Below are 60,948 nucleotides of genomic sequence, written 5' to 3' on the forward strand. Positions count from 1 at the left end.
GTAAATTGTATCATTTCACTTCACATTAACAGCTATACTCTACTTTTTGTTGTCTAATTAAATCCCAATAAAAAAATATTCTTGAGATTTGAGGTTGTAAAATAAAAAATGAGAATGTCATTCAACCCTGTACTTCAACAACTAAATATGATCTAATTTATTTACCACTCCAACTTAGCACCATATTGTCAAACACAATAAAATTTTTAAAAAAGAATCTTCTGTATATTTGACATTTAGCTCTCTATTTTTTCATTAGTAAATAAATAAAAAATTTTGTTCAAGGTTTCATGGTCATATTTTTAAACTGTAACTGCAATCAAGGCTCTTTCTCTCTTTTTCTTGTTGACATTGATCTGACTTCTGAGGAGTATCGCCACGCCTGACAGACGTGATTCTGTTTTTTTTCCGTTTTTTTTATTTATTTTTTTTTATTTTTGCTGCTTCTCAGCAGCGGCTTCGAGCCTGACTGAAACTAAAAACACGTTCAGCTCTCAACAGAACACTGCTGCCTCCTTGAACAGATAAGCCTAGCTGATTAGGAGTTCTTGTTTTTGTAGCGTTTTGTTGTGTAAACGCCGTATCAGATGATCTGAGGCAAAAAAATAGCAGCACCCCTGCAGGTTCAGTAACATTAGAAAATATTGTGCAACAAATTACCTTCTAAATAGACATTAAATCAAAAGACTAAACCTTATCGTGTTAGAGGTCATGCTGACTTTACGTAACGAATTAAATGTGCTGCTATTTAAGCCTTCTCAAACAACTTGTATAATGTAACTCTAACATTGTTTTCACCATTAATCTGCAGTCTCCTTTTTCTCTGGGGTGTAAATGTGGCATTAGCCACTCTTCAAAACAGATAGAAGAAAATAAATGCTTGTCTAAAATGACTCAAATGTACAGTCAGAGCAAAAATGTACAGTGCACAGCAAAAATTAAAAGTTTAAAATACATGAAACTGGAAGATTGGAGGAGGACCCAAGTCTATTTTTCCATTAGATATGGTGAGCTAGATGTAAAGGAGGTAAGAAAAAAATCTCCAAAGCTTACTGTTAAAGCACTGCAGCAAAAATGATGTTGTGAACATGAAAAAAATCTTGAATTTATTTGACGGCTTTTTAAACAGCACCAGTGGTGCTAATAAATGTGAAAGGCTTCGTGTGCGTCTAAAATACAGCTACTGCATCAACAGGATGTGAGATGCATCCTGCTAGGCCATAACGTCACAAAAAGCTTACAAAGAAAGCCAGTGTGCATGTTGTTTCAGTGCAAGTTTATTAATAGGAATATTTACAGATATATAAAGGAAAACATTTTGTGGACCAAAGTTGCAGATTTCTTTTTCTGTATATTAGAGTTGATGAATGCCAGTGGTGTTGTTCTTTTCACACATTAGTTTTACACACAAACATTATTTCTCATTAGTGTTTGTGGGGAGTTCATTAGTGCCGAGGTCTCAGTGTGCGCTCAAGGTTACCCCACAGAAAAAGAAACCGAAGACAGTCTGACTCACAGAGGTACTTATGGATGAGTGGTGCTTTAGAAGAATATGAAAAGTCTCCACTTTTTTCTTTTTGTTTACGAGCATTTTTAAAGGACCATGTTGTTTGTCTCCTGAGAATTTCTGAGCAGAATTCCAAGTGAAATTTCATAAAAAAAATAAAAATAATAATAATAATAACTTATCCTCACACTGCATTTTATATCCCTATTGTCCTGAGTAAACTATAAAGTCAGCTTGCTTTAAGCATGTCAAAATAATTCTAATAAAAAAAAAGATTGAGTCACAGGTTAAAGTTTTGTAACTGAACACCAATAATTGATCCTAAAGCAGCAATTTTAAGCCCCACTCTCACTGACCTCAGTGAGGCCTGTGTAAGTGCAGATGTGCAGCAGTACAAACATCCATGTGCATCACTTCACGAGCTCATGCAGGGGAACAATCATTCTGCGCTGCAGCTGCCGGCCAGCACGTTGCGGTCGTGAACCTTCCAGCTTCAATAACCACAATGCAGCATCTTTACATGCACACGCCTCAGACAATGACTTTCCTTTGCTCAAAATATACAGGAAACAATTTGTTCTCTTTGGTTAGGAGCAGACCTAGATCCTGTGTTTGGAGGCCAAGAAATGCATGTAGAAAAAAATCTGAAACCGCAAAACATCTTTTCTGCCTTTAAAAGAAATGAATCAAGTGATATCTAAAAACAACAGTTACAGTGCCTGGCAAAAGGAATTATACCCTTTATAGACATTTTTCATCTTTTTGTCACATTAAAACCAAATGATTCTATTTGCTTTTTTGTGATAAACCAACAAAAATTTGTGCATAACTATGAAGTAGAAGGGCAGATGGTTTTCAAAAAAAAGTGCAGTGTGCATTTAAATTCAGCGTCCCACAGTGAGATGCTTCCACAGGATTAGGATAGTTTGTTCCAGGTGATGTTAGCACAGTAAAGTTCAAAGTTTAGTTTTGGTGGCATTTAAAGGCAACTGGTTTTCACTCAATTTTATCTAGGGCTGTCAGTGTAAAATGGGATGGCAGAGTTAGAATCATATAAAAACCAAAAGAAATACAGAAATGCTAACATGACAAGATGTGAAAAAACCCCATAAAGGACATGAAAGCTTCTGCAAGGCACTGTACATCCTGTAGCTTAACCTTAATCTAACATCAGTTAATTAATTAGTTTTTTTGTTGTTGTTTAAATCATAAACTTTTTTTCTAAAGTATTTGAAACTTTCAAGAACACATTTTCACCTTCTGGCTGTGATAAAAATGCACTACAAGACATATCACTACATAGTGAGTAATAGTGGAAGATTGTAGGGATTTTACTCGCATATAATTCATGTTTACTCTTGTGGATTTATACATAGATATATAGATTTACATACACTCCAATTTGAAGTTGTGGAATAATAAAGTACACGTTGCATCAGTCTTAAAACACTTGCAAAATAACTGTACAAAATTCTAAATATTTTCACACATAGTAATAGAAGAACATACTGCACATACAGCTGAGATTACGTGAGCTATGGGGACCCCTTTGAATTCAGGGTCAAATATAGCCTCAAGCTTATGGGGAGGCTTTGAAGGACAATTCTGTTTTAATACAGTTTGATCAATTTACATAGCTAACGCAAAAAACCCCAAAACAAAACAAAAACAATGGTACAAAAAGCAGAAGAACCGTAATGAGGTGACAGTGATGGTTATGGCTGATGTAAAAGTAACCGAATTGGGTGAAATTTTTTTTTAGACTTCTTCGAACTTCACTTGTTTCTTGTGAAATTCAGAATAGTGTTCAGGGTTTCCCCCAGGAAGCTGGTTGGCGGCGGTGGTGAACACTGCTTTCCTCACCACCCACGTCCCCCCAAAAAAGAAAAGAAGGAAAGAGAGGCTGTTATTTGTAGATTTCTCTGTTCCGCCTCTGAACGCTTGAACTTTGAGGAGATGAAAACGATGCAAAGGATTCTTACGTGTATGAGAATGTTTTATCAGCCAGCCTAAGCTAATTAAACAATTAGCTGTTGCTCGACAATCTTATGTTTATAATGTAGGAATAGAAACTCCCAAGTGTTTGTTTTACACAGGATATGGAAGGCTGACGTTGTTTAATGTAATTTCTGTAAAAAGGGGGTTTCACATAACAAAGAGCTGTGATTTCAAAAATTTGGCATTGGTTTTGAATATAATACTGAAAGTCTGTACTTTACACAGATTTTTCATTGTGTAACTATCACTTCAAGAGGTCAGCTAAAATAACTAAACTTCAGTATTTTTATATCTCTGGGCATAGCTTTTTAGCTATTTGTACATTACTTTATATGAAAAACTATTAGAAATTTAGAAAATGTATTTACTTTTAATAATTAAGTTAATAATTCAGAATTAAAACTGGATTGTTCCTTAGTTATTGCTGCAAAAAGAAAATAAAGAGCAACACTGGTCTGCTTGTAAAGCGTAGCTTGTTAAAACTTTGCGTTTAGCCAGCTAAAATGCTGCTTAGTAATTATCTTGTAAAAATATTTTCAGTTTGGTGATTTAACATTAGTCTTTTTCAATAAGCTTGCTTCCTACCAGGTAGCTTTAATGTTATAGTTCTGTAGTTCCAGGTGATCTAGTTTTAATGATGCTTCATTAGCCTTTGAAATTGGACTTAGATAGTAAAAAAAAAAAAAAAATCACTAAAAGTTTGAAAATATATTCTTCTCCACTTACAGATGTGTATTAAAATATTGAAATCTTGGTTTTAGTTGTGGGAAGTCATTATCTCAAAATTTTTACAACAATTTTGGGATATTTCTCTTAAGCATTGAATGAACGCATTGTAATGTAGGAATAGCATTTTACAAGACATTAGTTAAAAAGCGAAAATGAAAAAGTAGTGCTAGCATGTTTTAGTACTTTTAACAACTTGGCTAGATCATTGGCCGTGTAAGTGCAGGTCATCTATGTTTTATGAAAAACTGGAAACAAGAAATAGGAATCTGAGGATGGGAATGTTCCATTTAACAGTGATCCAGTTTAAAGTCAAAAGAGCAGCAGGATATGCCAGCTGTAGTTGCTTTTACAATCAGATAACGGAGTATTTCTTGGTGTTGTTAACATTCAAAGAGTAAAGGAGAACGTTCACAAATACATGTAACAACACAATGAGTGCCGATGGTTTTAATGTGGAAAGCTGAGTAACATTTGGCCATCCCTGACATCAACTGAAGGTAATAATAGAAGTAATAAAGCAGAGTTGTCCTTTAATCTAATACGACTATCAAGGGATTTTTTATTTATTTTTCCAAACCTTATCAGTAAAGCCAGAAATCTATTCTGCAGCTTTCCTGAAAATATTTCAAATCATTTCTGCTGCTGGTTCTACTATCACTGCTCTGCATAACTCCAATCCACAACATTTTATCTCTTTAAAAAAAAAAAAAAAAAAAAAAAAAAAAAAACACGTTTAGCCAGTTAAAAGAAATGGGCTGCTGTGTGAGAACACCCCACGTTACAAAATGCTTGTGACTGAAAACCTCAGAGCAAGTGACATCAGTATATTGTTTCTTTTTCCTTCTTCGTTTTAAAAAGAGCAAGTACCACAAGTAGATCTTAAACTAAGTCACCTCAGTGATTAAAAATAAATAAATCCAGGTATCAAAAGAAGAGTATTGTCTTTGCTTAAACCCTGCAAAAATAACTTTGCTGCCAGGAGCCGTTTCATCTGTTCGGTTAAAGTATTTCAGGTAGAAATCTCATGCAGCTTGGTTTTTAGACTTTTTTTTTGTTAGGTGGTCTGGGCCACTTGACATCAAACTGTGATGAAGATTGGAACTTGAGGAAGACAGAGGAGATTCCCCATTGGACTATTTTGCCTTTGTACAGAAAAGTACCTCATGTGGTGGGAATTTGACCATTGTCTCCCATTTACATTTATAGTGGTGTGCAAACACAGGAGAGAAACTTGTCACCAATATATCACACATGTGGTGTATAAACATTTAAACATTGCAAAAATATATCTTCATGTACAGATTTTGCCTTGTAGATGTAGACAAAATAAAAAGTAAATTAGACACTCGGGAATCTACACATCAATCAGTCTCAACCGTCAAAGCACCTCCCTAATGCGGTTAGGGTGCCCTCTGCCCTCTGTGCAGAAGTTCACAAGGATGTAAGGTAGGTGTATAGGAAGTAATTGTCCAACACATCACACAGGTGATGTTTCAGGGCATGTAATCATTCTTAAAGAGGACGCTGCTGTTGCTATGAACATGCAACAACGATTAGGTAGGTGTTGGGTACCGCAAGATCCGAAAGTTCCCACTCTCCATCTTTCTTTGTTGCCATCTGCTCACAAGAAAAAGAACTATGCATTTAGCTATTTGTTGCTCCACGATCCAGTTCCAGATCAGCCCGTTTTTAAGCTCCTGACTGATTTGTGACTATACAGTCTACGCTTTAACGTTTGACGTGCATCAGAACCCTTAATATGCCAACCTTTGCGCCCCACATTTAAGTCTTGGTTGCTTATTTAACTCCTACACTGAGGATTTACTGACCCTCAATGTAAACTAACTTTTACATAAACTAGAGAAGCTAAAGTTGTTCCTGGATGGAATAACTTGCTGTTTCTCTGATACAGTCATCATTTCTCAAGCTAATTTCGATTACCATCCTGCAGAATTCAGTATTCTCTTTCTCCCAGGTTAAAGATAATAAGACTTCGCTAACATTGTGGCTGATCGATGTATATGGACACTGACAACAAATACATTTTCTAGGCTACGTTAACTTAAAGTGCTAGGATACTTTTTGAACAGGCCGCAAGCATAAAAGGAATATTCTGACTAAAACTTCACTGTCATTAAAACAAACAAAAAAAAAAAAAAAAAACAGAAGACATTTCCTCACAGCAGCCCTTCTCTGCAGGGCATCATCAAAACCGTTTTTGTGTAAAATAAACGCACTCAGATGGATTCAGGTTCATTTTCTCCAGCTTGTCCAGTCATTTGCTCGAAGGTAAATGTGAAATTGGAATGCTTTATTCTCCTGTAACTGCCTTGTTTTATTTTATTTTTTGAAAAAGTAACCTAGTAAAATCTCCCTACCCGTGTCACTTAGCAACAAACCTCTTTCACAATCAAAAAGCACATTCCTACACGTCTTTGTTTGCCCTTGGCTCCTGCTAAACAGGATAACTGCAAAATAATCTACATGGTATTCAGACTGATTACTCAAATCTCCCTGATTAAATACTGATAAAAACTGAGACTAACTTTAAGGCGTGCTGACCCCTTGAACCTGCCAGTGTGCCTCTCATGCATCAGGGTTGGCCTACTCGGCTAAATAAAGGCGTACTACACCGCAAAGTGGAAAAATAAAAAGGTATCTGAAACTTTATTCAAACTTCACAACCAAACTTAGAGCCAAACGATCAGATCCAGAGATTAAAGAGGCAGACCTGTCTGTAAAAAACTCTAATGATGGGCCCACAAATCCAAGACGGATCTGTGTTTCATAACTTCTCAAAAAATAAATAAATAAAATCCTTTCTGTTTTCTATCCCTACAGATTATGACACAAATCTAAGTGGTTCACCCCCTAAATGTGATGCCTACATGTGTCTCTATTTGGACAGCTCGGCTGCACTCTTACATCAACCTGTAAGAGGAAAGAGAGCAGATGTGTGGGTTGCTTGGCCCGTGGCGATCATATCTTGCTGTTCTCCAGGTGGGAGTCAATGTGCTTGATGAGAGCGTCGTCGGGATATCCGACGGGGAAAATCAGTTGGCAGAGAGGGCAGCTCCTCATGTCGTTCTCCTCACTCTCCATCCAGAGCTGCAGAGAAAAACAAACACATTCACACACAGGAAATCAGTCTTTCCTCAAACATCACATGTGAACTGCAGCTACATTACTCACATGGATAATTGAATCAGTGTTGAAAAAGCAAAATCCTCTACTTCATGTGGGGCTACATTGGGCTAAACCAGTGCTTCTCAATCCCAGTCCTCAGGCCCCCCTGCTCTGCATGTTTTAGATGTACCTCTACTCCAGAACAGCTGATTCAAATGACTGCATGACCATCAAGAGCTGCAGAAGCCTGTTGATCACCCAAATATTCAATCCAGGTGTGTGGCAGAAGGGAAACCCCTAAAACATGCAGGGGTTAAGTGAATTGAGAAACACTGTGCTAAACCATTCAGACTATTGCTAAATAGCACAAGTCTGGATGTAGTGAAAGTCTGTCTGCCTACAAGCTAAATATGAAGAGATAAAGGGTCAATTTAGATTTTTATGCAATAATCAAAAGCTATTCATCTTACATGCTTTTTGGAAAAAAAATAAAAAATTTACTGTCCCACTCAGAGCTGAAGATTTATGCATGGGATGTTATGAGTTTCTCATAATTTAATAAGTGTAGTGAAAAAAAACACAAAATAAACAGGTCTGACCTTTCACCCACAGGACTTTGTTTCACCAGTCACCTTTAACACACTTGTATTCTTGACAGAACTTTTCAATTAGTCATAACAATCCCTTTGCCCACACGGCATCCTCAGTGACTTTCAAGGTGTTAATAATTTCAAAGTGTTATGCTGAATGAAATGGCTGTCTGAATGGCTGCCAATATGTGTTAAAGTCCCATTACATTAATAATAAAATTCCCAATTTAAGGTATGAAACACTAAATCGTGATCCTTTATTGCATTCAGTTGCATGGGTTTGTGCTGAAAGCTTGAGTGTGAAAGAAGCTCCAAGCAGTTTCTTTTCAAAAATAGTCTTTGTGTCTTTTTCTGTCTAGTTTTTAGAAGGTGGTGGGCAAAAAAAAAAAAAATAAAATAAAAAATAGAATAAATTTCTCTCATTGGCTTCTGAAAGGTTGATCAGACCCTCATGTCAACTCCGTCACCAAAACCTTATGAAAGAGAAAATACTTTAAACAAAAGAAGCTATGTGATAGAAAATGTTAACTGATTTGATACATAAATACCACTAACCAGTCTATGCTGATTGCATTTACTTTTTATTTTTTAGAAACGAGTTTTTAGGCTCTTTCTTTAATTTTACAGCAAAACTTTGTACTTTTTGAGTTGCTTTAAAGTATCTGTTGTTGCTCTGGAGGAAACTAAATAGGTTGTTTTCTTGTTTTATATGATAATTGAGTCTTAACATCTTGACTCCATCTCTGTTCATCATGCACAGTCATGAGAGTTTTATCAAACTTCTCTTCTCTCAGACAAATAAGACGATTTCACAATGTGCTGGCTGAGTCTCCGAACGGAACTAGAAGGCATCAAGAAGATTGTGAAATATAGTGTGAAAACTATTTTTAATAGACAACTTCTTAGGGCTAGAAAGCTGCTTAGTATTTGATCAAGCAAGTTCAGAGTTTCTAAGATAAGCTGCAGACATGATGAAATACAACCCGGCCGTTTGAGAACCCGTCTCGATAAGTGCGACTCTGTACTTTCAGAATACCTGAAACATGCGGTTGCACGTTATTACAGTGGTACAGCTCGCTCCGCACTTTACAGCACGCGGTGAAAAATATTATAGGTGTATAATCTGTTACAGGAAAGTAAAGAATGCAATTCATTCTGTAATTTGAGCAAATGTATGTAATTGAGGGGGGAAAATTCACATTAACCAATAATTGGTTTGAACAAAATGTCTTCTACCATACTTGCAACTAGTCTGCAATACTAGTCTGCAAATTGTAAAATAAATAACTTTACACTTTGCAAAAATTATTTATTTAGGAACCCCAGATATTTTAAAGAAATGTTATGCATTTCAAAAATGTTCTCACAACTTTTGAAGTAGAAAATAAATAAAAAAACTCACAGCATCACAGATCCTCTACTGTACAGTTAGCATGAAATCATTTTCCACATATTCATTCATGCCAAGCCGCCTGGAGTGATTGCAGCAGAGCAAATCAATCCTTGTTTTGAGAACATTTAATGAACTCTACAGATTTCGCTTTGTAATGTAAGGACAGAAAATGCTTTTTCAGGCATTTCCTCCAGATACCAAGTTGACATGTAGATGGCATCCAGTGGTTGCTATGGAGACTTTGTGAGCTAAAGATGCCACCCTGTCATCCCCTCTCGAAAACGGCCGAATATTTTTTTCAAAGGGCCAAATAAGCAACTGCAGCTGTTTGTGCCCAAACCATGAGCTGAACACAATTTACAGTTGTATTTAATTATAAACTGTAAATAATATATATTTTTATATTTGTTTAGCATAAAAAAAACCCTGGAGGATTCAGGAAATAAAATATAACTTGTATGTAAATTTTGCCCTCAACAAGTTTTCTACTGCCATTATGGATGTAGCTAAATGGGAAGTTGGCATCACCGTGTGTTAATAAATTATTAGTGAGAATAAAGGGCTTCTGTCTGATAATTTCTTGCATTTTAATTGGTTGCAAGGGCAATATGAGAATTGTCCCTGCTTTATATATATATCTATATATATGTTTTTTACATAACCAAGATTTGAACCTCACAAAAAGTACTGGATATTTTGTGAAAAATGGAGAAAAAAAAACGGAAAATGTGGGCCAATATTGAGAAATACCACTACATTTATGTACTTTCTGTATATTGTCAATCCATAATATGTAGTCGGATCATTTAAATTTGAGATGAACTCCTATGAACAAGTCTGACTGAACAGATAAGTGTGAAGAAAGGCGAGTAATTAACTTCTTATTAACTCACGTTAATGGAAGGCCAAGACTGAGCATGCTCTGATGTGGTGTACCCCTGCTGGGGATGGCAGCTGAGGTTATTGGGCCTCTGAGGGATGGGAAAGGCTGTGCAGGATGACGGGCCCCTCATGACGCTGCCTGGTACACCAGGAGAGAGCACACCAAGAGTCCGTGGGGGGCTGATGGGATGGGGGCAGGTCCACTCCTCTTCATCCTCAGAGGACTGAGGCGGTTGGGGGGCAGGCTGGGAAGGAGGAGGGGGCTCAAAATGGAGGTGTGCCACCTCTGACAGGGGGAAAGGCATCTCTCTGGAGTGGCGCATGGAGCTCTCTGCCATACTGCTGTCTCCGCCTGCCGCAGCTTGAAGGGGCGACGGGGACCCGCGGTGCTGCAGTCCACTGTGAGGGGAGCCGACGTGTTGGGGCTGCTGCTTTGGGTAACCCTCAACGTAGGGCCGTGGCTTTGGCAGGGTGGAGACTGGGTCTAAGGAGAAGCGAGGCGGGCACTGGTAAGCTGAAGGGTCAGCTACCTCTGAGTAACTGCGGCGACCCTGGAAGCTGGCTCTCAGGTGCTGGGTGGGCGGTCGGTAGGAATAAGAGGCAGGTCCATCGCTGACGTCCAGAAGCGGGGAGCGGCGGTGCATGTCGGGGGACAGACGCTGCAGCACCGGAGAGCGCCGCTGCTGGATCGGGGAGTGATGTGGCGGGACTGGCGAATGCCGCTGAGAGATGGGAGAGTGGCGCTGGGAAACTGGAGAGTGACGCTGGTGGTGGATGGGAGAATGGAGCTGCACTGTGGGGAACAAAGGCAGAAAACCTCCAATTAGACGCCTCAAACAAAACAAACATCTTTGTGCTTCATGGTAAAGCGATGAAACAGTACGACTACTACACATGGAGGCCTGAGTTGAATCTATTGCCTCTGCTTTTGTTGAGAATCCCAAAAACATCAGAATCTGATTTCCCAAATTTCAATTTAGCAGACTGACCAAATCCAAGTAGAAGCACAATAAAAAGATCAAACATCATTTGATTAAGAGGAGATAAACTTTCTACACAGTCCTGTTAAAATGTCAGGTTTTCCCAAGATGTGAAACAATGAGACCATGATAATAATAGTTTTGTTGGAGAATTTTGTTGGAGAATATTTGCATACATTTTTTGAATTCAGTCTTCTTGGCCACACACTTGTCACCTGTTACAGTGAGTCTAATGAAACTGAAATAGAGTTAATATTCATAGTGAGATTTTCCTCTGTTTATTTTTACCCTTAACCTAAAGCCAGAGAACCTGTAAAGCAATAAAAGAGGGCTGTGGACAGGAGAGGTCCTCTCAACATAATGGATTAGAAACATTTGCACAGAAGAGTTTGACAAATTAAACCTCACACACATCTTCACTAGCACGTGAAGACGTGAGTTGATGACAGACTTCTACCGAAGAAGACTGGATACTGAAAGTCAGTCATGTGTTTCATTAACGTTGTAGTTTCAGGATGTACAGATATGTGCTAATTTGTTGTTACATGGTTCTATTTTTGTTCACTACTTTCAAATTTTGTTCTTATCCTGTTAAATTTTACAGAGTGCATGCAACAGTAAAAGTGAAAATAATAACAGATTTAGAATGATGTCATTCTTCAGACAATTAGAAGTAATTATATTCAACAGTCAGTCAGACACTGAGTCAAACAAAGTGCATATCAATGAGTTAGAATATTGATAATGTCTGAAAATACTTCGATAATGGAAACAGAATGAGACTGGCTTCCAGAAAGCTAAATTTAAGAAAATGTTGCACAAAACAAATAAAGTGAACTATCAGTGAAAAAGTTATTTCTGATTAAATTCTAAATTATCTGGGTTCAATTGAAAACAAATATGAGGAACAAATATGTTAAGGATATATTTTACACATATATAAAATATCTAATTTTAATTATGTAAAACATCAAAAACTTACCTGTACAGCAAACCAACTAATGTAAAAAGAAAAAAAAAATTAAACATCTGTTTTACAGTCAGTGTAGCAGACAAACTCCCATTTTCCCCTCATACATATACCGGCACTTTTCAATAATAAATCAGCACATTTTTTATATTTTCTTGTTTAAAAACTGTAATTTTTTTGCTGCTGTCTGTCATCTTGGTGGCATATGTTAACTTATTAAAATGCATTCTCCTTAGCAGAAATCATAACGGGCAGCTGCTACAAAGTAACAAAGTCAGATGTTGCAACAAGATATTGAGTTGATAGAAATGGTCTTCATGTTCCTCTATTGGTCCATAAAAAGATTTATCTGCACCAGTACAGTTGTAGTGTTTCCTGTAATTTACAAGATATGTTGATGAGTGAGTCAGCCCTGCAGTCACCACTTTAGCTACACTGGTTCAGGGTGCTAAAGAGGGGAGGGGCTGATTGTGCTTTTCAGAGTTTTCTCCGAATGAGGAGAGAAAGGGGGTAAATTCAGCACGTTCACTCGCTTTCGACATTCAAGAACTCTTCCATGGCTGCAGACAATTTCCCAAAACATGCTAACAAATCGCCAAGAATATCAGTTTCTTGTTCTAGATGGCGAAGACGTTCATATTAGCTGCACATTCCTTGTTTTTGTTGTTTATTTTCCTTAGCTGAAGTTCTCTCAGGTTCTGTTCTGTGAAGTTGGTTTGTGGTTGGACGCAAACTTGTGAGACAGCGCGTGTTTCTTTGTGCATGCAGAAAAAGGTGTTGCTACCGTTTAGCACTTCTTTACTTTTACTCCACAACGTGCATCTCGGATTTCCCATCGTTACTTTTAAAGTGAGAAAACAACACATACAAATCACAACCAGCACTGAGAAACAATGCAGATGTCAATTAATGAATCAAACTTCATTTGCGTTACATTTGCTTTTTGAGAGGCCTAAAAAATGATTAATATGTAAAGGATATTTAAGAATTAAGAATCTATCGTGCCCAGTGTCGCTTGAGTAGGTAGTAAGTACATTCAGCAAGTAGGCTGAATGTGTGACAATTTTCATTTAATAATAAAAAACGTCTAAAATACTAATTGTAAAGCTGTTGGTAGGGCAAAACACAAAAAGGCTAATTTGGGCATGAACAGTGAAGGCAAACCTGCATGGAAACAATAAGTAAAATAGGTAAACTATAGGATGAGTTGACTGAAAGAAACAAATGTGTATGTAGAGCAGATCGGATATAAAATATCTACACACCCCTGTTAAAATACCACGACAATATGATAAAAAAAAAAAAATAGTTTATGATAAATAATTTGTTACACATTTAACATAACCAATAATAAATTAGTTTTCAAATAAGTAAGTCAAAAAAAAATTAAATAACTCATCAAAGTGGGAGTGTGTCAGCATTAGCCAAATGTAGTTTTTATACCCACTATAGAGTGGGCCGAGCAATTACTTGGTCCTTCGATGAGTCAGTTCTGACAGAGATCATCACAGTTTCTATCTCTGATAGCTGGTGCTTTTTTTAAAAATTATAATTGAATTTTATTGGTAATTTTGAAACTAATAATTCTAAGAGATGAACTGATCACAGCTTTGTGTCTCTGTCTTGCAGACACCAATTTTGTCTTTATTACTTACAAAAACACGAAGATATAAGAACAAAATTCCAAGTATTTTTGTCACGTCTCCTTGCTGTCAGCAGTTGTTAATAATTTAGATAAATTACATCAGACTGTGTCTCATAGCAGTCACTGTAAAACATAATTATATCATTTCTTAGACACACAGAGAGAAACATTTACAGATCAAGAATGTTCCATGAAAAACAGGTGGAAACCTCAACTAAATAAAACATGGAAACATTTTCTGTTCATCATTACTTTTATCTGCTGAAACTATTGCTCTCTTTCGCCTACAGTTCACTCACAAAGGACAGTTTCCTTTTTGGTTTCCTTTTACCTTTAATGCTGAAAATAAAAAATTTTCAGTCTCCTTCTCTCAGTAACAACTCTCCCACCAAAGATTGTTGTTGCGGCAAGGAATGTAGGTGTGGTAGATTCACTCAGGACATCTTTTCAATTCACAATTTACTTTTTTTATTTTTTAATTAAATAGAAGGTGTTGTCTTACACTAATTTGCCCACTTTAAAAATCTTTGAAACTAAATACACAAGTACACACTTGTTGTTCTTATATCTGCTTTATCAGTGCCTGGTTTTGACCCACAGGTGGGTCAAATAGGCAAGAGTGAGGTAAACCCTGGACTGGTGATCAACACACAAGGCACAGGATTTTTTTATTTTTTATTTTTTTTGCACTTCAGCAGAAAACTGGATGGTCCAGAGAAAACTTCAGCATGTTTTCTAAGGACATTAATGGGATGAACATTCTGTACCATAATACTACAGTCTGATGACGCAATGTACTTTAGGTAAGACACTTATGGTGTAGTAAATCAGAGATCCTGCTTTGAGTCGGTGAGCTTTTCCTTTTGAACTGCATGTTTAAGTTTCACAATGAATACACAGCTGTGGTGTGTGTGTTTCAGAGAGTGCTACTGCAATGTGTTTGCAGATAAAAGACCAGGCTCTTCTAATAAAAATGACCGGGATTGTCTCGACCCAGATTGTCTCTGACATGCAGCGTTTCAACGCATAAATGCTAACCTGGACTGGCCGGCTCCTGCGCCGCCTTCCTCAGGATCTCCGTCTGCTTGGAGCACAGCGCTTGGAGGCGTCCCACTTCCTCTGTTAACTCTGTGTAGGCCAGAGCCAAATTCACCCTGAAGGAAGAAAGGAGGAGGGCAATTATGTAATTAACATAATCATTGTTACAGCAGAACATTAAAGTGTTGGCACAATGTTAAGGTGTTACAACTGTGTGGTTATTTAAACTATAATTGCAGTCAAATTCTTGTCAAAATGCAAATAATTTTTTTTTCCCCCTCCAAGCCAGGAACTGCAAATGAATGAGAACATGAATTAATCTTCATCTGCTATGAAATAGAAAACGGCCTGCTGCAGCAACACACAAATCAGGTGGCTAATTGAGAAGCACATATTTTTAGATTGAATAGCGGAGAGCATAATTTAAAATCACACCATATTCTTGCAAGATGTGCCTTGACGCTCTCAGGGGCTGCGCTGACAGAGCGGCTCTATTTCCAGAGCTCTAATCCAGAAAGATTGGTTTACGAGGTGCCGTATTTTTACCATGGCAACGAGATGTCGTTCTCTCAGCTAATTTCATCAAAACAGATTGGGACAGAAATGTATTATGCAAGTCGAAAGTTAAGTTAATCTGTTCACAAGATGAATATAAAACCAACTAAGACATTTGATGAATAAGATATAAAACCGAACAGGTAGTCAGATCAGATATGGGAGCTTGTTTTTCTAAACTCCTCAGTCTTGATCTGAAATTGACTCATTCAGGAGCAGAAGGAGATAAATACCAACCCTTGTTATCGGGTTAAAACCAAAACCATGAAATCCAGCTTATAATCTACGAAGATAACGTAGAAAAATCTGAGTAATTTCTTATACAACGGCTTGCACTTCAAGAAAACCGAAGTTATCATTAGTTTCATCAAGAGTTTTATAATTTGAGAGTTTCAGAACACGACAGTGTGTGTGTTTGCGTGTCATATGAAAACCAGCACACCTACACGAAAGCTTCAACATACCATGAAGCACCTCTTGAGGGTAAGCATGAACACAGACAACATGCAGATCTGTCTTGAGATAAATGAAAAAGTCAGAGTTGAAAAGAGGATGTAAATTGTGCTCAAGGCCGTGAGGCGCCGTTGAACGATTTTGATGTGATGACCTTGCTAAAACAAAATTGACTGATCTCATTCTTCAATAAAGATTGTGATGGATAAAAAACACAGAACTTCTGCATATCATGGGGAGTTTTTCAGCATGAAACAGAACAGACAGAAACTTCCCTGAAAAAAAAAACAACAAACATCCTTCCTACACAGCTAGCAAACTGTAAAATTTTAACATATGTTCTACAGCACACCCACACATTAATTTAGTTTTAGCTACTCCTGCTTGCATATATATATATATAGTAGTAGTATTACAATTAGAGTGTTAGGTTTTATTTTTATTATCTTTTTAACAGAAATCCATTCTCAAAGCTGGATTAGGAAGCTCTTTGCTCCTTCATGAATGCAACAAGTTTACCTTCAATTTCATTTAAAAGTCAGAGTCTCTGTTTCAGAGAAGCCAGCACTGAAAAAAAAACAGAAGAGCGACTGAACAGCTCATAACTTCCAATGGTTAGTTAGTGCCTGTTAATGGCCCACCTAATTTCTCAACTGACTACGGTGACTCACACACAGGGTGGGGGTATTAAACCCCCATTCAGCCCACCGTCTGGCAACAGACATCTTTTCTTTTGGTTCGAATTGGTTCAGCTCGGAAGGGCCATCGCTGTTTGTGGCTTTCCAACCTGCTGCATAAGGAACATAAACGATCATTTGCGTTACTTACGGACATGGTGGGTGGAGCACGCGGCATAATGTTGCTGTCTTATAAAGCATCCCTGAAACTAAGTAGCAATCTTCCTTTACCCCCGCTTCGGCTGTTCATACCTAAATGCTGATGTGCGGCGGATTTATTGACAGTTTTAAACTGACGCACCTCTTCCTTTTCACACATATGCCATGTCACATTTCACATTTGCTCATGTCTTTTAGCAGTTCTTTGTAACAGGTCCTGGCCAGAGCGCAACACCTCTCAGTCCTGGCTCTACACCCTCTGAGAGGGCAAAGAGGCACAGAAGTAATAAGTTGTTTGTTTGTCTCCCAAGCAACTAAAAATGCTTCTCACATTTGCTTACATGCATTTCCTCTCTTGTGCATATGCTCCTTCCCCTCCCCCCCACCCTCTTCCCCCCCTCTTTTCGTTCTTGAATGCGAGTGTGCATGTTTTTGTACAGTGTACCCTACAGTGCGTGGGAGGGGTGTGATAATACCAATGCAGCATTGATGAAAGGGCTGTGGAAGTAGATTGATCAGGTGGAGAAGCGCACCATGTGTGTGTGTGCGTGTGTGTGTGTGTGTGCGTGTGTGTGTCTGTGAGTGAGTGGGAGGTGAGTGTAGGCTGAAATCTGACCCCCGATCTGATATTTTAAAGGAAAAGCCGTCTCCACACCTGCCTCTGGGATCTGACGTTCCCTCACTGTTGGCACACATTCAGGGAAACATGACTTCAGGATGCACAGTGGTGCACGTAATACTTGTCTTTTCTTAACTGAGAGAATGAGAGAAATTACAAGAAAAGGAAGCGGCTTTTCTTTAGACCTCCTGGAAAGGGCAGGGGTCTCTCAGAAATCAAACAATGTCTTTCTTTCCCACACTCTGCAGTCCATATTCTGAATTTTGTCTCGCGCTGTTTAGTGTAACACAGAAAGGTGTCAAACTGCTCTCACACCACGCCACAGTTACGGGGTGACGCTTTGCGTCTTTGAAGTCGGCCAAGCTGTTTTCATTATACAAAAGGACCGAGTAGTGAATAGGAGTAGTCAGTTGTTTTAGTACTTTCAGAATTTCATTGGCCATTACAATTTGCAAAATATTTCAAAACAGACAGCTGAGCTTAAATTTTACAACTGGCATTTTAAACATGGCTGAAAAACTACAAATTCACTAAGTTGAGAATTTGCGAACAATCGGAACACAAGATTTAATCTTCGCTTTGCTTGCATTCTCAAGTCGAAGAGGGAATTCCACCTGAACAGGCCGTGATTTATTTGAAATTGCTCTCGATTTCTGTAAATTGAGGACAGATTAGTCAGTCTCTCCGCAAAGGAATAGTTTTGAATTGGTAGAGAGGAGGTTGAACTGGGCGGGGGGCGGGGGGAGTAATTGCCAGGTGCCTGCTGGTGCCTACAGTGATGTGGCTTGTGGTTGACGAGGGTAGCTTGTTCGCGAATTAACGGTTCCATCTGAAGGAAACAAGTCCGCAAATGCAGTTACGAGAAGCGAAGTGGAACTACTGGATGGAAATGGGCAGAAATTAACACAACAACAGCAATAAATGAAGATAAAAAAAATATTTGTAATGCTACTTTGATTATGTTGCTGTTTGCACACACACAAAAAAACAACAACAAACAAAACAAAAAAACTTTTACATACTGGAGAGGTTTTCTAATTATCACCACTAATTAACAGACAGAAAACTTAACTATAAGCGTTATGTATTGTGCTAATATTTTTGACAAAACCTCCTTTTTTAATCTGTGCAATTTACATTAAACAGACCCAATTACAAGAAAATGCTCCAGGAAAAAGTGCAGCGGCAATTCAGTGGGAGTGAGCAATATTGTTGAGTAAAACCAAAAGGTGACCAAGGCCTGGAAAAAAGTAGTAGACTTCCACCGCACACTCGACACACACAAAAAAACTCAGCCTCTGACTGCTGTCGCACCATTTACTTTCTGTTTGCTCCCCATCGAAACACCTCTGGGGTTTCATTGTGTAGGAGTCAGTTGCCCAACCTTCTGCGGCTTTTTTTTTTCTTCCTTTTTTATACCTGACACCCTGTAAACATCAGAAGTGAGGGGCAACTTTAGACGTAGATGAAGATAAGAGAGCGCCCTCGCTTCCAGTAAGAAACAGAGATAAAATTATAAACTGTAAAATTTTATTCTGATGGTTAATGGTAAGAGAGGAGGAAAGAATCAACACTTTATTGGGATTTTAAGGCAAAAATATATTGCTAACATGTGCAAAGTGGACAGGAAGACGTTTTGGTTTGTGCATACACTGCCCCCTGCTGCTCAGGGTGATTATTTGCCAAAAGTGTTCCGTCAAATTCTAAACATTCTTCAGTTTTCACATTTATAGATATAACATTTCTCTATTAGTTTTTTCATGCTAATGAAAAGATGCCTTTTTTTGACTCATTATACAAACAGTCATCTCTCTTTTCATGGTTTCTGTTGAGAGCCTGTTATTCATCAATCTAAATCTCTATTTTCTTTTAGTTGCTTTGTTGTTTCTTTTTGTTGGTCATCTTGCTTTTGCAATGCTTTTAGTTTGATCTCTCTCTATGTTTCACCCGCAATGCCTGCGAGATAATTTTTCAAAATAAGACTAAATAACTGGACCCAGTTGTAACATGCAGTTAGAGTGTTTCGCCTCTCTTTTGTTTTCACCAAACTAAAGCAGCTCAGCAAACTTCTGACCATGAGTAAAATACTGTCTACTGATGGCTCCTCACAAACTTTATTTAATGAAAATTAGCCAATGGCACCTTGCATAGTACATTCACCAGGCCAGAGCATCCAAACGACATTACGCCTCTGTTAATGCTGTTTGAATCACTCCAATCAGTGATTGGAGAGTTTGTTTGCTTCCTAATGAGGCCCCCAGACGAAGGCCTGAGCACATCCCAGCAGGACAGCAGAGATGAGCTGCTGCTGAAACATTTCTCAATCTTGCTCTTTTTTTTTTGTCTGTGAACATTGCTCAGCCCGTATTCCTTCTTGCTAATTTAGCCATGCTCCCTCTTTCCTTCCGTCTCCGTCTCCACATGGGCTCCCCTCCCTTCAGCCCCTGCTAAGAGATTGTTGGGGGGGTCACTTACTGCTCATCTCCCACTTTCTTTATCCACTCCACATCGCACTGCTTGCACGGAGAAGTCATTTCCTGCAGAAGTAGAGCATGAAATTAGATTACCATGCAGGTTGCTGGTAGGATATTGGACAAAATCTGACAGCATAAAGTCAGCAGGGACAAAAACTTTCAGAATGAAGAGCACAAGCTCAAAGACTGTTATTGATGTATGTTCTCAGCATTTTACCATCACAAAGGCTTTTTTTCCCCTTTTAAACTGACAGCTGAATTTATGTGCTGTAAAATGTATTTTCAGCACCTTCAGCTTAAATATATGTCACATAAGATAACACAATGAGGCTCTTATCACTTTTTCAAAAGAAAACGTGGTAAATGCAGATCCACTGAGGATTGCAATTGCGTTTCCATGGAACAGTCAATCTAACATCAATCTTAAATTCCGCCTTTGTTTGCCCCGTTGCCTCCAGCTTCAAACTAGAGATCAGTGGTAGCTGTCAAGTTGAGGCCCACGGCTTTCATCATCCAGCTTATCATGTTGTTGAACCATCGAGGAAGTAAAAAAATAAAAAAATAAAAACTGTGCAAAAGCTTTGAGTTGTTGCCCATTCCAATAAAGTCTCTTTGGGATGTGCCAATTTAAAAAATATATTTTGATTATTGTTATAAAAAGAACAAATAACAATAGTAATATGATTTGTAGTAGTAATATTTTTTTCATCATTTTACTGAGTCTTATATTTACTTCCACCGCCACACACAGGGTGTTTTTTGATTTACATTAGTTTTGGTACTAATTATAAAAATATCTGAAGAATAAGATTATGTGTGTAAACAAAGGACAAACTAAGAAACCAAACAACCCAGAATCATCATTGCTTCATAAAATACATCTGAAGGGAAGTTAGTGCTGTGGAGTTTATTTAGGGGTGCCAGGTCAGAGGGGGTTGAACACAAATACCAGCCATAAAACAAATATCTGACAATCGCGTTTCACTTGTCTTAATTATGAGCTACATTGTGTGGAAAACCTGTTAAAATCCCAATAAAATTGACTTCAGTTTGTAGCTGTGATGTGAAAAAATGTGCAAAAGTTTAAAGTTCAGGAATACTTGTTCAAGGCACTGTAACTTTATTGTGAGGGTTTGTTTTTTAAAGTTCAGTACTTTTCTGTCTGTTTAAATGGCCCAGATAGCGTGTACCAGACTGAAAACAAAGCAACACTGACCCTCTCCCTCTGGTCGTCCTGCAGCTGTCTGATCTCGTCTTTCAGCCGCTCGACCTCCGCCTTCATCTCCTCCTCCCGCTGACACGCCCCCTGGGCCTCGTGCCGCGCCCCTTCCAGCTCGGCCTCCAGCCGCTGCAGCTTCAGGTCCGACAGGGTGTCCAGGCTGCGCGAGCTCTGAAGGGTCAGAGCTGGGCAATCCAACACTGGGAGAAAGGAAGCAAGAGAAACGAGAGGAAAGGGTGTAAACACGCAGCACGAAAAAAATATACACTGAGCTTCTATTGCTTCTTTTTTCTTTTTTTTTTTCCCTGAGTAATGCACCGCCCGGCTGTCCACGGTTGTACAATCGATGACTATAAAAGAGCCAAAGAGCTGACTTCTTCCAAGGGCAGCATCTTTCAGCGTGTACCTGGGTGATGTGATCTGTGTGGGCTGGCCAGTGATTCAGCTCCGCTCACACAGTCCTTGAGCTACAGAAGACATAGCAACGGCACAGCAGTATCATCTTTTATCTTTGCTCCTGCCTCCTCAATAAAATACTTGTATGTGCAGTCACAGGTGCAAATAGACAGTACAAACTTAGTACTACACATATTTTTTTTTTTCATTCGTACTTCACAATTTAAAGCAAAAAAAAAAAAACAAAAAAACATGGAAGACAAACAGATTTGATGCAAATTTCCATGAGCTTTCTGCCAGTCTGATGCCTGAGCAGAATGAAAACTCCTCCTCATCAGGGTTTACTACGGCACAGGCATCTGTTGAGGTGGCACTGGTGCATTTCTTCCATGTTTCAGCCGCCCACATCACTGACAAGGTCACAATGCAAAGCAATTAAAGTCGACAGAGCCCCATCTACTTCAGTCCTTGCGCAATACGGCAGATTGAGCGGTGCTGTTTCCACTGCTCCGCATTTGTTTCGCAGAAATTTGTATTGTTCTCCGTTAAGCTGCTTTTCTTTTACACGTTTAGTCGTGCAGACTACCCACAGCGGAGATCACTTGGTAGTGCAGATGGGCTGAATAACACCGATTTACAGCACACTGCCAAATGCCTTTAGAGCCAGAATGACTGAAGTTTATCTGCAAAGTACTTTTTTTAATCAATTACATAACTTTTTTGTTGGAACTTTGACGTTAAAGAAGCTGCTATTTTCTCTTAACATCTTGGTTGGTTTTGCTGTTTTTTTATATATATTTATTTAAATATATTTATTTATTTATCATTTAACATTTAATTGCATTGCCTTTGAGAATTTGTAATTTACATTGTGCTTTCTTGCACGGCAATAAAGGAATTTGGATTCCTTTATCAGAAATCCTGTAACAAGCAGAGAATTAATCTGACGTAGTTATATACAGTAACATCAATACAGCTGTTTAAAAAAGACTCCAAAAATGTTGCAAATGATTTCTTAGTCATTTTTTTTGTTATCACAGAACATCGCAGAAAAGACTAACAGAAGGCATTAGTATCCATAGGAAAACATAGACATATATATGACAATAGCAAAAGTCAATAAAAAAGAAGAACGTGCAATGCTGAGTTACATAAACATAACAAATCCCAAAAATCTGCATACTGTAACCAGTCATAAATCATACAAAAAAGCGACAAAAAGATTTGCACTCTGGCAAAAAGTTTGTTTCTCTGCACAGATGAGCAGCCAATGAGAAATGCACATTCGACGATTTATAAAAGTTAAAACAACAGACAAGAGGCGGGCAGTTATCCTCCTGCGTCCAAATGTCTTTGGAATGACTGCTCTTACTTTTTCTCAATTTGTCCAGTAAAACGTGTCCACTAATTGTACCCGAGTGGACAAAGCTGCTTACTGTGTTTGTCAGGGCCAGCATGGAGCTGCAGGTACTGCATGTCTTTGTTGTGCAGCTGGATGTTGAGCTTCTGCAGAGACTCCTCCCTCTGCCTCAGCGCCGACTCCAGGCCCAGGATCCGCTCCACATGTTTCTCCACCAGGTTCGTCTGAAATCACACACAAAAATCATGAAAAGACAGCCCAATCTGTCGCACAGCTGAGAACAAGGTAAAATGTTGTCTTTATTTATATGTGGCACATGGTACAATCCTGTGATATTTGAATCAATTGTCAAACACAGGAACTGGTATCAATCTGCAAAAATGACACTAACTGTGTCTGAATTAAAGCAATTATGCAAAAGGAGTGAGGGAAGCAAATTTCCTACATGGAAAAGGTACCATAAGAAGTCAATTGCAAGGTAACATGAATGCTTGATGTTTGCGGACATCAAAATTTGCCCAAAAGGGTTTTAGACGTCCTTCACAACCAAGTCCTTCACAAAGGACTTGGTTGGTTTGGAAAGATTGTTTCCCTACCAAATTGAAATCATTTCTAGAAAACAACAACTTGTATTTACTCTGGTTACTTTTGCCAAAGATTAAAATGTAATCGCAGCACAGTTCTGAATGAAGAGAAAGGCTCTGAGAAAGGAAAGCTTCGCAAAAAGTGATCAATCTCCACATCTTTGCCATTTAAATCTAAGTAAGAAGTAAATCATTTAGCTATATCATTTACTGTTTTTCTTAAGAACCTTCCGACTTTAAATTTCTAAATCTCTCTATCACTTTACAGACGTGTTAATGGGTAAGTGAGCGAAAGGCTGGAAGGTGAGCGAGGCGCAGTTTTCTGATGAAGTCCCATTAACGAGCTGCAGGTGATGGTCCCTGCCAGGTGGCAGCTCCAACATCTTTGGCACACTTCATTCCCTCATCACTCTGACAGTTTAAAGCTGCTGAAGATACTCTGTGAGATGGACTCCACTGTCAAGTGAGATGCTTTATTGCCTCAAAAGGGCACCGAGGAAAGTTCAGCCAGCCAATCTGTTCGGTTGGACAGCTCTGCCTCGTGTTGATTTGTAACCACTTAGAATAAATGAGATTCTCACGGTTTTAAGCGGTGGAGCGACACACAAGGGAAAGTTAAATCACATGCGGCTTAATTCCTCGGGGGAACAGGAATAATTAAAACAATTGCTGAGAGAAGAATCTCTCTTCCAAAAATATTATTAGCCAGATTATAATTTGCAGGATCAGCAATTGTATGTTTTGTTTTGTTTTTTGTAAAAAGAAAGATACTATCGCTTAGCAGAAATTGCCTACAGTGAAAGATTTGATGATCGGCAGCATATTTTACTGTGAATATTGGATGTTCAAAACTACTAGTTTATGGAACCTGCGAACTTGATGTTGGACTAGACGTAAATGAACTTTGTTCACCAGCAAGGTTTGTTGGGAGGTGCTTAAGCTCCTAAAATGATTAAGAGAACCAAATTCTTTAAAAATGTTTAATGAAAATTGATAATAAGAAGAATCTTTAAGGAATGAGGAAAAGCCCAGAAGAAAATGCCATGGCTTGGATAGGTTAGCTAACATATCCAAGTAAATTGGAGGGAGACATTTGGGAGTATTTTAGGCCACACCTGAAACACAGTTTTCTCTTACGACATGTATGAAAAGTCAAGAGAAATCCGACATCAGGAGGAGAATTGTGGAGCTGCACCAGTCTGGTTCACCCTTGAGAGCAACTTCCAGATCCCTGAAGCTGCCACATTCATCTGTTCAAACTATGATACGTAAGTACAGACATGATGGGAATGTTCAACCATCATACAGCTCAGGAGTCAGACAATGTTTGTCCTAGATATGAACATATTTTGGTCCAAAATGTGCAGATTGACCACAGAAGAAAGACCTTGTGAAGACTTTGGCTAAAGCTAGTAAGAGTCTCATTAAACACAATATTATAAAAAAAAACAATAAAATAAAACATTTTATGTCCTACTTTACTATTATGAATTACTTTGTGTTGGTTTAGTACATTGAAATTCTTTATACATAGATTGAGGTCTGTTCTTTTCATAACGCTCTTTGTAATTTCTGTCTTGATATAATCCCCAAAGCCGTATGGATTTTTACTTTTTTTTAACTCTTGTGTCTTTGATTCAGCTGCAGGGAGTCAAAAAACAAGACTTCAAAGTTAATATTCCCAGATGCTCCTCATCCAATCTAACTAAAGTGAAAGATGCAATTACATCTTCATCTACAAAATATTTACTCATGGGGCACAATACAAATGCAGGCCACACTTCGATTCCCTGAATCCCTGAATCGAAGTGTGGCCTGTTCAGGGGAATCGATTTACTTTCCCTGAACGTTCAGGGGAACGTAGCTGTTGTACTGCAGCTACGTTCATTCTGTTGATCTCTCACAGGAAATCTCGATGAAAAACACTGTGGTTTGTGGCTGCAATGGAAGAGATTTCAAGGGGTATGAACTTGAAAAATATTTATTAATGTATTGCCATCAAGTTGCTAAAAGTTATAGAAAAAAAGCTAAAAAAAAATATGCAGAAGGTAAATCTGCATGCTGACTTCTCAAGCTTTGAGGATACAGAAATAAGAACATTTCTGCAGCAGACAGCTGCTATGGTTCACTGAACTGGAACCAAACTGGAAGAACTTTTGTTGTATTCATATAAGTTATATTTTTTTACATCTAAACACATATTTCATTAACTACTAATGATATCAACTCTTGCTTTTTTTAAAATCTCAATCGTCAAACTAATACTTGATGAATAAACCATTCGACTCTAGCGTGAAGCTATCCGAGTGTCGCTTCTGACCATCTTGTCGAGGTCCCTCTGGAGGTTGCTTTTCTCCATGTGGATCTTCTCGTAGGCCTGGATCACATCCTCCAGCTGTTCTTCCCTTTCCTTTCTCTTCTGCAGCTAAAGAGAGACAAAAACAAAAAACAAATTAAAAAGCTGAAAAGCAGGCAGACAACAAAAAAAGTTGACACATTTCCTCCCTTCTTAGTTTTCAAACTTCCTCACAAAGGAGAAAATGAAGGGAAAACTTCAATTCGGAGAGTCTTCAAACGTGTCCCTCAAGAAGATGTTTTGTAACCGGGTGAAATTGGGACACCGAATATCTAAGATGTCAGCATGTGCAACACAGCACTTCCCTAATGTCACAAGCGTTTTAAAAAAAGGGGGCCAACTTAACATCTCGGTGGCTTAGTTTTCTTACAGTGTGGCGCGAAGAGTGCCACAGTGAGGCACAATCTTATTTGGCAGATCTGAGAGCACTGAGATTCTCCAAAGCTGAGTGAAATTAAGAGATTTTCAAAGTAGTCGAGGGAACGAGCTCATCGAAGCGTGTGGAAAGAAAACATGGTCACTTCCAGGCAATTGAGTGGGAGCATCAATGAGGGACTGAGATAAACAGAGAGGGACACACTAATGGTACATGCCGAAGCAGGGACAGACGTTCAATGTGTCGATAGCAACATATGCGAGTGGAAATCTGGCACTGGTGCATGGGTGGCTTGTGGAAAGCTTCGTGAAAGAGTACAGCAGTGATTTATTGAGATTTAGTGTGACAGACCCACAGAAAACATTGTGTAAATGTCAACTAGAAGTAAAGCAATTCATGGCTTTCTTTAGAAGGACAAATCTAAAATGTGCGACATGCCCTTCCATAGAGCCCCTGTTACATTGCCACCCATAAATAAAACTGCCTTCAGAAGTCACCTAACTACTAAAAATCGTACATCTGTGGTTAATTAAGAGTCGGTAATCAGCTACATACAGAATGGGAAGGAAAAATGACAGTAAACGCATCACTGCCTCAGTGATAAGTGGTGGTGGCAGCATCATACTTTGGGAATGAATTTCCCAAATTTCCATGAATTTTTCCAAAAATGGAAAAACTGACCTGTTGATAAGGAGATGGATGAAATTAGATAAAGCGTAGTGCTGGGAAAAATCTGAATTGGAGGCGCAGCTAGCATTAGCTTATTGCAAAATCCACCATGTTCCAAATTATTATGCAAGTGATATTTTCTCAGATTTTCTTAAATGGTCAATACAAATGATGGTCAGTATAATTATCAAGTCATGAACTATTACAGTATAAATAAAATTTTACTGAACAAAGCTCCCCATGAGAACAGTATTTTTTTCAAAACTAAAAAACTCAAAATGCACTGTGACAAATTACTATGCACAGCAGATTTTTAAACATTTTATGGATTATAAAGAACTGCAAACGGTCATTATTTGAATGTGCAGCATTAAGTGGTCACATGTACTAAAATAAAAAGCTATTTCAATCATAAACGTCTTAACAGACCGAGTTACATATTGACATAAAACCTCTTTGATATCACAGCACAATTCTTGCATCCATTGAACTTGTGAGTTTGTGGAAAGTTTCTGCTTAGAATAGGATGTCACTAAAGTTTCCCCATCAGTGAAGGCACATGAGGCCAGCCTATGTACTGTGTGTTAACTGAGGCTCTCTGTGCTGTATAGGTTTGGTTCCCACAGAGCATGCTCACAGTGCCATGTCTCATTTTATCAGTCGGAATGCCAGGTGTCAGACAACCCCATGACCTGTGGAGTCCCACGCTAATCATCTCTGCTCCTCTTATAAACCATTTCCCCGCTCTCAAGCGCTGTTCTTTTTTTTTTTTTTTCACCGCTGCTGCTACCAGTTTCACCACGGCCTTCCTGTGCAAGCCGCCTTTCGTTTCCCCGTGTTCTTGTTCACACAGTCGTGAGAGCAATGGAGTGGCAGCTGAGCAGAAAAACACTCAAAGCCCCACTCTCGAAATGTGCTCGCATGAAGCATGTACGCGCACTAACAAAGATGTTGCCGTCATCCTCTGCTATTATTTTCCAAAGACAGCTTCTACAGAGTAATCTCTAAAGCATCTCAAAGAACATCAGCCTGAAGCTCCAGGCGTCGTACTTCGTTCTTGAACAGTTTTTCCGGTTGTATCAGTTCCTCGTCATTTTTGCCCAGACAGAAGCTCCAGCAGCCTAATTAGCTCTGGACATTTCTTGACCTAAATTCTACTGTAATTAAATTAGGTTTTAATAGAAGAAGGATTTCCACTGAATGAGTCCTCTAAAAAAATACATTTGTCTGATAAGGCTTTTTTTTTTTAGCCACCGCATAAAAAAAAAAAAAAAAAAGCAACACATGTAAGATTGGATTCTCTTTCACCTTGTTTTACTGGGTTTGTACCTCATGGGACAGGACGTTGACTCGCTGGTGCAGGTTGCCGTTTTCTGACTGCAGCAGCGCCGTGTCTTTACTCTCAAAGGAGCAGTAGGAGTTGGTGTCCTCCCCAAACTCGCTGATCATTGGGAACTGCAAAGACAAAGACACACCAGACAGTTCATTAATGTTCACGTTCATTTAAACAATATATTGCAGTAAAGACTACAGTGCTGCTTTTCCTGCCACGTTTCAGTAATATGAAGTATTTATTCTACTAGCTTAATGGTAATCTTTTGGACAAAATATCTTGTATCTTCTTCTGAATTCTGACATAATTGGTGAATTTAATCAAGCTGAAAGTTTTGCGGGGTACGTCTCAACCAGTCTCGTGTCTAGAGACTAGACATTTACCCATTTCTCTTTGCACAGTAGCTCACAAGCTCACTCAGATCAGATGGAGATAATTATCTGTGAGCAACAGTTTTCCATCCTTACATGAAATCCTTAATTGGGTTTAGTTATGGACTTTAGCAGAGCCAGGGTAGCAAATGCACATGATTTGATCTAAATCCTTCCATTGCAGCTTTGGCTGCATGTTAAGCTGCTGGAAGACGAACCTTCATCCCACTTCTACAAGGATTGCTCTGTATTTAGCTCCATCCATTTCCCTATCAACTTAGGTAAATCAGCAATCTCCCGAGACAACAAAAGAGCCTCAAGCTCCTTTTGGCTTCCTGTAGCTCAGAAATTAGACTGTGATCCCTTCTGTCAAAACAAGCTTGAGTGTCTTCAGCTACAGCAGCACTGGCCAGTCAATCCACTTTTGAGGATTACTACACATCCATTAGTGAGTGCAACCTGCTTTCGAGCGGCTGTTTATTTCAATCAGGTCGCTTCTGAAAAGTCTAATTTTTTTATTTAAATTAATGAAAAGTGTACTTAAGCTGAGTGAAAGCACAACTGGGAATTATAAGCTGAAGGCTGAAGCAGATTCAATCTAAACTCTAAAGGTTTTACGCTTACAAAACCAAACTCTGGTTGTTAGCAGAGCACTGCGATCCAGACATGCCGGTTATATAACTCAGTGTCGTTCAACCTAAATGAACACATTTCCATTTAGAGTGCCTACCATAAGGGCTTTTCATTTTCTGTGTGAAGTCATTGCCTCGCTGATGCAATGTCTATTTGAGGAGAAAACAACCCTTTTCCATTTAGAAGAGCATCTCTCTTTGCTCGGTTTAACAGTAAATGGGGTAAACATGTGCAGTCGCCCCCGAGGGCCAGAGTTTTCTGACAGCGCTGAGCTTCAGGAACTCTGAACTGGAGAGGAACCTCGCTTCAGCCCATGTTCAAAGCAGCAAGAAGTGTTCCCATCCATCATCGCAGCAGCTGCGCTCTGGAATTTTCTGTTTGCTGCAGCTTTGTTACTAACACGGTTGTCTGAGGCTGAGTGTGTTGAAATTCTTCTCCTCATCGAACCTGGAAAAATGATTAAACATGAGATGTAAGAAAGAACAAGTCTGTCACAGAATCCAGACAGGATGAATACAAGATGAGGTACACTCATCCATCCATCCACTCATCCATCCATCCATCCATCCATCCATCCATCCATCCATCCATCCATCCATCCATCCATCCATCTGTCCATCCGTCCGTCTGTCCATGGTATATCAGAAATCTAAAGGAATATGGTTCACTAATGTGTGTAGCTTGATTTCTTTGATAAAAGGAACTAAAAGCAAATGGTCAAGTAATGGGTTTACAGCGGCAGTATTATGTGTTTTCCAGGGACATATAGTGCCATTTTATAGCACATTCAAGTAACTATGTTACCTTCAGTTGTTATAAAAATGATATATATAACATTTTTATTAGAAGAAATTTGGCTTCATGATTTAATGCCTTGAAATTGGTCTTCCGTCTCTTTAAAAACTCCTGCTCTTTCCGAAACTCCATACTGAAGCTGAGGTCGAAAGTCATCACAACAGCGCTCCTCTATTAACCCTTTAACAAAGGTTTTACCAGCGCTGCATTGAGAAGTAGCTCGTATAATGAGCTCAGCTGATGCAAGGTTCTTCCAGGTGTTTGCTAATTGCTGCTGGTAGTCTGACGGAGCTGCTCTGCTCTGTGAGATGGAAGAGCGGCAGCCAGCAACTTCTGTTCTGAGGAGGACCTGCGCCTCAAAGGTGGCGTTTTCCACAGCTGAATGGTTACTATGGGAGATTAAAGGATTTCTCAAAGATGCAGGAAAGAATCCAGGTATGTTTTTGATGAGGCAATAACATTATAACATAACGTAAAGATCAAAATAGTTAATTTTACATATTACCGTTGTTTTAACTGCAATCATTAGTATTGATGACTGACTTTTGTAAGTGTATTTCTTCCTTTCCTGACTGGCTTGATTACACCAACTGGCTCCACTCTGTTGAGCTGTTATGTTCTTTCAATCTACTGCCAAGTTCCTTTTGAAAAAAAAAAAAAAAAAAAAACCTGGCTTGTTTAAAAAAAAAAAATCTTTCTCAACAATGACTTCCCAGATGATTTTATGTAACAAACCATCTGGAGCGTCCGGAAAATAAATGATGAAGCCAAACTTCACATTTAGGTACATATGAGTCCAGGAATCTTATGATTTTTAATAACTGTGCCCAGTCAGTTTCACTTTAGGTATTAAGTTATTTAAGTCCATTTGTAATTAAAGCAGCAGCTCCTGGTAATTAATATTTGTCTGCATGGTTATATTTTGGGAACTCGCTTGTGTTCTCTTTGGAAAAGTAAAGCCTGCAACAAGATATCTGCTGTTACGTTTGGAGCCCAGAACACAGAAACATCAATGACAACACAGTAAGCACAGCAGTGTGATAGGAAAAACTTGAGGTGGAGGTCGGCTGCAGAGCACCTTGCAGGCAGAGACTGCTGATTGGTTTATTGGTGATTGCTGCTGAGATTAGCTCAGTTCATTGTCAAATACCCCATTCCTTCTGCAGTCAATCATTTGGGGGTAAAAAGTCATTTCTGTAAAAGTCAAAGTAGTAGCAAATTTTCCACCACTTAAGTGAACTGACTGTAGCGCCACCATGTTTACTGTAGACAGATCTTCAACAAGCAGCCCCACAACCAAAACATAATATTTTTTTTACAACACTTGGAGATTCATGTTATCTCTCCTAAAAGATAACACAATGCAAGTTTTTATCTATATGACATGTTAACTTATCTTTCAATAATCTCAATAATAAATTTGTTTTACTATTAAAACAAAAACAGAAACTTTTTACTTAAGAGCCACTTTTTACATGTTTCCACTCATATTTTTTGATTATTCATTTCTGAGATAAGAAGGCTTCACTTCCATCACCACATTCTTTAACTCTAAATCTGAAAAAGGTATCACTATTTCTGGAGGTGTGTTCATTTAAGAATCCATATTAAAATATTAACCCTGTCTTTTAAATTTATTTATGGTGCTGCCGCTCCCTCTATCCGTGACCTCTCAGGTCTTTACACCTCTTGTTGTAGTCTGAGGTCATAGTGGTGCCTCCGACTCCTTTTTAGACAAAATCTTTTAAAACCGAAATGGAAAGTGTTGCCTTTATCTTTGCAATGCATAGATGTCGAATCTTCTGTAAAGCTGTTTTTTTTTGTTATTTTATTCAGTTTGATCTTATAAATAACTTTTATGAACTGCTTGATCTCATAAATGTTTTGTTTTTAGCTCTTCTTCATGCTCTAGTCTCTTATTTGTCTTTTCTAATGCTCTTGTGCAGCATAAATACATTTTACTTGCTTCGTTGATTCAATGTTTGCATTGAGAAATGATTAATTAGTGTGTCAGTAAAGCTACTCGATTCAAAGTACAGTCTGACATGCATGTTTGTTGCAGGTCAGACAGTATGAGATGAGACTTGTTGGTTCGATTAGACGGCAGGTGAGGCAGAAATCCTTCCAGCAGTATCTGAATCGGCATACAGATTAAATCAGCGGAGCTTTAGGGAAAATGAGTGCAAAGAAATTATGTAGGAGGACCGAAAATGAGTAAAAATGGGAAAAGCAGTTGAAAGAAAGATCTACATGGGAGGAGGAATGTGCTGCATGGCACAAAAAAGGATGAAGCACGAGGGAGCAAAAGGAGATAATGGTGTGAGCAGTGAGGGGGAGAGATGAATTGTTGAAATTAAGAACAAAGGAGGATTAGTAGAAGGAGAAAAAAAGAGTATTCCACTAATCATTAGTCTTAGGTTTTCTGCTTATTCTAGGAATTATACAGGAGCAGACATTTCTTATTTTTCCTACTTTAAGGATTTCAACATGGTCTACAGTATAGAGTACGTTAAAGCGGAATCAAAAGAAAGACGCAAAAACATCATTATTGAAACAAATACGCCCAAACAGTCGGTTTAGTATTGGAGAATTTCAAATATGTGCAAATGAAGTTTAAGGAGGAGGAGAGAGTCAGAACTCCTGGATGCTTTTAGCAAGCAGCTGTTCCTGCAGGCTTCAGGCTGCCAAACTGCTGTTGACTCACTCACAGGTGGCCGTTTGCTCAGGGACGGTTCCACAGAGAGGCAGGTGTTGATTTTGGTGGAGGCAGGTGCAGATGTTGGCCATTTGGAGTAGAAGATGTCGCACCTGCAAACGCGCCGATGCAACTCTGCCTTTAGGTTGCAACCAATGTCTTATTTTCATTTCAAAACATACCAATCCCAGAATAAGTATGAACATTTTCTATAGTCTTTAAACCTACTCTCCAGAAATTTCATAAAATTCAATCAAATAAAAATTACCACCAACCAGGAGTCTCTGAGAGGCTCATAAAGCAATGTAGAAGAGTTTTAATTTTATTTTTTCATCAGGTTGTATTTATAGTTTATTTTCAAAAAAGCATTTCTATCCTTTCCAATAACCAACAGAAAAATATTTATTGCCATCACAGCAATAAATCTTCTTTTACCTGCTAACTAGCTTTGTGAGCATTTCCCCTGCTTTTGGAACATTCATCTTTGGTTATGAGCTCCAAGTCTTTGAGATTGGAAAGCCTCCTTGCCATCGCCCTAATCTTAGCTTCCTCCACAGATTCTGTGTCAGCTGTCAGCCTGGACTCTATTTTTTCTATTTGAAACTCTCACCACCTTAATAAAAATGGAAAAAAGGTTGAGTGGCTCTCTAGCCTTGACAGTAAATCAACAGCACAAACCAGGAGTCCTTCTATCTGACACCGACAAGGACAAAAACAACTGTGTTGATTAGTTGCTGCTTTTGTTATTTGTTGTTGTTGGTTAAAGCAGCCAAATGTTGGACTTGAAAATGCTATCACCTTAATTTCGTAGATCTTCAGCTTCCTCTTGATGCTGGTGTTCTCTCGCTCCAGGCTGGCCAGTCTTGTTTTGATTTCCTGATAGGCAGAGATGAGGGTGAAGTGGGATGCGGAGTACACATCGTCGGGCGGAAGAGCCGAGGTCCTCCATGCCATGCTGCCGCAGCCATCCTCTTTTAGGCCTCCCGCGTCGCTGCCTCCTCCTCCCAGCAGCCCGAGCTCCCCACCGCCAAAAAGAGACTGCATCGTTCTGAGCCTCAACCTGAAAGAAAACCACAAATTAATTATTTAAGACTCAGATTTATTTATTTATCTTTATTACATGTATCCCCCAAAATAACTGGAATCGTATGCTGCTGGCAGGCTACACATCCTGAAAGCACCAATCAGCTGCTTCCAAAAAATAAAATCCAAGTTAAACTGTTGGAAATTTGGTGCATCGATTGTAAAATATTCCAACTGAAAATACTAAAACAAAAATTGCAGAATACTTTCAAGCTATAGCTATCAAGTACTGACTGATTATTGTTGGAAGATAATTACACAACAAAAGTCATAACAAAATTTATGTCACTGAAGTTTTCCGGTCAAGAAGAAACTATAGAAGGTAAATAGGTATTAATTAGACTTTAAGGTGGAGAGTCTGAATTGTTCATTGCAGCTGCTTGGTGAGATCCTTTTGATTGCAGCCAGAGCAGCACTGGGGTGGGATGTAGCAACCGCAGTTGAAGAGTGTTTCAATAACTTACTTAAAGCTCTGTCAGCCTGAAGTGGGTGTGATGACATTCCCAGCTTTTGATTTTCTTTTCCAAAGTATCAGAAAATCGATAAAAATTTTTATCAAATGCCAAATAGTGAAGTGAATGAAAACATTTCCCATTTAAAATTCCCAGCATGCCGCACCTCCTTGCAATCCCTGCAACTTTCTCAACCGTGTTTGCACGAGAAACTAGCGCTCGAATCGCAGCTGATATTTTAATCGGAATGATTCAAATTTGAGTTTGGTTCATGTTCGTGTTCCATTTCACAGTGCTTAAAAAAACTTTTCTTAACTTTGACAGCCTGCTCTCCATGAGTGGCATGATGAATGAGCAGTGTAGTTAGCTGATCACGCTACATCACATCTAACCAGTCCTCATGCCCCAAAGACTCTGAGCTGTCAAAAGAAATAAATTGCACCTGTAATGTCACCTCCCTGTTTTAATGCAGCCACAGACGAGAAATGTGCACCAAATTCATACAGGATGTGGCAAGGGGCACTGAGATCTGTCAGTTCATGGACACAGAGGTAGTTACACAAGCTGATTTTTGATGCATATCGGAATAGATGTCATCCTGACTCCCAGCTTTGCCTTGTGAGTCAGCGGTTGCCTACTGAGCTATTTTCATCTACTCCCTTCCTCCACTGTGCTATTTTTCTTACATTTCTAAGAGTGAGGGGAATAAAACCTCGGCCAATCCACATCTCTCTTCCACGCCGGTTTTAGGAGGATGATACAACAGCACTCCCACCCACCCAGGCGCACACACAAACTCATGGCTGTGCACACAAAGCTGCCTGAAACACAGGTGCAGGCAAAAATGCCTCTGTGGTAAACAGGCTGCAGACACATGGTTAATAGTAAAAGTGGTAAAATATTAAGTACTTGTACTCTTCAACAGCGTCACGTTCTCATCTTGTTTTTTGTTGAATTTTTTAGGCTGAAAAATTAAGCAGTTCCATTAACTAGGCCTAATTGATCAATTATTTCCAAACTAAGTCCAAAAATGACGTTTTCTTGCAAAAAGGTAAATAAACTAAATTTAATAGTTCTCCAGTAACTCAGAACTATTACAATGACTAATTTCACCAATTTGTACAGACATGCATAAGCTGAACTACAGACCAGCTGCCAAGTTGCAGTTCAGTCTCCTGCGCTTCAGAGTGTGGTGAAGGGAAGCTGGAATCAAACTTGCAGTTTTCCAACCGCCAAACACCTGCTGTGACTAAATATACACCAACTGGACATAAGAATTTCAAAGAATACTGTTTGCAATACTGTTTAAGACCTCCATAAATATCAAATTAACCTAAACAAATTATATCTGCCCTGTGATTTTGTTTCATATAATGCAGAGGAAATGAGAGTTTAATGATGAAATTTGACCATAAAACTGTTTTATAATCCAGACCCCTGGAGTTGCAATGTGTCTCTCAGTCTGTATGGGTATCAGGACTTGGATGAGGTCCAAAAAGCTCAGCTGGGATGCTGACTTTACCCAATTAAAGTCTGCAAAATTGCTGTGGGAATCAAACACGCCACGAGGGATGTTCAGTAAGATGCACAGCAAAAAGATTTTTCTAACATTAGTACATGAAAAGCACATAAGCAGGAAGGCACACAAATCAGCAGAAGCCATGTTTTTTTAAATATACAGCAGAACTAAAATATCAATGCCTAAAACACCACAAGAAGAAAAATATTATATTATACTATTAAAATAATTTCTTGCATTTTACCCAATCTTTTTCAGAGTACGTTACACTTTCATTTTCAAGTGTCAACTATACCATTGTGTCTCTGGTTGTATGTTGAGTTGAGTACAGTTTTACACATATTGTCTGCGTTAGACCTCTCTGCAACTTTGACTCTGACCTGGGTTCTATTTTTGTTAAGATTCATGATGCTGTGTTTGTTCATTAACCCCTCTAAAAACTCCTGGATTTATACAGAGATTAAATTCCACACAAGTTTTTTATTATTATTATTTATTAATTAGATTATTTCTGAAATCAGCTGGTGCATAAATTGACAATTTGGCAAACATTAAAGCTTAAATTCTAAAAGAGCAAAAATTAGATCAATCGTGGATGCTAAAATCCGAATGAAAATGAACACATCTCACTCTCTTTGCTACCATCCATCGGTAAGGACAACATTGTGTAGGCTGATGGATGTGGCTGCATTTGCTTAACAAAAGACAAGGACAAAGGAATATTCATGCTTGTGCTTCTCTAAATTAACATACATAATTTACCCCACACAGTGCAGTTCGCGCACACTCACACAGCTTAACTTTCTGGCTGCACATCACTGTTACCCCTTACCCTCGGATTCAGAGTCAAAACTTCCACCTTTATTTTTAAGTCACAAAAGGTAGAGGGCCACCCTTTGTGAGACTGAAAGTGCAGCATAGATTAATCGTTAACAGAAGATTCAGAGGGTGAGATTGGTGCCTTTGTGATTGTTTATTCCTTGGGCCCACACATCACACCCTTTTTTGTCCTCAGAGACTGCCTCTCTGCATGCTCCCTCTTAGTCGTCCCTCTTAGTCCTTGTTTCCCTTCTCTTTAGAGACCACCCCTCCCCTCCTTCTGTGATATTGTCTGCAGTACCGAAAGGACCTTCTACCGCTGCTGTGCTTTGTGTAAATGGAAAGTCGAAGGAGCCTTGAACTGCGTAGGTAACGCCAAGCAGTTAATGCGCTCGGCATTCGCAGTTCTGTGGTTTCAGTGAGATCTCCCGTGGTCACTTTGTGCGAATCTGGAAAAGCCGGACAAAGCCTGACATTTTCCTCCAACACGGCTCAGTTCTATATTAAATGTGTTTCTTAAACTGAGAAGAAGAAAATCTGTTACCATCTATTTTAATGAAGTCGTCGTCCTATAATTACTATTTATATATTTCTTACATATACACACATTTATTGGCACCCCTGACGTAGCTGCGTACTTTTCTCTTTTTTTATTACAGTAGCATTTTCTCACTGTAAGAAGACCCAGTGCAGTACTGTAGTTTCTCAGATTAATGTAAGAAGAGGGAAGGCTAGTGAAAGTCAAGCGTAAGAACTATGACTTGGCCCACATTCTGGCTTTAATGAGTTGTGAACAGTATGTAGATCCAGGATATTGAAAAACAGCATCATTATCCTTTTTAGACCAGAGCAAAACATGCAGCGACAAACAGCTCTGCAATGCTGCTACTTTGTCCTTGCAGTGATTTGGTCATTGACGTGCACATCCTCACGCCTGCGTCCACGAACGCAAAAACTTAGGAGTCACGTCATACCTGCTGGCAGGTTAATTGGCTCCTATATGCCGTGCCTTCCAGCTTTGGCATTGTTTGCTGTGAGAGACGGAGGAAGCAGGGTTTCTGGACTGAAACTATGAGTTATGGGAGCAATTGGCAGATCAGAAAGGGAATACCACCTCTCTGCCCTGGTCTCGCCATTCACAAGCATACTGTCCGAGTCAGAGGTGCCAAATGTCCAGCCTGCTGTGGGGATCGCGGGATGACACAGAGAGGAGGTGGACAGTGCCAGACGGAGAGAACGTATGGCATCAAAGGAGAAAAAGGATATAAATGGGAGAGCACCAAAAAAGTATATATATATATATATATATACACATTTCATTGCCACTACAAACAGAAAAAGACACAAAGTTCAAGTATCAAGTGACAACAGTACTTTAATATAATAACACACATAATCAAATCACTGGCTGAATAAGATTGTTCGCTGAATCCCATTGGGATTAAATGCATTAAATAAATGAGTGCACAGAAGGAGATGATGGCATTCACAAAATTAAAAACCAAAGACTTTCCCTCCTCAGAATAGGGTTTTGTCTCTGTCAGTTATCTGAGTAATAATGTATTTCAAGTTACCGTCTGTCTTTTCCTGGCTCTTGTTTGAGGTTTATGCTAGATTGGACATAAAATTATAACTTAATATTTACTCACACAACATTTTCCACATGCAAGACAAACAAAAGCACCAATTAGACTTTTACTGTAACATTTTTATCGGTGTTCTTTGAGGTCTATACTGTAGTTTCTTTGATTGAGGAACTAATTTTAACTACAAACACTCCCAAAATTTAAAGATCATTTACATTTAACCCTAAGCATTTGTTCATAACTGTTACCCAGATGCACCTTCACAAATATTCAAAAGGTGGCTATAAAGGAGGGGAGTTGGCTGATAATTTTTTAAAGGCACATGCATTTATTCCGAAGAAGAGTGGTGAGCCTGAAATGTTACCTGGAGTTCATCACCAAATATAAATGCTCAAAATACCAGTGAAAACCTTCGTCAGCAATTGCAAGAAATGCTAAACTGTTTTAATGCCAAAAAAGATTTCACATTGATTATAATTGCATAACAAATTTTGAAAATGTTATATAATATATAGAAAAATTTAGTGTTTATGGATTGAAGTTTGGTATTTTTGTCCCTAAATACATTAATGTTATTAATGTTGTATATCTATTTATTTAGGTATTGATTTCAAATCTACTCTAATGCCTTTTACTAAAGTCTTATCATAGCAAATGAACTACAGCCAGATAAATAAATAACATGGAAGGAGGACAGAGAACTAAAGCAATATCTGGTATTTTTGTGCTCAGGAGTTTTATTAAACCTAAAAATAATACTAAACAGCAAAAACATGAATCTTCTCAGATTTTTTTCCAGCTCCATGAGAAATTTTTTTTTTTTTTTTTTTTTTCAAAACTTTGCCTGAGTTGCTCATCTCTGTTGCTTAATTAGTAAACCTCGTGTGGCTGTGGTCCAGGCTTTGCACTTTAACACAACGTCTAATAGGTTCTTGCATCAGGGCCATCACTCATAAGACAGAAAACAGACTTGAAGGAGAGCAGCTAATTAGAGTGAGAGCATCGCCATCATTAGACAAACAAAGGTGCTTAAAATTGCGATGTCTCCACTTTAAAATAACACATTCTAATCAGAATCAGGATTCTGTTGCCGACTTCCAAATGCTAATAAAATATTATTCAGCTGGTTGATTCTGGTTGTGCTTTAATGACAGCTTAACAGACATACTTGTTTCATAACAGTGACAGTATAATCTTTTGTGCTCTACCTTAATTGAAAAAAAAAAAGTTTTGAACATCAGAGTGTGGCTACCTATAATCAGACATGTAGGTTGACTAAAATGTTCTCACTCGTCTAAGTTGCCGTCAGCCATTGCAGCATTCTGGATAACAGAGCTTAATAGCAGTGGGCTGTGTTTCAAGGCTCCTTGGTATAAAACAGTGGACGGACTTCTCTGATTGTTCTCTGACCTCAGAGAAATGGTAAACGAAGGCATGAACCTGATGCACTGAACATGTCGAAGAGGAGTTGATATGACATGCACACTCAAACGGTACATACAAAAATAATCCACAGGCATTGTTGAGCACTGACAAGGATATATTAGACTGTTTCTGACATTAATAAAAATTGGGTACATTTATAAGGGTAATTGCACGTAAATTGAACATTATGTCTTCATTGTGCTAAATCCTCCGTCTCTTTTCGGTCCTGATGGAATCTCTCCTCCTGCTCATCACTCATTGATCCCAGACTCTCAGGAAACCGATCCATATGTGAGAACAAGTCATGCATTTTGATGCTCATGTTGCCTCTGTAGCTCAGAAACTTGACCTGATTGAGAAAAGCCAATGTGATTTTTGGATTCAGCACATTAAAAATGACCCTAAAACAGTTGAAAAGCCCAGACATTTCTTTTGGCTGCTAATGAGTGTTAATTAATATCTTCTATGGTTTGTTCTTGTAGTTTATGGGTTAGACGGAGCTTTCAGTTTAAATAGTTTTAGAGGGAGGAAACAAGTAGCTTTTGCTTGGCTCTCAAGATCAGTCTGACTGCTGTCTTCTCCGGGTAAGGTACTGACTGCAATGCCATACAACCGCACTTAAAAGCATGTACTCTCATTTAAAGACAGAAATGTAGTATGTGCTAAAACACATACAAAACAGCCTGGGTCCCAGCTGCCACAATACACACCCACACACACTCACAGGGGAACACACAGTAAAAAGTGCTTATGCAGCCTGTCAGCGCAGCAGAAAAACACCACCTCTAACAAATGCCGTGCTGTGCTGTGCCATGCTGCTCCATGATTCATCACCAGGGGAATCAGCTGTGCACGCAGGTGGCCATAAACGTCCATGCGTTTGTGCGTGTGTGAGAGAGAGAGGCAGCTGCCATTTGGGAGATTGATGGCAGGGGCAGGAGGGAGACAATGAGTTATGTTGCTGTATTTTTTTTCCCCCTCAACTCAGAGTTTTCTGTCTTTTTAATCTCTCTTTCCCCTCCTTCACCAAAGCTCCCCTAATCTTTATTTTTTGCGGATGCTGAAGTTAAACGTCAACTCCTCCAGCCTGTTTTTTCCACCATCATGCTGTCTTCCTTTCCCATCGTTCTCCCTGACATTCATCCATCTTGCCTTTCACCCGCCAAGTTCATCACATCCCCCCTACCTCTCTCTCTACCTCTCTCTCTCTATTTGCTGGAGGGAAGAAAGTCTATCTTGACTTTGAATGAGAACTTTACCCACAAAAGACATTAATCCCCTCATTATTGGATTCTCTTGCTCTGAAAATGAGATAAAGCTGCGCTAAGCTGCAGCCCAGAAGCACAGAAAATAAATCTTTTTGATAAAAATTAATTTTATTTGCCAACAATTAAAAAAGTGAATCATGGCTGCAAACACAATCACAAACACAACTGGAGGAAAAATTAAGTGTTCTCATACTTTGTTGACTTGGGTGAGCTAAAGCTGGATGACTCACAAGAACCTGTGTGTTTCCCGGTGAAACAAAGACTATAATTTGGTCTCAGTCGGCGAAAAGAGCATTAAGGAAGACAAGCGCAATGCTTTCTCTCGCTGCACACTCGGCTCGCCAGGAGGCTACAGTGAAAGATGGCTGTTGCGTGCAGATGAGATGCACAATATGATGAAGAGAAAAATGTGGCTGAGTAGTGGAGACAGTTAGCCCGGAAGTCATACAGACATCATCGGCTCTAATAACTGTTTTTACTACTTTGCGAACCAAATGATTAAGTGAAACAGAAATGATAATGAGTCCGCTGAGAATGCGAAAATGACTCCACTGTTTCAACTTCATCTCGAGACACTTTTTGTTGTTGTTTGTGCGTATTAAGTTGACTGGGAATGATACAGGCTCCGTCTGAAGGCAGCATAGGGCAGGAGATAAACAAACCTGATGGAACGGAGGTGAACAAACTGCACTTCAGCAATTTTCAGGGTCAAACAGGTTTGTGTGTGACCCTAAGGGAAGCAAAGGGAACAACTCCAGCTGAGTTGTGGAGGAAGCTGAGAAAGCTGAGGGAAATACCAACAGTAAGCACCTAAAAAAAAATGGCGTTCATTCAGCTTATGAAACTTTTTCAAATGTTGTCACTTTGCAATCTCAAACTTGCATGCTAATGGAGTTAACATGGATAATCATAGATTCTCTACTGGATTTGTGTCTGGACTTTGACCAGCCCATTCTAGCACATAAATATCTACATCTAGATATATGCTTAGGGTCTGCAAAGACTCTGAGCATAGACTCTGAGCTCCGTTTGGCCATTCACGCGACACAAATCCAGGTGGGCCAGATCCCTCACACATGCAGGCTTTGAAAAATCCTTCGCGGAGGGATGAAAGCGGATGTGGGGTGAAGCTCCTCGGGTTCAGCATACAGTATCAAACATAAAATGAATGTCAGGGCACTCCTACAGGGTTAAGCACATCAGCGGCTTGTGATGCCTAATCAGCGTTGTTCTATTTTCAAATAGCATCACCGCTGAAGTAACTACCCAAGGGGAAAGTCTAGAGATCTTTTCTGTCTCAGCGAACGTCTTGCCATTTTCTTGTGAGAAATGAAGTGGTTCAAATATGCAGCTTCACAGAGTCAGTGTCTGTGTGCTTCTGCCTTAAATCCCCCAGGCAGCTGGCTGCACAGACCATCTGTAATTGCTATATTAGAAACTTGAGCCACAAAGCCAGTTTACGCTTACACAAGTCAGCTGATGCAAGACTGAGACTCTCTCATTGGACCCACTTGGTCTCTTTCACAAATCACACGGAAATGGCAAAAACGTTTTTGAACTCAGCCTTGATGTATTTTATGAAAGAAGCTCATGTTTCACCAAGAAGACGTTGTGTTCAAGGACTAGGGCTACGCAAATAGTATTTGCATGTACAGGAAAAAAAAACTGCCTGTTCTTTATAAGGGCAGATTTTTTTTGGCAAACATGAATGATAATTGTCCTGTCCAATAGATTGTCGCTTCTGGGCTGTGGATCTCTGCAGCTCCTCCAGAGTAAACGTGGACCTCTGGGGCCGCCCCTCTGATAAATCCTCTCCTTGTGATGCTTTATGCTACAAAAAACACTTTACACATTCACTAGCATCCAGTGAAAAAGATATTAAACCATAGGAACAGTATGTTCATGTTTGAACATATGATGGAATGGATAGTCTGCCCTTTTTCTCTCAGAAATAGATGGAAATATGCCAGCATATAAGAACTACCACTTTATTCTGCCAGTTGTTTAGCAACAATATAACGTCTACAGTAGTCTGTACAGTAGAAGGGGGAAAAAAACCTTCCCTTCTTGTTTTGCCTGTGACTCACAACCCAGTGCAGTATCTGTGATGCAGGTGTAGCTAATAAAAGATACCATTCAGCACACGCTCTGCCAATAGCGCCTGAGCTGCATGTTCAACATAGGAAGCCACACCTAGAGTCTCTGCACTGCTCTTAATGTCGATAAGTAAACAAAATAATGGAGGTTTATCAGTTACATGACACCAAAACAGGGGACAATATAAGGAAGAAGCAGAATCTGCACCAAAATTGGTTATATTGACATCAAGAAAAGAAAGATGAATAAATGTGAATTTTCATGACAGCATTGGGAAATATTTCAGTCTTTCTCATCTTCTAACTTGAAGGCCACATTCTGCCTGCATACTGATAAACTGTTTAGAAATTTGTCAAGACATTAGTTGCCCAAATAAGATTTAACAGACATCCTCCATTTTCTTTTTTTTTTGCAAAAAATCTTGTGGAAAGTGGAAATACTCTAAAAATCCTGCACTCTCACACATAAGGGCAATAATCAGTTACCAGATAACTTACACATATTTTGGGACTGATGGAAATGGTCAGGATTCTCAGAGAGAACCCACATATAATATGGAGAACATTGAAGCTCCACAGAAACTAGATGACATTTAGACTGGAATCCTTCCAGCTGTTAGGCAACAATCAAAAGGTCAACATGGACTGCATTACAAGGGAAAAACTACTGTTGCAAGTTTGATTTATTGAAAAACATCAATTAGTATAAAGGTTGACCTTTAATATCAGGTTCCCATTGTAGAATTTCCTCTGCGTTGAAAGAATCCTTTGTGCAAGAAAATCTTGGGTTGTGAGTTTTGTCTCTTTCTAGATTTCAGCTTCTTCACTCTCATCATCCGTCCCCGATTCTTAGAGTTCAAATGCTACATCAAGCTTTCCATTCATTGTTGCCATGATGGCTCACTTACCTATCTGAGACTTCTAGCTTCTACTAAGTCCTACATCATACAGTGTAAAATGAAACATGAATGCGTGTGCATGATTATTTGTCCAGCATGTCTCTGTGTTGTCCTGTGAAAGACTGACAAACTGTCCAAGGGCTTGACTTTACAGAAGAAGCTCAAGACTAACAAAAAGCACATAATTGGCAAATTAAGTGTGTGTAAAGACACAGAATAAAAACAAGAATAGCAGTAGAACAGCCATGAAAAAAGAACAAGGATGCTTATGTGAGTCGAGGCATTTCATTGAACCACCCCTCTGCTATATCTGAATTACACAACGGGTTTAATTCCAGCCTCCATTATTTGAGGAAATTAAGATCACTGCCAGCTTAAGACAGTAAATAAAAGCAAATGTTTAATTGGCTCTCAGAGCTGATATGATGATCTTACGTTGATGATTAATTAATGAAGCCTGGTGCTGCTGCTTCACGCTGGATGAAACAACATGATGTGTGAGAGGGAAGAGAGCAGAAGCTCGGATCAGACAGACTACGAGATAACGCTAAAGACGGTGGATTGGGGTTGGGGGGAGTGTGTACATCTTGTGTGGCGTCATTCAGCTGGAGAGTAAAGACGTCTGCTCATTCAGGTGATGTAAACCTTACCGATCAAGCATGTGTGTTGAGCTTAAAGCTGCACATGTGCCCTTTGTCAAGATGTCAGAGCATTATTTTAATGGAAGTCACAGTCCTTGGAAAAGGACAAAGCTGCTCGGCCTCCAAAGATGTTCCCTCTGTAACACTGGAACATGTGCATACATGGCTGTCCCTGTGAGGACACGGACAAAAATGACCTCCATGGTAACAAGTGAATGCCCTTACATCTAACTCCTCTCAGCTGATGACCTTCAAACAGCTGTTTGGACGAGTGTGAGAAAATTAGGACTATCCAATAACCCAAAAAGTGTGAAACACAAAGGTGTGAAACAGAATCTCATTCTCCTGAGGAAAGTCTTGCAAATGTAAAATGAAGCACACTACAGCAAAAACTTGTGTTATGGATAATCAACTTCTTCAGAAAGCTGCATTTTATATGAGGAAAGGCTCTTTTTATCTGCGTGTGTAATATGCAAGTATGCGAGTGTGTGTTCAGGGAATAAAGAGACTCTGAGGGGGGGGGGAAGGAGTAAGAGCACTGAAAATGTACTCGAGTTGCTCCACAGCTCCAAAGTGGACAGCTGGATTCTGCATAACAATTGAACAATACAAATACTTTAAAATATAGATACAGTTATGCCCAATCTTATTTAAGTAATCTTTTAATTTACAAACATGTTTTCTCTGCCCAGAAGAAGCATTAGCATTTTGGAGTGGCCCAGCTGGAATCCTGACTTGAATCAGATGGAGAGATCTTGAGATTAGTTTGATGGCTAAAAGGCGTTCAACCTCAAAGACATGGAGCTCACCACCAAACAATAATTGTTGCATTTTCAGTGAAAACATGCAAAAACCAAGTCAGAAATGATAAGGAAGGCTTGATATATGTAATGACAAGAAAGACTTCAAGTTCTTTGATGTGTGGTCAAGTGTTATATTATTTTTGCGATCTTGGAAAAATTGAGGGTTTTCCCAATAGGAAAAAGAAAACGTTTTGGCTGAATAAAATAATTCTGGATTTAAATCTGTAAAGACAATTTGGCCATTTATGAGGTTTCGCCCACTGCATGTTGTCAAGCATCTCACTCATGCTTTCAATGTGTTAAGTGTTAAGTGAAATGAATTTTTTTGTGATTTATATCATGTCACAGTGTTATTCCCTCATCAAAAGCATTCCTGGATTGTTGCTTTGATTTTTTGTTGCATCTGTGAGGAAGCCTTGACTTTCCAGTGGCAGCTGTTCAGGGGTGACTAAAGACATGATCCCACAAAGAGCTGCCTTTTCCACAAAGCTCCTCCTTGGAATTGACCATCTGAGGAGCTCATCATATAAACTACTTCTCAGTCCAACTTTCGTAACTGTTCTCAACCGCATAATAAGAAGCATTGTTGTGACATTGTGCTGAAGGCAGAGTGTCAGAAAGGGTAGGAGATTTGTAAAGACACAGAGGTCCAATTTCAAGGAGTCAAATTATGAAGCCAAATTTCTTTCAGTCAGTTTTGATATATACAACGATTTTATAACAACTAAACGTAACATAGTTGCTTGATTGTGGCATTACGTCCCTGGAAAACACATAATACAGCCATTTAAATTGCCACTACTTTTAGGCAATGGACATCTCTAGATTAGCTTTCAAAATCACAGCAAAGTTTCAGTGGTCGTTCTCAGAGAGATAAAATGAGGGCCTGCAGTAGACAGAGGCGATCTGTGCAGCCATTAATGGCATTGCAGCATGTTGATGGACGAATGCCATCACTTCTGTCTTTGTCTTATTTCTTCATTCCTGTTGCTGATCATTAAGCTGTGCCCCCCAGTTACTGGTGGTATTGCTCCTTCTAAGGAGAGCGGGTACTCATCTGTAAGGTTGCTGATAGTATGAAATTAATGCAGAAGAATTAACTGGATCTTTATTGCATCTGTATAGAAAATATCACAGGAACCACAAACTAAACAATAAACTGCTAAAAGAAAAACTTGTTTCCAACAAAGATGGTGTTGTTGATCCAGAAACTGACCAACAATAAGTTAACAAGAAGACAGAGCAATCAAAATAACTCAAAACAGTAAACAAAGGGAAATAAAAGAACACACACTTTAGGAGGTGGATCTGAACATTCTTATATTCTTTCCCTACTTGGTTTTCAAATTCACTGCCAGCTAATCGTTTCATCTCCAGCACTGACTGGTTTCATGATGCTGGAGAAAATAATAAAACCGGCATGTACAGTGGAGGTCATGGAAGAGCCAACACCAATTTTATCCTGAGGGTATTAATTCAGCCATGTGTAAGATACTGGTTATGATGTGAATGTCACATTGGCACAGAGCTCATACTCTGAGAGATGCTCACAGACAGAAGCGAAAGCACATATAAACATGTCTGAGGCTGAAAAAGCAGCGGAACGTTAGCTCAGACAGCTGGGAGGTTTATTGTTACACGGCCTTTGTTAGCAACAGCAGAACCAAAATGTTTTGTGATTTCAGGACAGAGATCAAAATGTTAGAGGACTTATGATGAGACCGTCAGTTAGCAAAATAGAGGATGCGAGCAAACGGCCTGTTCTAAATTTAAATGTGCTCACGGTGGATGCAGATTTATACCAACTTTGTGCCAGGAGATTGTCAATGTTGTCTCATGGTTTCTGTCCTGATTAGTTTTAGTTTGATTACTCCCTGTGCATCAGTGTTAATAAAGAGGCTTAGATGCCACTTGGAATACAAAAATGCTTGTTAGAAATATGTGTCAACATTTTGTTAAACTTTATTCCTTCCCTTACATAACAACTAATGCTGACTTTAGAATACATAACAGAAAATATGTTTCCTATCAATATGAAATTTGAGAGTGGGTTGGAAATTAGATATTTTGGATTGGGCATGGAGGGTGTTAACTGAGCCTGTTTGTTTTAAAATTGCCAGCAAAACTGATTTTGATGGAATTTTATTTTTGTGCAAAGTCAGTTAAATGGTAGATTATAGTACATGAAAAAACATAATTTGTGCAAAAATATTGCACAAAAGGCTTCTTGAGTGATAGTCAATAGCAGAAGCTGTGCTAAAGGGAGATAAATGACTCAAATAGGTTTATAAGGCATGTGAAAGTCTAAAAATATAAAATATAGGAAATATACAAAAATAACCTCAAAATATACAAACCAATTATATGAATACAGGCAAAGTAGTTAGAAAAATGTACAAAATGAGTGAGGGTTTCAAAGGCATATAGTGCTGTACATACTATAAGACCTTCGATGGTACCAGACAGTAGTAAATTTTAAATTGAACAAGCAAGCAATGCAAGCAGGGTAACATAAACTATGGAATTAGAATTAAGAGTAAAAGAAAGAACTACAACAAGCAATTCAAATTGGGAGTCTGGGGAACAGCAACATCTAAGATAAGAGACGCAAAAGACTACGTCAACATTTATAACAGACAAAATATATTTTTTAATATTAGAACATCAGACTGTGCAAATCTCCCCAGAGATGCTGGACTGCAAAAAGGGAGAGCAGATTGAGGCCTGAATCTGAGTAGAGAGGTCCACATGCTGCCTTGGACTGTTCTTTCTACTTAGCAGAAAATGAAGAGGAGCTGACGTTGACAGCCAATTACCAGACACAAGCGCCACAGCAGTCTTGTTAGGCTGGTGTGGCCATATGTTCCAGGTCATGCAATGTTGCACACGTCATGCATGTAGACCAGAGTTAAATCAAAGTCCCCCTTGCAAAAGAAAGGCGACCAGCTTGTTTGTCGAGGACAGAGCTTGTTCTTTGATTGCTCTTGCTACTGTTTGGTCGGAGTTCTAGTTTCAAGGTGTAAGGAAGGTTTTCGCAGCCGGATATACTGAACCGAAGAACAAAGAGGCTGATGTAAAGATCTAGCTTTGTGGTAGAAAAAGCAGCAGCTTGCAGAGCACAAACAGATCCTGAGTGATCTCTCTCTGTCTCGAGTGTCACTCTGCCTGAAGCTCACTGTTTTTTTTTTTTTTTTTTTCAGCTGCGTTATTTATTGGAAATCCATGCGCCGGGTCTGGCCCGGCTGCAAACACATGGATTATCCCGCAGATGTAATTATTCTTCGTATCCTGAGTCAGTTCAGTGACAGGTTGTTAGCGAGGTCAGATTGCAAGCAGAAACTGCTTTTTTTCTTCCAATAGATGACGTCAACACGCCTGAATCATCTGACTGCACATTTAGAGATACTGGGTCCTCCTACACCCCAAAAAACAAAGACTATTTTATTGTTTTATGTTGATCGATGTACACTGCATTTATTAACTTTTATATTTATTTTTTATCACATTCATATTTAATATCTTAATCACAATTCTTAATGTAGAATGTATAAATTTGGACATAAAGGATAATGAGAATCTATCCATCTGCTCAAATATATTATTGATAAGCAGATTTGAAATCCATATTGCATGAAACAATATAGCCAATTGCATCTACTGTACTGCAGCTAAACCATTCTTTGGAAATAACATATTGAAATTGAAAGCAAAATTCTGATGTTGATTGCAATTTGATGTATTGCGCAGCGTATTTACACATGTTATGGTTCTACAACTATCGACCAACTGTCTCACCAGAGCTATAAATCTCTGCAGCTCCTCCAAAGTACCATAGGCCTGCACATTGAAATTTGTTTTTGTAACGTGGCAAAATATTTGAAAGTTCAAGCTGTATGAATAGATTTATCGAGTACCCTTGTTGTAATATAATGAAAACGTTTCAATAATTGCAACCAAAGAAATATGGATATCAGAAATCATATTCTGTGGTGGAAGTGATTCACTGGTGCAACTTTATTTGTGGTATCTCAAAAATACAGAAAAAAATCTATAAAAGAATTTATTACCCTCTGCACATGTTATGGTTAGAAATTTAAAACAAAAATAGCACAAGATTAATTTGAAGCTGCAGGAACAACAAAGAAATATGTTTGGGATTTGTCAACAAGACATTTCCTCACCAAACACAGGTAGGCCATTTTCAGAGTGTGTGAGCAGATATTTTTAGGTGCACCACAGGGAGTTTAAGCAGTCCTGTAACGAGCGGCAAGCAAATGGGTAACCTGGTTTTCCTGTGACACAAAAAGAATCGTGTATCCCCAGCGAGTCCAAAGACTCCGGATTCGACAAAGACTTTCTTCCTCTTTTTTTTTTTTTTTTTTTTTTTACACACAGCTGCTGTCTCTTTCCATTCCTTAAGCACTTCATTCCCATTCTCTATCACTAACGTCTTGGACATATGCTGCACATAAGTGTAAACTGGTCGGCATTGTGTTTAGAGTAGGTGTAGAGAGTTGCATCGCCGTTACATCACGTTTTTTTTCCAGTTTCCCCAGCAACCAGGTGTCCAGCAGGTGTCCAACAGCAACCACCACCCTATTATGTCATCCTGCTGTTGTTTCATTACAAATAATCTGTCGTGTTTCAGTTCTGCACTAGCAGAAAGTCTTCGGCACTGTCAGTGGGGTTGCTACTGAACAATGAAAGACAGCCGGGACGGTGCAGTGGGAGGTGTGAGTTTGTTCCCTTTGGGAGCAGCAAAGAGGAGTTTGGAAAGCCTTTTTATCTTTTCTGCTAAGTGACTCATCTAAAGTCCAAAGTCTTGGTTTAGAGTAGGACACGAATACAGGTGGGCCGCCCATCAAATTTCTCGTTTTCCTTTTGGCTTTTAAGTAGAAGAGGGAGAAGTACAACAATTGCCACCCTTGGCCCACAAAAACTTTACGGACAGGGTATAGATGAGCGATAGAGCAGAGATTTGTTTTTTTTATAGACTAATCAGCTCCTGATACTACTTTTGTTCAAGCACCTAAACAGTTTTGAGTATGACAAGCATCTGGATGACCAAAACATTAGCAAAATTATGTCTGTATCAAAAAGAAGAAAATAAGCTGCACAACCAAACATGCTAAGCATATTCAATCACAGTAGCTGTCTGTCACAACAGTAAACACAGCAAAAAAAAAAAAAAAAAAAACAGAAAGAAATATACAGTTTAGTGTTTTGGAAAGCTTTCTTTCAATTTGCAGCATGTGAAGATCTGGTATGAACTTCTAACTATCATGGATTTCGTCTTGACACATGTACTAGCAACTCCGGTCAAGTTGTAAAAAAAAAAAAAAATTACTTTTCAATAAACTGCTTTTATATTCTCATACTGAGAAATACAAAACAATTCTAACCTCTAGATATGTTCAGCGGGGCTTAGTGGGAGCAGTCTGTGTTTCAAAATATTATTTTTGGATAAATTCCACTGCTTGTAAAGCTTATACAACCTTCTTTAGTCCTCTCCAATATTTCACAATATTGGAGCATTCAGAATGATCCGTTTGTATACTTTATGCATCATTCAAGCCCAGATGAAGAATATGAAGTAATCAAATTGTACGAAGCAAAGCTTAACATTTTTGCAAGAATTCCAAGATCAATGATTCAAAACATACTCCTTTGAGGCACTTTTACACCTAAGTTGTAGATGATCACGATCAAACGGTGATAGAGAATTATTGAATTCCAAAAGAACCCATCTGTTTTTTCTGTCAAGCTCGCTTGGATGTGCCTAAAATCATGTTAGGCAACAGGATGTGTAAATTCATAATGTATTTTCAGCTCTTGTCCAATCAGGAAAATATTTGAGTGAATGTTTTGAGCATTTTTGTTTGCATCATGCAATTTCATTTGTATTCAACAAGACATGATGTAGATAGCTAAATGTTTTTATGTCTGGTGAGTCATTTCTGTGTTGATTCATGTTTGATTCAGATCACTATCCTGCTCAAAAGACTGAATGATGTCCCATTTTCAGTTTTCATTTTTTTTTTATTCTAAAAATGCTGGCATTTCAAAGACTTTGTCATGCCATGCACTACAACATGGTTTCCTGTACTTTTGGAAGACGAATTGGCCCCCTTGCATCATAGATCTCGTACTTAACGGCGTACATACCTTCCTGGAGAGTTTAATGCAAAAACGTGTGATCTTCAAACAGTTCCAGTCAAGGTCCCCGCAGAGTCTAACAACCTCGTGTTTTGATCTGCGCTGAAAGAAAAGGAGAAGCTTTTTCTTGGCATGCCCCTTAAACAAGCAGTCAGCAGGTAGAAATCTTCTAATGGCTGTTATGCAGACTTTGTGACCCCAAGATGCCACTCTGAGCTGAACTTCTCTAACAGTGAGCTTTTTACGTATTTTATCCTCCTACTCACTGTAAATGGTGCAACGATAAATAAGGGTTATTGTCTCATCATATTTATACCCCAGGGAAACAGAAAGTCATGGATAGCTAATGAATGGCAACAACAGTCGGCGTTGACAGCGTCTGTTAAGCCACAAGTTCCCAAATGTTTTCTCACTTATCAACATAAATATGGAAGCATTCATAAAATGTAATAATAATAATAATAATAATAATAATAATAATAATAATAATAATAATAATAATAATAATAATAATAATAATAATAATAATCTTTTTTTTCCCCTGTCAAGACTAAAAGCCACTTTGATCTTCCATTAGTCTTCCATGGATCAAACGTCCGGATGTTAGAGGCTTGTTTGTATCCACAGTGAGTTCAATTGTCGGTCATGCAGACAGTGGTTATAAAGAGACCAACTCGCCAGCCTGAGCTCATCACCTTTCATAGTCCAAAAACGTTTTTTTCTCTCTTCATCCTTCAGGAAATATTTTTGCTCTCTCTCTGAATCAACATGAAAATAGTTTGACCTCCAGCACCATGCCTCTTTTGATAGGGGGGTGCCTTTTATAAACATGATTAAAATAAGACCCAACTTCCTAATTAATCAATTCCCTATATCACGACGCTAATCTGAGTGGCAACCTGTCACGGCTGTTCTCTGTCTCTCACTCATTTAGCCATGATGGATAGAGGTTGGAAACCTGCATACAGAGACACATACATACCTGATCGCCTGCACATGCACAACAAACCCTTTGGCCTTGCTGTTGCTACTGATTAGAAGCTAAAAAAAGACAAAAAAAAACTATCCTCAGTTTATCCAGTTATGCCAAAAAATTATTCATACCCCTGGCAGATTTAAATCTACATTTATTTCTATTCAACCAAGACGTTTTTGTCTAAAATGAAGTCAGATATTAGTACTTAAAAGATAAAGTCATCCAAGAATGAATCTTAAAACAGAAATGTGTCATTTGGAAAACAAAATCTATAGCGGCGTCTGGTGCTGCAGTCCTTTGACTTATTCAGGAGCCAAATGGAAACACCAGTTGTACAACTCCCTGAAAGGACAGGGGCAGAAAAGTGCGTCACTCCGTCTTTTTTTTCCCCTCCCTGTCTCCTCTTTGCTTCACCTCTCCAACCCTTGAAAGCCGTCCATGAATATTCCATCAGCCAGCAGGGCCTCTGCCCACCCTCTTCATTTAATGATTCAGTCTGTATGTGTCTTACATAAACGTCCGTGTTTATGCATAGGACCATGATCGTAGCGCATCACTTGACAAAACCAGAGGCAGGAAACGTAGAAGTGAGTAAGGAAGTGTTGCAAAATGCACAGGAGGCGAGTGAACGAGGGTTTTTGCATAAATTATCAATCTGTGAATTATGTCAGCACAGTCTCCAGGCAGGACACGCTGTATGTGTGTGTGTGTCTAATGTATGCTGCCCACCGATAATGATACTGCAAAGCAAGATAAATGACCTCTTGTTCCTGTGGTGGCTACTGAGTCTCAAGTAGAAACTACAGCATCACCATCCAGCAGCGGAGAAAACTGTCTGGTTTTTATGCATAGTCTGCCCTAAAGAAAATCTGATTAATGAGAAAATATTATGATTGGTTGGAAAGAGTGATAAAAAAATCTGGATCAGTGCAACAATTTAAATTTTCTAAGTTAAAATAATTAGTTCCTCCATAGGAGCATACTTCATTTATTTTAACCATATAAAAATCACATGGACAAAAACAGGATTTTTTTTTTTTTTTTTTTTTTGCATTTTTACTTGCATTCAATTTTGTTTTAAGACAATTATGCAAAGACTGATTTAAACTTAACTATTTACACCCAGCAATTACCAGAAGCAATGTATGCTGCTACTCAGTATGCAAAAGACATAAAGAGGAGGGCCCGTGTTGAGTGTGTCCTCTATAGACACAGGGCTTTTGGTCATTTAGTAATCAAAAGTACATACGTATGTTTCAACATGGGTGAATCAAAATCCAATCCTCGAGAGCTACTACTCTGCAAATTTAAGAAGCATCTCTTCTCCAACTCTATCTTGTACTCAACAGGTAAGATTTGCCAGAAAAAGAGACTTTTCTCTCTGAGGAGAACATGGCACCACAAGCTGCCATTGCAAAAAAATAAAATAAAATAAAAATGCTAACTAACCTCGTGGAAGAATCTCCTTTTACACAGATGAGACTAATGCACAACACACACCAGAACATATATCAGCACAAATAACCCATACAGGCACTCAAACAAAGCAATGATCTGGGATTGTTTTGAAGCCAGCGGGATTTATGCACCTTGAACTCATTAAGTCAACCATGAACTACGAACTAAAGTATAAGGAAAATAAAGAAAAGTCAATTGTGACACCATTGTCTGACAGTATAATATTCAAACACTACTTAAACATTAATGACTGGCACCCACATGCACACATATCTTACACATGCACAAGGAAAAACAAAGCATGAGCCCCACATATGCATTTGTCTTATTTTATCCCTACTCCACAAAATGTTTATTTATTTAGCTCAAAATCCATAAGAAAATTAGCCTGATGCACAGGAAAATAATAAACATTTCTACAAAACAGCTTAACTCATACGAATAATGATTTCATGCATTCATCTTAACGAGAGCTAGCAATAGCAACAGCTTTATCGTACAAGAACATTCAAAAAATGCACTGCTCCGTTGAGTAACGTTATTTTTCAGGAGGAAGCGACTGCTAATCAAATACGTGGAAATGATAATCTTCCAATAACAATTTCAAATCATCATCAAATCCAAACCTGAGTCATTCATGCTGACCCCTTTTCAGCGTGACACTGCTGAGAACAATGAAACATCAGAACATGATTTTGTAACAGTCACAAGGAGCAAATATGTGTTCACAATTTTTGCCGTTCTTCTTCAATTTAACTATTTTTTTTGTACAGCACATCTTTTACAAAGTAGCTGCAAAGCTTAAAAGTCCAAGGTCTCAAGGCTTAGAGAAAACACATTATTTTTGCAGTTCTTCCAAAGAACATTACAGGAATGATTGCATTCAGATTCTTTTTTTTTTCCCATCTCATTATTTTTTTCTGAGAAAAACGGCAGATTTATTTAGTTTTTTGCTTCTTTTGTCTTTTCATATTGATAATATTTAAATACAAATGTTTCTTCAATGATTTTTTGGGGGGAGGACAATTCTAGACTTTTCCAAGATTGGGGGGTCTGGACCCCTTCCCAGCCCTCTGGGGATTTACGCCTATGGAGTAGAGCAGGGGTGGACAATCCTGGTCCTCGAGAGCCGGTGTCCTGCAACTTTTAGATGTATCTCTATTTCAACACACCTGAGTCAAATAATGAGATCATTTGCAGGACTCTGGAGAACCTGACTGCACTTGGGAGGTGATTCAGCTGTTGGATTCAGGTGTGTTGGACCAGGGAGACATCTAAGAGTTGCAGGACCTCGAGGACCAGGAGTGCCCACCCCTAGAGTAGAGGCTTCAAAAGATGAGAGACTGAGGCAATGCTACAATACAATGCTTTGGATCAAGGCACATTAATGTATTAAAATGGTCCAGTCAAAGTCCACTCCAAAAACCAACTAAGAATCTGACACAAGACCTGAAACTATCCAATCCAAGAAAAATAGGAAACTGACTCTCTAGAAGTGCAAAGCTGTTCGAAACATACATCCAAAGACTTAAAACTGTACTCTCATTTACTTTTGCCACCGCATATATGTGTACTTATTTGTTCACAAAATAAGATCTTAGTGAAAAGATCAGAAATTTCACAACATAATTCAGTTTAAAGAGCCATGTCATTGGAATAGTAATCGCATCTCTTCAGCTTCTGCTTTTTTAATTCATTCAGCAACATAAAACACTTCCTCTGTTCAGTCAAAGGTGCCAATGTTCCCGGTCTGATTGCGTCAGTAACCTCCCCTTTCCGAGCGCAGATGAATACGCTCTCTTCAGACCGGAGTAACTCCAATACAGCTTTCGTCAAGGTCAGCTGGCACAGTTCAGCCCCACTGAACACGCTCTAATTGTCTCCACAAGTGAAAACTGCAAGAGCTTGTTTCTGACTGTGAATCATCTATAATAAAAGAGCTTTCCTGTCTCATTTCTATAAAAATAAAAGCGACAGAGACTCGACGTAGCACACGCTGCTGATGTGCACTGTGTCCTTGGACAATTCAATCCTGTTCACAGCAAAATCACACACACGTTCGCTTCAGAGCATCTCTAACATTAAACAAAACGTTAATCAGCACGTAACACCAACTTCAACCTTACGGGGGTTTGCTGAAATCAAATTTAAAAACTGCGCAAGGTTGAAAATAAACAAGATGAAAGAGGCAGAAAATCAGCAAAACAAGCGCAGGCCCTATATGGAAACTGAAGAGCGGTACGTCGGTTGAGTGATTGGTGATTAGGAGGTGAAGGTATGATTCACATCCTTATGTTAGCTCCTTTTGACGAGACCCCCGGGGGACCGGAAAAGGGAGGCTGAATGGTTCAACTGAAGTGACGAAACTGCAGATTGATGCTCAGAATGAGAGGTTCTTAATGTGACCCGCTGACCTCGGGTAAGGGCTGCTGCCACATTAAAATATTCAGTTCTTTAAAAAGTCTGTTTGATTGCAGAGATTCAATTAATATTGAGGGCTGAATTACTCCCCTTTTGTGGTTTCTTCTTATTTACCCCTGACTCTGCTGGGCCTCTGCAGCAGCACATAGCTGTTTACTCATGATCCAAGCAGCCAGACTTTTCATGTAATCTCTTAAAGTGGTCTCAATCAATGACGCTCCAGGCTCTCTGAAGGTCTGTGGCTTCTTTTTCACTACACATAAACATAACGTGGCCTCTTCAAAGCCTCACTTGATTTCTTTTTCTGTTTACTTATTGGTGTGTTTTAGCCTTCATTCATGGTTCCCATACAGCAGAGAACGTCACTTGGCTGATCTACAGCTTCGCAACAGATTAAACTCCAAGCAAAGCCCCTGAGGATGACTGATTTGGATTCAAACAGATCTGAGTTTGCGCATGATTAACAAACTCTGTGTTTTCATGTGTAGAAAATGGACTGGCACAGTCAAAACAATCAATACAAATCCTCCCATATCAAGAATTCCCAAAGAATCATGACTAAAGAAGCTGATTTTCTATTAGTTCTCTTCTACTATATTCTGACATGGTGAAAAGGGTTGGACCATAACAGAGATGTTAAGTTTTGCAGAGATGGAAATTTTTTGTTTTACAATATTTCACAGAGGATACAAATCAATTTGCTGCAAATAGCTATGAGAACTTAGAAAAAAAACAACTTAATTTCTTAACAAAATGAACTAACTTAAATTTAGTACAGACAGACATCAACGCAGGTCCGTTTGATTGATGTTGAAACATTTCAACAACACTTGGACATTCAAACTAGGAATGAAGAGTATATCGCAATTAATATTGGTATTGGTCACCTCAGTAAAACATAGCTGATATTAAAAACCAATGTTTATTTCCATTTTGATCCTGTTTATATTTATGTTTTGGAAGGGGAGGGGTTGAGCACGTGATATTTGTTTGGGTATTTGACAGTGATAGCGACACAGCACACAATTGTGGAATGTTTAACTAAATTAGAAAGAGATTTTCATTGATATACTCATTCACAGTCCAGAAAGGGAAGGGAAGTAGATATAATACTATATGACATTAGTAAATATTGGTTAGCGGTTACAGCAGCAATATTGAACGTGGAAATTAAGTACAACCAAAAATTTTCATTTTGATGCAGTTCAATCAGAATGTAACATCGTCTTTTTCTCATGCACTTCTATTCCACAGAACAATTTCAATAAAAAGAGGCAACATCAACTTCTTGAGTCAGCAATAGTTACCTATAATCAAAAGCACAATGCCCTGTTCAATGTAATTTGGTACGCTATTTTGTCTTGCTTCCATTGTAAAAGCAAACCAGCCCGTACTGAACCCATGGGCTGGTTTTAGATTCGCTTCAGTTGTAGGTCCATAAGACAATGGTATGGTTACTGCAGAGCTACTGTTGTCATGCAGCACAGTTCAGTGATTGTACAGGTATGACACGACTTTAGGCATTTGGGTTTAACCCAGTGGCAGTCGAACTGGTGGTGGAAATGGTTTTCTGAACATGATGCACGATAAAATAGCGCGCCAAACCACACCGTTCCATGCCGTACCGCTCAGTGGAAAGGAGGTGCAAGTAATCACTATTGTAACAGTTTTGTGGATCATCCAAGACGTCAAGCTGAGAGGTTCAGTTGCTAAAGAGGTTTCAGTTTGTAAATATCATCTCCTCAGGAGGAGAGAATCATGACTTCGACAGTGCAGAGCTTGATCACCACTGGCAGCAGGTGAATGTGACTGAGCCTAAAAGTAAGGGGAAGACTTACTTGACCTGGTAAATATAATGTCTGTCTGTGTCTTGCTTAAATATTGCAAGCACATTAAAAGAAAAGTACACACTTGAGTTTCAAAATGAGTGTTTTTAGCAAACTATTGAAACATTTTAAAAAGTTATGAAACATCACTTTTGTGCCACTGCTAAAACTTTCAGCCATGGCTGAACACGCAGCTGTTTTTCTTCGAGTTTCAGCACAAGCTGTTCAGCACAGGTACAAAAACAAACAGGCTTCTCCATTGTTGGTGAAAAGGGCACGATGTGATTTCTGTTTTCTCCTCTGAACAGGCAACAAAAACACAAGTTAACCTTTGAATCATATCGTCCTCAGAGGAAAAAAGGAAGTGTAGCTTTGTTACTAATGCTGTCAGATTTATAATTCAAACCACTGGGTAGATTACACTGAGATTAATGCGAGTGGGCAGGTGTTTGATTTAAATGTACTTTTTTAACATCACCTGTAAGTAAGACTGAATACTAACTGGAGAATCTTTAGTTTTTATTTCCTTCATATTTGTCTGTCATTTTACTTTTATTTGAAGCTTTAAAGCCACTTGAACGAGTTGCCTTCATATCCTTCACACCTGTATTCATCAAAAGAGTTCAGGTTTCCATACTTTGATGACAACATGCACTTTCATTGCCAGTAGCAACAGTCTTCTTTGTAAGACAAACATCTCAGGAAGTTTTTTTAGAGCGGGTATCATGAGGATCATGGAAAGATCAGGGACAAAACAATATCCCAGTAATGGCTCCTCATCTGAAACTGAAAGTATGGGACGACTGTAAACCTACCAAGACCTGGCTGTCCACATAAACTAACTACTCAGAGAAGGAGAACATTTTTTAGAGAACAAGCCAAGAACTTTTTGGTAACTCCGGATGAGCTGTAGAGACTAACAGCTCAGGTGGGAGAATATGTTGATAGGATAATTATCAGCAGAGAAAAATCATAAGAACTCTCATTTTATGCCACAAGCCATATAGAAGCAAACATGGAAGAAGGTGCACTGCTCTCTTCAGAAGAGACTGCAATTTTATTATTTCCTCATTTATGGAGGGAAACAAACACGGCACATAATCTAGAACGCAGTACCTCCTATGGTAGTGGCAACAGCGTGCAATGGGAATGCTGGACTACCCCAAAAGACTTCTGAAAAAATGTGAAGGTCCATTTTTCAACAGAACATGTAGCAAAAGCTATAGCTGCTTAGATCAAACCATATCCATCTGTTAGATTGGCTCTGTCAAAGTCCAGACCGCAATCCAATTGAGAATCCAAATCCAATTTCTCCAAATCTTCCCATCAGTAGATAAGCTTCAGCTTTTTTGCGAATATTTTTAGCCTTTAGATTTTCAACGCTGATAGAAACATAACCAGCTGTCACTGTTACAAGAGGCGGTTCTCCAAAGGATAAAGCGTCATGTATCCACCACTTCATAGTTATGTGCACAACATATATTTTCAGCTGAGTAAATGATGCGAGAAAATGAAAAAACTTTCAAACTTCAACAAAGGCACAGCAAAATCCTCTCCTCCTAGCACCTAGATTTAAAAAAAAAAAAAAAAAAAAAAAAGATCTAAAAATTACGGATCATTTTTACAGGACTTCTCAAACGCTCACAGGCAGGTTGATCTCTCTGTATATGTTTTGCCAAATAGAATAAGTTGAATTGTGTGAGCATTTGGTTTGTTGTAACTTGTCTTGTCCATGGACATCTAAATCCTGTTGAGATCAAAATGAAGCAATTGTGTTGTGGAATTTCCCGCTGCTCGCGGTGTTTTGTGATGTTTTGTGATGAAACCAGGGCTCTTGCGGACCGCTCTACCATTAGCACCGAGTTGGAGCTGAAGGTTGGCCGCCAGCCTGCGGCCAGGGCATCGCTCAGACTGGTGCTGATGTTGCAAACAGCGGCTTCCAGATCGACCCCCTTCCCTCCCCTCCCGCCGCCTCCCCCATCAGCGATGCCCACTGCAAACACATCGCTACAGTAGTAATACTACATGAACAGATCTGTGGAAAGCAACCCTCGTCTGGCCTTACCTCTTCTCCCCCCCACACACCCTCTACACTCTGTTCACTAAAACGTCGCCATCCAACACGCAGGAAACGAACCACATCGCATTGTTTGGGTAGAAAACGCATAACTTACGCGCTCCAGCTGATCGATCCGTGGATAGCATCCCTTTTTTTTCCACCTCCGTTGGTGGAGGCTTAGCTCCTCCTAAAGCAAAATCGCGTCCTCGCTTATTGTTATTCTCTTATTTAATTTGGTGTAGCGGTGAGTCCAGGTGGAAGCCCGCTCTGCTCCTCTTGTGGCGCGGCTCAGCACGCCTCCTGGTGATGCTGCCGAGCAGGACTGAGGAGCTCCACTAATGTGGGATGATGATGATGATGATGTCGCGGGAATAGGAGCGTTAGTTTCCTCCTAACGAGAACATGCACCGCCTGAGTCACCGCGCATTTTCCAGTCCAATCTGTCAGCAGCACACTGGAGTGGAAGGTTATTTATCAAACATTCAAGTCCGGCTAGAATTTAAATTTGAACAACATGCTTCATCCTCCACGGGGTTGAAAAAAAAAAACAATAGCGTGGAAAAGCATGAATCTATTTATAGCCCACGCTTTTCCAACAGCTTACATTTAAAGACACATGCCTCTTCCAAATGCTACATCCTCCATACATCAGCTTTGTTTGTTTTCACACCTTCTGTTTGCAGGACTGTGAGGAAAAACGTGGCTGGAGTTATTGGCACAGGATCCACAGCGAAGCGCCGGGATCTGGAGGCGTCTTTTACAGCCATGGGAATAATGTGGGTCAATGCCCCACTTATGTGAAGCACAAACTGTCGTCTTACTTCTTCCCCCCATATACTGGGGGTTTCATTTTCAATAAAGGTTTTTTTTTTTTATCTA

General features: G+C 39.0%; 1 protein-coding gene across 2 annotated transcripts; it reads right to left on the reverse strand.

Moving 5' to 3' along the window:
• Positions 1 to 1,261: 1,261 nt before the first annotated feature.
• Positions 1,262 to 60,506, reverse strand: tbkbp1 (TBK1 binding protein 1). 2 transcript variants are annotated; one of them, XM_044103189.1, is made up of 11 exons: positions 60,185 to 60,506; positions 51,339 to 51,431; positions 33,381 to 33,642; positions 28,085 to 28,210; positions 25,675 to 25,779; positions 22,847 to 22,994; positions 21,012 to 21,214; positions 19,797 to 19,858; positions 14,859 to 14,974; positions 10,237 to 11,018; positions 1,262 to 7,342 (listed from the first exon to the last, which is right to left on the reverse strand). In XM_044103189.1, exons 3-11 carry the CDS (start codon positions 33,624 to 33,626, stop codon positions 7,214 to 7,216), a joined length of 1,917 nt encoding a protein of 638 aa, XP_043959124.1. In that variant the 5' UTR covers positions 33,627 to 33,642; positions 51,339 to 51,431; positions 60,185 to 60,506; the 3' UTR covers positions 1,262 to 7,213. The 2 variants fall into 2 exon arrangements, with proteins under 2 accessions (XP_043959124.1, XP_043959123.1); XM_044103188.1 differs by lacking the exon at positions 51,339 to 51,431.
• Between the last annotated feature and the right edge of the window lie 442 nt (positions 60,507 to 60,948).

The sequence above is a fragment of the Gambusia affinis genome, linkage group LG20 (assembly GCF_019740435.1).
Source record: "Gambusia affinis linkage group LG20, SWU_Gaff_1.0, whole genome shotgun sequence".
NCBI lineage: Eukaryota > Metazoa > Chordata > Actinopteri > Cyprinodontiformes > Poeciliidae > Gambusia > Gambusia affinis.

What these genes read in the sequence shown, in the direction of transcription:
- tbkbp1 (XM_044103188.1), bottom strand. Translation starts at nt 33,626, where the DNA reads ATGCAGTCTCTTTTTGGCGGTGGGGAGCTCGGGCTGCTGGGAGGAGGA. An exon ending in GCAGGAGCCGGCCAGTCCAG is followed by an intron (nt 11,019 to 14,858) that starts GTTAGCATTTAT and finishes TGTTCCCCACAG; the next exon opens with TGCAGCTCCATTCTCCCATC. An exon ending in AGTCTTGGCCTTCCATTAAC is followed by an intron (nt 7,343 to 10,236) that starts GTGAGTTAATAA and finishes TTTTCTCTGCAG; the next exon opens with CTCTGGATGGAGAGTGAGGA.